The sequence below is a fragment of the Arachis stenosperma genome, chromosome 3 (assembly GCF_014773155.1).
Source record: "Arachis stenosperma cultivar V10309 chromosome 3, arast.V10309.gnm1.PFL2, whole genome shotgun sequence".
NCBI lineage: Eukaryota > Viridiplantae > Streptophyta > Magnoliopsida > Fabales > Fabaceae > Arachis > Arachis stenosperma.
In genome coordinates, this window is record NC_080379.1 from 86,188,476 (window position 1) to 86,260,564 (window position 72,089).

At 40.6% G+C, this 72,089-nt stretch overlaps 2 non-coding genes across 2 annotated transcripts; both read right to left on the reverse strand.

Moving 5' to 3' along the window:
• Positions 1-17,083: 17,083 nt before the first annotated feature.
• Positions 17,084-17,191, reverse strand: LOC130972319 (small nucleolar RNA R71). Its single transcript, XR_009083506.1, has one exon. It is a non-coding gene; the product is annotated as a small nucleolar RNA R71 (small nucleolar RNA).
• A 7,125-nt stretch (positions 17,192-24,316) lies between these two features.
• Positions 24,317-24,424, reverse strand: LOC130971999 (small nucleolar RNA R71). Its single transcript, XR_009083204.1, has one exon. It is a non-coding gene; the product is annotated as a small nucleolar RNA R71 (small nucleolar RNA).
• Positions 24,425-72,089: the final 47,665 nt, after the last annotated feature.

The following is a 72,089-nucleotide window of genomic DNA, read 5'->3' on the forward strand; positions in this document are numbered from 1 at the left end:
CTTGCAATTTATCATCTTTTACTTTTACGTGTGTGTTCAATGAAATGCCTTCCTTAGTTTTAAAGTAGATTTTGCATTCTTGGCTTGGGATTGAGGACTTAGGTGACCTTGAGTCATTGATGTCCAATATTGATTGGTGATTTATGGTTATTAGTTGATTTTGTTTCTACTAACGCTAGTCTTTCACTAAGCCTAATTAGTGAGTTAGTTAAGATTTGTTGATTAAGATCAATTATGCCTACTTAACTTTTTCTCGATGTTTAGAGGTTGACTAAGTGGGATTAGCTTTTCAAAATTGTCATGTTTGTGGTCAATGACAAGGATAGCAATCCTTGACTCTCAACCCTTGCTAAGATCCTTTTTGCATTTAATTTGATTTCCCTTTCTTTTACTAGTTAATTGCGTTATTGCTTTTAGTTTAATTTCTTGCATGCTTCTTCGGTTTTTTCCTATTTAAATTCTTGTTTATTGCAATTAAAACTCACGATTCTCTCATAGCCAATTATATGCACACCTGACTACAATTCTGTGGAAGAACAACCCGGGATTTAAAACTCTTGGTTATTTTATTTGAATTGTGACATTCTTACTAAACTTTGATAGGGTTAGTTGCCGGTTTAGAACTATGCTTACAACGAATTTGAGTTTTTAAACTTATGAAATTCTAAACTGGTATCTAGCTCGTATAAAATTTTTGGCCCCGTTGCCGAGGAATTGCAATGTGTGCTTGTTATTGTCTATTGTGAATATGTGAATAGCTTGCTTTTTATTTGTTTTATTGTTTCACTAGTAGTAGGAGTTTGTTTTTCTTTGCTTTTGATATTCTTTTTTTTTATTTTCTCTATTCCTTATGAATTCTCATCCTTATGGTTTTGGGTATGATTGTGGAAATATTGTAGGAAATGGCAACTTTAATAGTGGTTCACACTATGGGACGAAAAATCACTTGAGGAGGGAGCCACACTCATATAGACGATCCTTATGGCAACAACCTCTTCCACCCCTCTTTGATAGATATCCTCCCCATGATGTACACCAATCCAATAGATATGGTGGGTCTTACTATGGTTGTAAACCTCAACTACCATTTACCTATGAACCATATCCTCAACATTGCCCTTAACCACAATACTCTCAGGCTCCATTTTACCATCAAACACCTCTATATGATCCAAATCCATATCAATCATACCACAAACCTTATGAATCCCATGAACAACCATATAAGCCTTATAAACCATACTTAGAACCATTACCAATCTGACATCCCTACTCTTATGAACCTCTTGAACAATTTTCTCTATATACATCACCTCAACATTCACACCATCATGAACCATATTTCATATATGAAACCTTCCTCTCAAATGGCGAACCTTCTTTTTCTCCACAACCCTCAACTGAGGAAGCACTTCAAGTGGTTCTCCAAGAGCAAGAAGAGTACTAATAGAGGCAAGGAAACATCATGAGAATCAACAAGAAGACGGGTGCAAAAACAAGGTTTGGAATCCGAGAATATAAAGTGAGAATCAACAATTTTGGGAGCACTTTGCTTGTTTAAGTGATTTTAAAAGCTTGGTGCACATAGATTGGAATCTTGAAGAGCACTTGAAGTCCAAGCATTGGTGGAGGTACAAAGATGAGTTCAAGCACAAGCCTCCATGACAAGAGCTCACCAAATGCCCAACTTAAGGATTTTAAATAAAAGTGTTAGGTGGGAGACACCCTATTATGGTAACACCCTTCTAACTTCCCTTATCTTTTAGCAATTTTTGTGATTCTTTCTAGTGCACGAAATTGTGATCATCAATGGCGCCATCAACATGGTACGCTCAATTGCAATCTCAATTCTATATCACAACTTCGCACAACTAACCAGCAAGTGCACTGGGTCATCCAAGTAATAAACCTTACGCGAGTAAGGGTCGATCCCACAGAGATTGTTGGTATAAAGCAAGCTATGGTCATCTTGTAAATCTCAGTCAGGCAGATTCAAATGGTTATGGGTGATTTATGAATAAAGCATAAAATAAGGATAGAGATACTTATGTAATTCATTGGTGAGAATTTCAGATAAGCGTATGGAGATGCTTTGTCCCTTCCGTCTCTCTGCTTTCCTATTGTCTTCTTCCAATCCTTCTTACTCCTTTCCATGGTAAGCTGTATGTTGGGCATCACCATTGTCAATGGCTACAGTTCCGTCCTCTCAGCGAAAATGTTCAATGCGCTCTGTCACAGCACGGCTATTCAGCTGTCGGTTCTCGATCATGTCGGAATAGAATCCAGTGATTCTTTTGCGTTTGTCACTAACGCCCCACAATCGCGAGTTTGAAGCTCGTCACAATTATTCAATCCTTGAATCCTGCTCAGAATACCACAGACAAGGTTTAGACCTTCCGGATTCTCTTGAATACTGCCATCAATTCTAGCTTATACCACGAAGATTCCGATTAAGGGATCCAAGAGATAAACATTCAAGCCTTGTTTGCTTGTACAACGGGAGTGGTTGTCAGGTACGCGTTCATACGTGAGAATGATGATGAGCATCACATAATCATCACATTCATCATGTTCTTGGGTGCGAATGAATATTTTAGAACAAGAATAAGCTGAATTGAATAGAAGAACAATAGTAATTGCATTAATACTCGAGGTACAGCAGAGCTCCACACCTTAATCTATGGTGTGTAGAAACTCCACCGTTGAAAATACATAAGAACAAGGTCTAGGCATGGCCGTGAGGCCAGCCCCCAAAACGTGATCAAAAGATTCAAAGATCTAAAGATGAAAATACAATAGCAAAAGGTCCTATTTGTAGAGAACTAGTAGCTTAGGGTTTACAAAGATGAGTAAATGACATAAAAATCCACTTCTGGGCCCACTTGGTGTGTGCTTGGGCTGAGCATTGAAGCTTCTATGTGTAGAGACTTTTCTTGGAGTTAAACGCCAGCTTTTGTGCCAGTTTGGGCGTTTAACTCCCATTCTTGTGCCAGTTCCGGCGTTAAACGCCAGAATTCTTGAGCTGACTTGGAACCCCTGTTTGGGCCATCAAATCTCGGGAAATGTATAGACTATTATACATTGCTGGAAAGCCCAGGATGTCTACTTTCCAACGCAATTGAGAGTGCACCAATTGAGCTTCTGTAGCTCCGAAAAATCCACTTCGAGTGCAGGGAGGTCAGAATCCAACAGCATCTGCAGTCCTTTTCAGCCTCTGAATCAGATTTTTGCTCAGGTCCCTCAATTTCAGCCAAAAAATACCTGAAATCATAGAAAAAGACACAAACTCATAGTAAAGTCCAGAAAAGTGAATTTTAACTAAAAACTAATAAAAACATAATAAAAACTAACTAAAACATACTGAAAACATACTAAAAACAATGCCAAAAAGCGTATAAATTATCCGCTCATCACAACACCAAACTTAAATTGTTGCTTGTCCCCAAGCAACTGAAAATCAAATAAGATAAAAAGAAGAGAATATGCAATGAATTCCAAAAACATCTATGAAGATCACTATTAATTAGATGAGCGGGGCTTTTAGCTTTTTGCCTCTGAATAGTTTTCGCATCTCATTCTATCCTTTGAAATTTAGAATGATTGGCTTCTATAGGAACTCAAAATCCAGATAGTGTTATTGATTCTCCTAATTAAGTATGATGATTCTTGAACACAGCTACTTTATGAGTCTTGGCCGTGGCCCAAAGCACTCTGTCTTCCAGTATTACCACCGGATACATACATGCCACAGACACATAATTGGGTGAACCTTTTCAGATTGTGACTCAGCTTTGCTAGAGTCCCCAATTAGAGGTGTCCAGGGTTCTTAAGCACACTCTTTTTTTTTGCCTTGGATCACAACTTTATTTCTTTCTCTTCCTTTTTTTTCGTTTTTTTTAATATTCACTGCTTTTTCTTGCTTCAAGAATCATTTTTATGATTTTTCAGATCCTCAGTAACATGTCTCCTTTTTCATCATTCTTTCAAGAGCCAATCATTCATGAACAACAAATTCAAAAGACATATGCACTGTTCAAGCATACATTCAGAAACCAAAATATTGTCACCACATCAAAATAATTAATCTGTTATAAAATTCAAAATTCATGCAATTCTTCTCTTTTTCAATTAAGAACATTTTTCATTTAAGAAAGGTTATGGATTCATAGGACATTCATAACTTTAAGGTATAGACACTAAGACACTAATGATCATAAGACACAAACATAGATAAACATAAGCATGAAAATTCGAAAAACAGGAAAATAAAGAACAAGGAAATTAAAGAACGGGTCCACCTTAGTGATGGTGGCTTGTTCTTCCTCTTGAAGATCTTATGGAGTGCTTGAGCTCCTCAATGTCTCTTCCTTGCCTTTGTTGCTCCTCTCACATGATTCTTTGATCTTCTCTAATTTCATGGAGGAGGATGGAATGTTCTTGGTGCTCCACCCTTAGTTGTCCCATGTTGGAACTCAATTCTCCTAGAAAGGTATTGATTTGCTCCCAATAGTTTTGAGGAGGAAAGTGCATCCCTTGAGGCATCTCAGGGATTTCATGATGAGGGATCTCCTCATGTCCATGAGTGGGATCTCTTGTTTGCTCCATCCTTTTCTTAGTGGTACCCATGAGGACTTGGTCCAACCTTTGATCAAAGTTGACCCTTTTTGAGTTTGAAAGAGACCTCAGGGATCACCTTCTTCTTGGCTACAACTTCATAGAAGTGGTCCTGATGCACCCTTGAGATGAATCTCTCCATCTCCCATGATTCGGAGGTGCAAGCTTTTGCCTTCCCTTTCCTCTTTCTAGAGGTTTCTCCGGCCTTAGATGCCATAAATGGTTATGGAAAAACAAAAAGCAATGCTTTTACCATACCAAACTTAAAAGGTTTGCTCGTCCTCGAGCAAAAGAAGAAAGAAGAGAGTAGAAGAAGAAGAAATAGAGGAGATATAGGTGGCTTTGTTTTTCGGCCAAGGGGGAGAAGTAGTGTGTAGGTTGTGTGAAAATGAAGGAGTGAGGATGGGTTTATATAGGAGTGGAGAGGAGGTGTATGGTTCGGCCATTATGGGTGGGTTTGGGAGGGAAAGTGGTTTGAATTTGAATGGTAGGGTAGGTGGGGTTTTATGAAGGATGGATGTGAGTGGTGAAGAGAATGATAGGATTTGATAGGTGAGGGGTTTTTGGGGAATAGGTGTTGAGGTGATTGGTGAATGGGGAAGAAGAAGAGAGAGAGTGGTGGGGTAGGTGGGGATCCTGTGGGGTCCACAGATCCTGAGGTGTCAAGGAAAATTCATCCCTGCACCAAGTGGCGAGCAAAAATGCTTTTTATGCCAATTCTGGCGTTAAACGCCGGGCTGGTGCCCATTTCTGGCGTTTAACTCCAGCTTCTTGCCCTTTCCTGGCGTTTAACGCCAGTCTGGTGCCCCTTTCTGGCGTTAAACGCCCAGAATGGTGCCAAACTGGGCGTTAAACGCCCATTTGCTGCCTTTACTGGCGTTTAAATGCCAGCAAGGTTTTTCTCCAGGGTGTGTGATGAGCGGATAATTTATACGCTTTTTGGCATTGTTTTTAGTATGTTTTTAGTATGATTTAGTTAGTTTTTAGTATATTTTTATTAGTTTTTAATTAAAATTCACTTTTCTGGACTTTACTATGAGTTTGTGTGTTTTTCTGTGATTTCAGGTATTTTCTGGCTGAAATTGAGGGTCCTGAGCAAAAATCTGATCCAGAGACCAAAAAGGACTGCAGATGCTGTTGGATTCTGACCTCCCTGCACTCGAAGTGGATTTTTTGGAGCTACAGAAGCTCAATTGGTGCGCTCTCAACGGCATTGGAAATTAGACATCCTGGGCTTTCCAGCAATATATGATAGTCCATACTTTGCCCAAGATTTGATGGCCCAAACCGGCGTAGCAATCCGGCCTCAGAAATTCCAGCGTTAAGCGCCGGAACTGGCATAAAACTTGGAGTTAAACGCCCAAACTGGCATGGAAGCTGGCGTTTAACTCCAGAAAAGGTCTCTACACGAAAATGCTTCATTGCTCAGCCCAAGCACACACCAAGTGGGCCCGGAAGTGGATTTTTCTGTCATTTACTCAATTCTGTAAACCTTAGGATACTAGTTTACTATTAATAGGACCTTTTAACATTGTTCCTGTACCTCATGACATTTTTACACGTTTCTTTGTGTACATTCCATGGCATGAGTCTCTAAACCCCATGGTTGGGGGTGAGGAGCTCTGCTGTGTCTTGATGGATTAATGCAATTACTACTGTTTCTTATTCAATCATGCTTGCTTCGATTCTAAGATATCACTTGTTCTTAACCCGGATGAATGTGATGATCCGTGACACTCATCATCATTCTCAACTATGAACATGTGCCTGACAACCACCTCTGTTCTATTTTAGATTGAGTAGATATCTCTTGGATTTCTTAACCAGAATCTTCGTGGTATAAGCTAGAACTGATGGCGGCATTCAAGAGAATCCAGAAGGTCTAAACCTTGTCTGTGGTATTCTGAGTAGGATTCAATGACTGAATGACTGTGACGTGCTTCAAACTCCTGAAGGCGGGGCGTTAGTGACAGACGCAAAAGAATCAATGGATTCTATTCCGGCCTGATTGAGAACCGACAGATGGATAGCCGTGCCGTGACAGGGTGCGTTGAACATTTCCAATGAGAGGATGGGAGGTAGCCACTGACAACGGTGAAACCCTACATACAGCTTGCCATGGAAGGAGCCTTGCGTGTTTGATGAAGAAGACAGTAGGAAAGCAGAGATTCAGAAGATGGAGCATCTCCAAAACCTCAACCTGTTCTCCATTACTGCATAACAAGTACTTATTTCATGTTCTTTTGCTTTTTACAATCAATCCTGATAATTTCTGATATCCTGACTAAGATTTACCAGATAACCATAGCTTGCTTCAAGCCGACAATCTCCGTGGGATCGACCCTTGCTCACGCAAGGTATTACTTGGACGACCCAGTGCACTTGCTGGTTAGTTGTGCGGGATTGCAAAAGTGTGATTGCAATTTCGTGCACCAGTGTGCTATTTTTCTTTCTGTTTTTTCATTCTGTTTTTGCTTTTTCAATTGATTTTGTGACTTTCCATGATCATCAACCTACAGAAAACATAAAATAACAAAGGAAATTAGATAAATATAACATTGGGTTGCCTCCCAACAAGCGCTTCTTTAATGTCAGTAGCTTGACAGTGGGCTCTTATGGAGCCTCACAGATACTCAGAGCAATGTTGGAACCTCCCAACACCAAACTTAGAGTTTGAATGTGGGGGTTCAACACCAAATTTAGAAGTTGGTTGTGGCCTCCCAACACCAAACTTAGAGTTTGACTGTGGGGGCTCTGTTTGACTCTGTTTTGAGAGAAGCTCTTCATGCTTCCTCTCCATGGGTACAGAGGGGTATCCTTGAGTCTTAAACACAAAGGATTCTTCATTCACTTGAATGATCAATTCTCGTCTGTCAACATCAATCACAGCCTTTGCTGTGGCTAGGAAGGGTCTACCAAGGATGATGGATTCATCCATGCACTTCCTAGTCTCTAGGACTATGAAATCAGCAGGGATGTAATGGTCTTCAATCTTTACCAGAGCATCCTCTACAAGTCCATAAGCTTGTTTTCTTGAGTTGTTTGCCATCTCTATTGAGATTCTTGCAGCTTGTACCTCAAAGATCCCTAGCTTATCCATTACAGAGAGAGACACGAGGTTTATACTTGACCCTAGGTCACACAGAGCCTTCTCAAAGGTCATGGTGCCTATGGTACAAGGTATTGAAAACTTCCCAGGATCCTGTCTCTTTTGAGGTAATCTCTGCCTAGTCAAGTCATCCAGTTCTTTGGTGAGCAAAGAAGGTTCGTTCTCCCAAGTCTCATTACCAAATAACTTGTCATTTAGCTTCATGATTGCTCCAAGGTACTTGGCATCTTGCTCTTTAGTGACATCTTCATCCTCTTCAGAGGAAGAATACTCATCAGAGCTCATGAATGGCAGAAGTAAATCCAATGGAATCTCTATAGTCTCGTTATGAGCCTCAGATTCCCATGGTTCCTCATTAGGGAACTCATTGGAGGCCAGTGGACGTCCATTGAGGTCTTCCTCAGTGGCGATCACTGCCTCTTCCTCCTCTCCAAGTTCGGCCATGTGGGTCATGTTAATGGCCTTGCATTCTCCTTTTGGATTCTCTTCTGTATTGCTTGGAAGAGTACTAGGAGGGAGTTCAGTAATTTTCTTGCTCAGCTGACCCACTTGTGCCTCCAAGTTTCTAATGGAGGACCTTGTTTCAATCATGAAACTTTGAGTGGTTTTGATTAGATCAGAGACCATGGTTGCTAAGTCAGAGTGGCTCTGCTTAGAATTCTCTGTCTGTTGCTGAGAAGATGATGGAAAAGGCTTGCCATTGCTAAACTTGTTTCTTCCACCATTATTGTTGTTGAAACCTTGTTGAGGTCTCTATTGATCCTTCTATGAGAGATTTGGATGATTTCTCCATGAAGGATTATAGGTGTTTCCATAGGGTTCTCCTATGTAATTCACCTCTTCCATTGAAGGGTTCTCATGATCATAAGCTTCTTCTTCAGATGAAGCATCCTTAGTACTGCCTGGTGCAGCTTGCATTCCAAACAGACTTTGAGAAATCATATTGACTTGCTGAGTCAATATTTTGTTCTGAGCTAGTATGGCATTCAGAGTATCAATCTCAAGAACTCCTTTCTTCTGATTCGTCCCATTGTTCACAGGATTCCTTTCAGAAGTGTACATGAATTGGTTATTTGCAACCATTTCAATGAGTTCTTGAGCTTCTGTAGGTGTCTTCTTCAGATGAAGAGATCCTCCAACAGAGCTGTCCAATGACATCTTGGACAGTTCAGACAGACCATCATAGAAGATACCTATGATGCTCCATTCAGAAAGCATGTCAGAGGGACACTTTCTGATCAATTGTTTGTATCTTTCCCAAGCTTCATAGAGGGATTCACCTTCTTTCTGTCTGAAGGTTTGGACTTCCACTCTAAGCTTACTCAATTTTTGAGGTGGAAGAACTTTGCCAAGAAGGCATTGACTAGCTTTTCCCAAGAGTTCAGGCTTTCTTTAGGTTGTGAGTCCAACCATATCCTAGCTTTGTCTCTTACAGCAAAAGGGAATAGCATAAGTCTGTAGACCTCAGGGTCAACCCCATTAGTCTTGACAGTGTCACAGATTTGCAAGAATTCAGCTAAAAACTAATGAGGATCTTCCAATGGAAGTCCATGGAACTTGCAATTCTGTTGCATTAGAGAAACTAATTGAGGCTTAAGCTCAAAGTTGTTTGCTCCAATGGCAGGGATAGAGATGCTTCTCCCATAGAAGTCGGGAGTAGGTGCAGTAAAGTCACCCAGCACCTTCCTTGTTGATGTTTTTGGCTGCCATGGGTTCTTCTTCTTTGAAGATTTCTGTTAGGTCCTCTACAGAGAGTTGTGCTTTAGCTTCTCTTAGCTTTCGCTTCAAGGTCCTTTCAGGTTCAGGGTCAGCCTCAACAAGAATGCTTTTGTCTTTGCTCCTGCTCATATGAAAGAGAAGAGAACAAGAAAATATGGAATCCTCTATGTCATAGTATAGAGACTCCTTGAGGTGTCAGAGGAAAAGAAAAATAGAAGGAAGAGGTAGATAATTCGAACTTATCAAGGAAAGATAGAGTTCGAATTGTGCATTGAGGAGTAGTGTTAGTCCATAAATAGAAGGATGTGCGAAGAGGGGAAGAAATTTTTGAAAATAAATTAAAAAGATTTTAAAAACATTTTGAAAAATAGTGATTGATTTTCGAAAACTAAAAGTGGAAAAAGAAATCAAGTGATTTTTGAAAAAGATTTTGAAATTAGAAATCAAAAAGATATGATTGAAAACTATTTTGAAAAAGATGTGATTAAGAAGATATGATTGAAAAGTTATGGTTTTAAAAAGATGTGATTGAGAAGATATGATTTGAAAAACAATTTAAAAAGATTTGATTTTGAAAATTAATGACTTGGCTAACAAGAAAAGATATGATTCAGACATTAAACCTTTCTCAACAGAAAAGGCAACATACTTGAAATGTTGAATCAAATCATTAATTGTTAGCAAGTATTTTTGAAAATGGAAAGAAATTAATTTTGAAAATATATGATTGAAAAGATATGATTTGAAAAAGATTTGATTTTGAAAAATTTTGAAAACCTGAAAAAAAATTGAATTAAAAACAAAATCTTCCCTCTTGTGCCATCCTGGCATTAAACGCCCAGAATGGTATCCATTCTGGCGTTTAACGCCCAAAACACTACCCTTTTGGGTGTTAAACGCCCAGCCAGTTTTAAACGCTAGTTTTTCTTCATCATTGGGCGTTTTGAACGCCCAGCCTTTTTCTGTGTAATTCCTCTGCTGTATGTTCTGAATCTTCAATTTTTTGTATTATTGACTTGAAAAGGCACAAATTAAAAATTTTTGGATTTTTAATAATGAGGAATGATCAAAATGAAACTAAGATCAAATAAACAATGCATGCAAGACACCAAACTTAAAAGTTTGTATACTATTGACACTAACAAAATGAGAATGCATATGAGAGACAACAAAACACTCAGGACAAGAGAATTTAAAGATCAGAACAAGGAAATCATCAAGAACAACTTGAAGATCAATTAAGACACATGAATGAATTCAAAAAAAAATGTAAGAAGAATAGAAACATGCAATTGACACCAAACTTAAAATGAGACACTAGACTCAACAAGAAACATACAATATTTTTGGTTTTTTTATGATTTTGTAATTTTTTTGGTTTTTTTCAAAAATTATATGGAAAAGAAAATAAAGATATCAAAATTCTTAATGAGAATTCCAGGAATCATGCAATGCTAGTCTAAAGCTTTAGTCTAAAGAAATTAGACTTGGCTAGCCAAGCTTCAGCAGGACATTGCATTCAAGAGCTAAATTGATGAGAATCAATCAGCTTTGGTGATGATAAGAACATCACCTTGAAACACTAGAATTCATTCTTTAGGAACTCTGAAGAAAAATACCTAAGCTAAGCAACAAGATGAATCGTCAGTTGTCCAAACTCATACAATCCCCGGCAACGGCGCCAAAAACTTGGTGCACGAAATTGTGATCATCAATGGCGCCATCAACATGGTATGCTCAATTGCAATCTCAATTCTTTATCACAACTTTGCACAACTAACCAGCAAGTGCACTGGGTCGTCCAAGTAATAAACCTTACGCGAGTAAAGGTCGATCCCACGGAGATTGTTGGTATGAAGCAAGCTATGGTCATCTTGTAAATCTCAGTCAGGCAGATTCAAATGGTTATGGGTGATTTATGAATAAAGCATAAAATAAGGATAGAGATACTTATATAATTCATTGGTGAGAATTTCAGATAAGCGTATGGAGATGCTTTGTCCCTTCCGTCTCTCTGCTTTCCTACTATCTTCTTCCAATCCTTCTTACTCCTTTCCATGGTAAGCTGTATGTTGGGCATCACCGTTGTCAATGGCTACAGTCCCATCCTCTCAGTGAAAATGTTCAACGCGCTTTGTCACAGCACGACTATTCAGCTGTCGGTTCTCGATCATGTCGGAATAGAATCCAGTAATTCTTTTGCGTTTGTCACTAACGCCCCACAATCGCGAGTTTGAAGCTCGTCACAGTCATTCAATCCTTGAATCCTACTCAGAATACCACAGACAAGGTTTAGACCTTCCGGATTCTCTTGAATGCCGCCATAAATTCTAGCTTATACCACGAAGATTCCGATTAAGGGATCCAAGAGATAAACATTCAAGCCTTGTTTGCTTGTAGAATGGAAGTGGTTGTCAGGCACGCGTTCATAAGTGAGAATGATGATGAGCGTCATATAATCATCATATTCATCATATTCTTGGGTGCGAATGAATATCTTAGAACAAGAATAAGCTGAATTGAATAGAAGAACAATAGTAATTGCATTAATACTCGAGGTACAGCAGAGCTCCACACCTTAATCTATGGTGTGTAGAAACTCCACCATTGAAAATACATAAGAACAAGGTCTAGGCATGGCCGTGAGGCCAGCCCCCAAAATGTGATCAAAAGATTCAAAGATCTAAAAATGAAAATACAATAGCAAAAGGTCCTATTTGTAGAGAACTAGTAGCTTAGGGTTTAAAAAGATGAGTAAATGACATAAAAATCCACTTCCGGGCCTACTTGGTGTGTGCTTGGGTTGAGCATTGAAGCTTCTATGTGTAGAGACTTTTCTTGGAGTTAAACGCCAGCTTTTGTGCCAGTTTGGGCGTTTAACTCCCATTCTTGTGCCAGTTTCGGCGTTAAACGCCAGAATTCTTGAGCTGACTTGGAACGCCTGTTTAGGCCATCAAATCTCGGGCAAAGTATGGACATACATTGCTGGAAAGCCCAGGATGTCTACTTTCCAACGCAATTGAGAGCGCGCCAATTGGGCTTATGTAGCTCCAGAAACTCCACTTCGAGTGCAGGGAGGTCAGAATCCAACAGCATCTGCAGTTCTTTTTAGCCTCTGAATCAGATTTTTGCTTAGGACCCTCAATTTCAGCCAGAAAATACCTGAAATCACAGAAAAACACACAAACTCATAGTAAAGTCCAGAAAAGTAAATTTTAACTAAAAACTAATAAAAACATAAAAAAAATAACTAAAACATACTGAAAGCATACTAAAAACAATGCCAAAAAGCGTATAAATTATCCGCTCATCACTTTCCTTTTTAGTTAGCTTAGTTGAATAGATGTTAGTGTTGCATTTTGTTTTTTAAGATAGAATAGGTCTTGGGTGTTACGAACCATGTTGGATATCATGTTTGGTGATTTTAGAGACCCAAAAGTTTCAAAACAGGATCCTGTATGTAAGCATACAGCTATGCATGCGCACAACCATTTTCCACCTCATTGAGTAGTGCGTACGCACATTGCTGTGCTGAGCACCATCATAAAAAAAAATTTCTTGTGCATACGCACAACCACTTGTGCGTACGCACCAAAGATGAGAACCCCTCTGACTAGTGCGTATGCACAGTCTTGGGCATACACACCACCTCTAAATTCTGCTCAAGTTGTGCGTACACTTGGAAGAAGTGTATGAACGAATTCAAAAAAATGAAACCCCCCTGCGAACCCTAGCCTTTCTTTCTCATCTTTCTTCTTCTTCTTCATATTCTTCTTCTTCTTCCTTTCTTCTTCCTTCTCCGTGAAACAAAGAATTCTCCTCAGAGCCACCAACATCACCGTTCACTGCCGCCACCCACCACCGATAAGCCAATCTCATTGATGAGCGGATAATTTATACGCTTTTTGGCATTATTTTTAGGTAGTTTTTAGTATGATTAAGTTAGTTTTTAGTATATTTTTATTAGTTTTTATGCAAAAATCACATTTCTAGACTTTACTATGAGTTTGTGTGTTTTCTGTGATTTCAGGTATTTTCTGGCTGAAATTGAGGGACCTGAGCAAAAATCTGATTCAGAGGCTGAAAAAGGACTGCAGATGCTGTTGGATTCTGACCTCCCTGCACTCGAATGGATTTTCTGGAGTTACAAAAGCCCAATTGGCGCGCTCTCAATTGCGTTGGAAAATAGACATCTTGAGCTTTCCGGAAATGTATAATAGTTCATACTTTGCTTGAGATTTGATGGCCCAAACTGGCGTTCCAAGTTAGCATAAAAATTCTGGCGTAAAACGCCCAAACTGGCACCAGAATTGGAGTTAAACGCCCAAACTGGCACCAAAGCTCGTGTTGAACTCCAAGAGAAGCCTATGCACGTGAATGCTTCAATGCTCAGCCCAAGCACACACCAAGTGAGCCCCGAAAGTGGATTTCTGCATCATTTATTTATTTCTGTAAACCCTAGGTTACTAGTTCTCTATAAATAGGACCTTTTACTATTGTATTTTCATCTTTTGGATCATATGTGATCTTTTTGACCATCTTTGATCTTGGGATCAGGTCTTAGAACCCTTTTTTGATTGTTTCATGCTATTTGGGAGGCATGGCCATTCGGCCGTGCCTAGACCTTGTTCTGATGTATTTTCAACGGTGGAGTTTCTACACATCATAGATTAAGGTGTGGAGCTCTACTGTTCCTCATGAATCAATGCAATGACTACGGTTTTCTATTCAATTCAAGCTTATTCTTGTTCTAAGATATTCACTCCTACTTCAACCTGATGGATGTGATGATCCCTAACACTCATCATCATCCTCCCTTATGAACGCGTGCCTGACAACCACTTCTGTTCTATTTGTGAGAGCTTGAGTGTGTATCTCTTGGCCTACTGGTTCACGATGCATATTTGCCTCTCCTGACAACAGAGCTTCCATTCCGTGCAATCAGAGTCTTCGTGGTATAAGCTAGAATCACATGGGCAACATTCTTAAGATCCGGAAAGTCTAAACCTTGTCTGTGGTATTCCGAGTAGGATCTGGGATGGGATGACTGTGACGAGCTTCAAACTTGTGACTGTGGGGCGTAGTGACAGTGCGCAAAAGGATCAATGGATCTTATTCTGACACGATCGAGAACCAACAGCTTATTAACCATGCGGGAAACCGTAATTGACCTTTTTCACTGAGAGGATGGATGGTAGCCATTGACAACGGTGATCCACCTACATACAGCTTGCCATGGAAAGGAGTATGAATGATTGGATGAAGGCAATAGGAAAGCAGAGGCTCAGAGGGAACAAAGCATCTTCATACGCTTATCTGAAATTCCCACCAATAAATTGCATAAGTATTTCTATCCTATTTTATGTTTTATTTCGTTTCTTTTATTATCAAAACCCCATAACTATTTGAATCCGCCTGACTGAGATTTACAAGATGACCATAGCTTGCTTCAAGCCGACAATCTCCGTGGGATCGACCCTTACTCACGTAAGGTATTACTTGGATGACCCAGTGCACTTGCTGGTCAGCTGCACGAAGTTGTGTATCATGATTTCGTGTACCAGTCATCTTTTTTGTTCATCTCTACATCATAGTTCCTCCACTTAGCCCTCACCATCTTCATCACATCGTCAACCAAAACCCACCGCCACCAAGCCCTAGCCCTAATTACAAAAAAAATTATAAAATCATAAAATCAAAAATATTTTTGTGTTTCTTGTTTGAGTTTAGAGTCAAATTTTATGTTTGGTGTCAATTGCATGATTTTATTTTTCTTTCAAATTTTTGAAAATTCATGCATGGTGTTCTTCATGATCTTCAAGTTATTCTTGACGATTTTCTTTGTCTGATCTTTAAATTCTCTTGTTTTGTGTCTTTTGTTGTTTCTCATGTGCATTCTCAATTTGTTAGTGTCTTTAGTATGAATATTTCTAAGTTTGGTCTCTTGCATGTATCTCTTTTCTAAAAAAATTTTCAAAAAAAATATGTTCTTGATGTTTATCTTGACATTCAAAGTGTTTTTGCATGCATTGTTTATTTGATCTTAGTTTTTCATGATTAATTTCTTTTTGTTATTTTTCTCTCTCATCATTAAAAATTCAAAAAATTTTTTATGTCTTTTCAAGTCAATAATACAGAGAATTGAAGATTCAGAACATACAGTAGAGGAATCACAGAGAAAAAGCTGGGTGTTCAAAACGCCCAGTGAAGAAGGAATTCTAGCATTTAAACGCCAACCAGGGTACCTGGCTGGGCATTTAACACCCAAGTGGGTAGACAAGTGGGCGTTTAACGCCAGGATAGCACCAAGGAGGAAATTTTGTTTTTAAATCATATATTTTTCAAGTTTTCAAGTTTTAAAACTGATTTTTCTAAATCTTATCTTTTTCATATCTTCTCATATCAATTATATCTTTTTCAAAATCAAATCTTTTTCATTTTTTTAATATTTTCAGAAATCCTTGCTAACAATTAATGTTGTGATTCAAAAATTTCAAGTTTTACTTTCTTGTTAAGAAAGGTGCAATATTTGAATTTTAGAATCATATCTTTTAATTTCTTGTTAGTCAAGTCATCAAATTTTAAAAATCAAATCTTTTTCAAAACTTTGTTTTTCAATCATATCTTTTCAAACATATCTTTTTCAATAAAATCTTTTTCAATAAAATCTTTTTCAAATCATATCTTTTTCAATTTTGATTTTAAAAATCTTTTCTAACTTCTTATCTTTTCAAATTTGATTTTCAAATCTTTTCACTAATTCTCATCTCTTTTTTCAAAACCACCTAACTACTTTTCTATCTCTTTCTAATTTTTGAAAATCACTAACCTGTTTTTCAAAATTCTTTTTGATTAACCAATTGTTTTAAACTCTAATTTTATTTAAAAATTTTCGAAAAATTCCCTCTCTCATCTCCTTCTATTTAATCACTAGCACTCCTCCTCTCTTAATAATTTGAACCCTCTCTCCTCTTTATATGTTCGAATTCTTCTTTATCTACCTCATCTTTCTATTCTTCTTTTCCTCTGATACATCAAGGAACCTCTATACTGTGACCTAGAGGATTCTATACTTTCTTTGTTTTTTTTCTCTTTCATAAGAGTAGGAACAAAGATAAAGGCATTCTTGTTGAAGCTGATCCTGAACCTGAAAGGACTCTGAAGAGGAAGCTAAGAGAAGCTAAAGCACAACTCTCTAGAGAGGACCTGATAGAAATTTTCAAAAAAGAAGAAGACGTGGCAGCCAAAAATAACAACAATGCCAACAATGCAAGGAAGGTGCTTGGTGACTTTACTGCACCTACCCCCGACTTCTATGGGAGAAGCATCTCTATTCCTGCCATTGGAGCAAACAACTTTGAGCTTAAGCCTCAATTAGTTTCTCTGATACAACAGAATTGCAAGTTTCATGGACTTCCATTGGAAGATCCTCATCAGTTCCTGGCTGAATTTTTGCAAATCTGTGACACTCTTAAGACTAATGGAGTTTATCTCGAGGTCTACAGACTTATGCTTTTCCCTTTTGCTGTAAGAGACAGAGCTAGTATATGGTTGAACTCACAACCTAGAGACAGCCTGAACTCTTAGGAAAAGCTGGTCAATGCCTTCTTAGCTAAATTCTTTCCACCTCAAAAGATGAGTAAGCTTAGAGTGGAAGTTCAAACCTTCAAACAGAAGGAAGGTAAATCCCTCTATGAAGCTTGGGAAAGATACAAGCAATTGATCAGAAGGTGTCCTTCTGACATGCTTTCAGAATGGAGCATCATAGGTATCTTCTATGATGGTCTGTCTGAGTTATCTAAGATGTCATTGGACCATTCTGCAGGTGGATCTATTCATCTGAAGAAAATGCCTGCAGAAGCCCAGGAACTCATTGAAATGGTTACAAATAACCAGTTCATGTACACTTCTGAAAGAAATCATGTGAGCAATGGGACAACTTAGATGAAAGGAGTTCTTGAGATTGATACTCTGAATGCCATATTGGCTTAGAACAAAATATTGACTCAGCAAGTCAATATGATTTCTCAGAATCTAACTGGATTGCAAGCTGCATCTGGAAGTGCTAAAGAAGCCTCCTCTGAAGGAGAAGCTTATGACCCTGAGAATCCTGCAATGGAAGAGGTGAATTACATGGGAGAATCCTATAGAAACACCTACAATTCTTCATGGAGAAATCACCCAAATTTCTCATGGAAGGATCAACAGAAGCCTCAACAATGCTTCAACAACAATAATGGTGGAAGAAATAGGTTTAGAAATAGCAAGCCTTTTCCATAATTTTCTCAGCAACAGACAGAGAACTCTAAGCAGAATCGCTCTATCTTAGCAACCATAGTCTCTGATCTATCTAAGACCACACTAAGTTTCATGAATGAAACAAGATCCTCCATTAGAAATTTAGAGGCACAAGTGGGTCAGTTGAGTAAGAGAGTTACTGAAACTCCTCTTAGCACTCTCCCAAGTAATACAGAAGAAAATTCCAAGAGAGAGTGCAAGGCCATAACCACGTCCAACATGGTCGAACTTGTAGAGGAGGGAAAGGCAGTGATTCCCAGTGAGGAAGACCTCATGGGACGTCCACTAACCACTAGAGAGTTCTCTTCTGAGGAACTAAGGGAATCTGAGGCTCAAACAGAGACCATAGAGATTCCATTGAACCTACTTCTGCCATTCATGAGCTCTGATGAGTATTCTTCCTCTGAAGAGGATGAAGATATTACTGAAGAGTAAGTTGCTAAGTACATTGGAGCAATCATGAAGCTGAATGCCAAGTTATTTGGTAATAAGACTTGGGAGGATGAACCTCCATTGCTCATTAATGAACTAACCACCTTGGCTTAGTTAAAGATACCTCAAAAGAAACTGGACCCTGGAAGGTTCTTAATACCTTGCACCATTGGCACCATAACCTTTGAGAAGGCTCTGTGTGACCTGGGGTCAAGTGTAAACCTCATGCCACTCTCTGTAATAGAGAAACTAGGGATCTTTGAGGTACAAGCTGCAAGAATCTTACTGGAGATGGCAGACAATTCAAGGAAACAGGCTTTTGGACTTGTAGAGGATGTCTTAGTGAAGGTTGAAGGACTTTACATCCCTGCTGACTTCATAATCCTGGACACTGGGAAGAATAAAGATGAATCCATCATCCTTGGCAGACCCTTCCTAACCACAGCAAAAGCTGTAATTGATGTTGATAGAGGAGAATTGGTCCTTCAAGTGAATGAGGACTACCTTATGTTTAAGGCTTAAGGATATCATTCTATACACATGGAGAAGAAGCATTAAATGCTTCTCTCAATACAGAGTCAACCAAAGCCCCCATATTCAAACTCTAAGTTTGATGTTGGGAGGCCCCAACCATGCTTTGAATATTTGTGAAGCTCAGGTGCACAAAATTGTGATACACAATGGCGCCAACAACTTAGTACGCACAATTGTAATCTCAACTCTTTTTCACAACTTCACACAACTAACCAGCAAGTGCACTGGGTCGTCCAAGTAATAAACCTTACGTGAGTAACGGTCGATCCCACGGAGATTGTCGGCTTGAAGCAAGCTTTGGTCATCTTGTAAATCTCAGTCAGGCGGATTCAAATGGTTATGAAGCTTTGATAATTAAAAGATAAATAAAACATAAAATAAAGATAGAGATACTTATGTAATTCATTGGTGGAAATTTCAGATAAGCGTATGGAGATGCGTTATTCCTTCTGAATCTCTGCTTTCCTACTCCCTTCATCCAACCCTTCATACTCTTTTCTATGGTAAGCTGTATGTTGGGTGTCACCATTGTCAATGGCTACTTCCCGTCCTCTCAGTGAAAATGGTCCTCTACGGTTTCCCGCATGGCTAATCAGTTGTTGGTTCTCAGTCGTGTAGGAATAGGATTTACTATCCTTTTGCGTCTGTCACTACGCCCTACAGTCGCGAGTTTAAATCTCGTCACAATCATCCCATCCCAGATCCTACTCAGAATACCACAGACAAGGTTTAGACTTTTCGGATCTCAAGAATGCTGCCAATTGATTCTACCTTATACCACGAAGACTCTGATATCACGGAATGGGAGGCTCTGTTGTCAGGAGAGGCAACCATGCGTCGTGGACCAGGAATCCAAGAGATACACACTCTAGCTTTCGCAGGTAGAACGGAAGTGTTTGTCAGGCACGCGTTCATAAGTGAGAATGGTGATGAGTGTCACGGATCATCACATTCATCAGGTTGAAGTGCGAGTGAACATCTTAGAATAAGAATAAGCTTGAATTAAATAGAAGAACAATAGTACTTTCCATTAATACTCGAGGAACAGCAGAGCTCCACACCTTAATCTATGGTGTGTAGAAACTCCACCGTTGAAAATACATAAGTGATAATGGTCCAAGCATAGCCGTGAGGCCAGCCCTCAATGGCATATGAATTCAAAAATAGGGAAAAAGACCCCTAGTACAATAGTAAAAAGTTCTATATATCCTAAACTAGTTACTAGGGTTACATAATTAAGTAAATGATGCAGAAATCCACTTTCGGGCCCACTTGGTGTGTGCTTGGGCTGAGCATTGAATATTTCACGTGTAGAGGTCTTCCTTGGAGTTAAACGCCAGTTTGTAACTTGTTTCTAGCGTTTGACTTTGGCTTGCAACTTGTTTCTGGCGTTTAACGCCAAAATAGGGCAGAAAGCTGGCGTGGAACGCCAATTTGCATCACATAAACTCGAGCAAAGTATAAATTATTATATATTTCTGGAAAGCCCTGGATGTCTACTTTCTAACGCAATTGAGAGCATGCCATTTGGACTTTTGTAGCTCCAAAAAAATCCATTTCAAGTGCAAGAAGGTCAGAATCCAACAGCATCAGCAGTCCTTCTTCAGCCTCTGAATCAGATTTTTGCTCAGGTCCCTCAATTTCAGCTAGAAAATAAATGAAATCACAAAAAAACACACAAACTCATAGTAAAGTTGATGAGCGGATAATTTGTACGCTTTTTGGCATTGTTTTTAGTATGTTTTTGATATCTTTTAGTTAGTTTTTAGTATATTTTTATTAGTTTTTAGTTAAAATTCACTTTTCTGGACTTTACTATGAGTTTGTGTGTTTTTCTGTGATTTCAGGTATTTTCTGGCTGAAATTGAGGGATCTGAGCAAAAATCTGATCCAGAGACTCAAAAGGACTGCAGATGCTGTTGGATTCTGACCTCCCTGCACTCGAAGTGGATTTTCTGGAGCTACAGAAGCCCAATTGGCGCGCTCTCAACGGCGTTGGAAAGTAGACATCCTGGGCTTTCCAGCAATATATGATAGTCCATACTTTGCCCAAGATTTGAAGGCCCAAACCGGCGTTCAAAGTCACCTCAAGAAATTCCAGCGTTAAACGCCGGAACTGGCACCTAATTGGGAGTTAAACGCCCAAACTGGCATAAAAGCTGGCGTTTAACTCCAAGGAGAGTCTCTACACGAAAATGCTTCATTGCTCAGCCCAAGCACACACCAAGTGGGCCCGGAAGTGGATTTTTATGTCATTTACTCATCTTTGTACACCTTAGGCTACTAGTTATCTATAAGTAGGACCTTTTACTATTGTATTAGGGGACTTTGGTAGCTATCTTCGTTTTAGGCTATCTTAGATCATTGGGAGGCTGGCCATTCGGCCATGCCTAGACCTTGTTCTTATGTATTTTCAACGGTGGAGTTTCTACACACCATAGATTAAGGTGTGGAGCTCTGCTGTACCTCGAGTATTAATGCAATTACTATTGTTCTTCCATTCAATTCCGCTTGTTCTTTATCCAAGATATCACTTGTTCTTCAACTTGATGAATGTGATGATCTGTGACACTCATCATCATTCTCACTTATAAACAAGGTGACTGACAACCATTCTTGTTCTACAAGCATTCGAGGCTTAGTGAATATCTCTTGGATTTCTGATTGCACGATGCATGGTTGATCGCCTGACAACCGAGTGCTCGCCTGACAAACGAGCCAGCCATTCCGTGAGATCAGAGTCTTCGTGGTATAGGCAAGAACTGATGGCGGCATTCAAGAGAATCCGGAAGGTCTCACCTTGTCTGTGGTATTCTGAGTAGGATTCAATGATTGAATGACTGTGACGTGCTTCAAACTCCTAGCAGGCTAGGGCGTTAGTGACAGACGCAAAAGTATCAATGGATATTATTCCGGCCTGACCGAGAACCGACAGCTGAATTCCGCTATGCCGTGACAGGGCATATGCCAATTGCTTTCACTGAGAGGATGGGAGGTAGCCACTGACAATGGTGAAACCCTACACGAGCTTGCCATGGAAAGGAGTAAGAAGGATTGGATGAAGGCAGTAGGAAAGCAGAGAGACGGAAGGGAAGGCATCTTCATACGCTTGTCTGAAGCTCTTACACCAATGATATACATAAGTATCTCTATCTTTATCTTTATGCTTTATTCGTTTATCACCATACCCATTTGAGTCTGCCTGACTGAGATTTACAAGATGACCATAGCTTGCTTCATACCACCAATCTCCGTGGGATCGACCCTTACTCGCGTAAGGTTTATTACTTGGACGACCCAGTGCACTTGCTGGTTAGTTGTGCGAAGTTGTGTTTATGCCATGGTATTGAGCACCAAGTCTTTGGAGCCATTACCGGGGATTGTTTATGTTTTGAAAAGTATTGATCACAATTTCGTGCACCAAGTTTTTGGCGCCGTTGCCGGGGATTGTTCTTGTGTATGGACAACTGACGGTTCATCTTGTTGCTTAGATTAGGCATTTATTTTTTTCAAAATTCTTGAAGGTGAATCCTAGAGTTTCATGATGATTTGTTGAAATCTGGCTGGCTGAGAAGCCATGTCTAATTCCATTGGACCGAGGTTTCAACTCATCATCACAAGAGCTTGATGATTTTTATCAATCTTGCTTTTGGAGCAGTGATCTGCTAAGGCTTGGCTGGCCTTTGGCCATGTCTAGTGTTTTGGACCGAAGCTTTCCTTGAAAGCTTGGCTGGCTGTGAAGCCATGTCTAATTCCTGGACCGGAGTCTTAGACTAGCATTGCACTGATTCCTGGAATTCTCATTAAGAATTTTGATATCTTTTTCCACTTAATTTTCGAAAAAACACAAAAAAATCACAAAATCATAAAAACCAAAAATATTTGATGTTTCTTGCTTAAGTCTAGTGTCTCATCTTAAGTTTGGTGTCAATTGCATGCATTCATTCATGTGTCTTAAGGATCTTCAAGTAATTCTTGATGATTTCTTACTCTGATCTTTGAATTCTTTTGGCTTGAGTGTTTATGTGTCTCATATAGTGTCAGTAGTACACAAACTGCTAAGTTTGGTGTCTTGCATGCATTGTTATTTGATTCTTGTTGCATTTTTTATTATTAAAAATCCAAAAATATTTTTAATCTATGTCTTTTCAAGTCAATAATACAAAGAATTGAAGATTCAGAACATGCTGCAGAGGAATTATACAGAAAAAGCTGAGCATTCAAAAATGCCCAGTGAAGAAGATAGACTGGCGTTTAAACGCCAGCCAGGGTGCCTGGTTGGGCGTTTAACGCCCAAAGAGGTAGCATTTTGGGCGTTAAACGACAGAATGTATACCATTCTGGGCGTTTAACGCCAGGATGGTGCTAGGGGGAAGAATTTTGTTTTCAAATCAATTTTTTTTCAAGTTTTCAAAGTTTTTCAAAATCAAATCTTTTTCAAATCATATCTTTTCAATCAAATGTTTTCAAAATCAATTTCTTTCCTTTTTCAAAGATACTTACTAACAATTAATGATTTGATTGAACATTTTTTTTTTGCCTTTTCTGTTGAGGAAGGTTTTATGTTTGAATCATATCTTTTCTTGTTAGGCAAGTCACTAATTTTCAAAATCAAATCTTTTAAAATTGATTTCAAAACATATCTTTTAAAATTGTTTTCAAATCATATCTTCTCAATTACATCTCTTTAAAACTAATCATATCTTCTTAACCTCATCTTTTTCAAAATAGTTTTTCAATCAAATCTTTTTAATTTCTAATTTCAAAGTCTTTTTCAAAAATCACTTGATTTCTTTCTCACTTTTATTTTCGAAAATCAATTATGTGTTTTTCAAAATGTTTTCAAAATCTTTTTCATTGAATTTTCAAAAATCCTCTTCCCTCCTTTCCACATCCTTCTATTTATGGAGTACTACTCCTTCCTAATGCACAATTCGAACTCTATTTAATCAAGTTCGAATTCTTCTACCTTCTCTTCTTCTATTTTTCTTTTCCTCTGACACTTCAAGGAATCTCTATACTGTGACATAGAGGATTCCATATTTTCTTGTTCTCTTCTCTTTCATATGAGCAGGAGCAGAGACAAAGGCATTCTTGTTGAAGCTGATCCTGAACCTGAAAGGACCTTGAAGAGAAAGCTAAGAGAAGCCAAAGCACAACTCTCTTTAGAGGACCTGACCGAATTCTTCAAAGAAGAAGAACACATGGCAGCCGAAAACAACAACAATGCCAACAATGCAAGGAAGGTGCTGGGTGACTTTACTGCACCCACTCCCAACTTCTATGGGAGAAGCATCTCTATCCCTGCCATTGGAGCAAACAACTTTGAGCTTAAGCCTCAATTAGTTTCTCTAATGCAACAGAATTGCAAGTTCCATGGACTTCCAATGGAAGATCCTCATCAGTTTTTAGCTGAGTTCTTGCAAATCTGTGACACAGTCAAGACTAATGGGGTTGACCCTGAGGTCTATAGACTGATGCTATTCCCTTTTGCAGTAAGAGACAGAGCTAGAATATGGTTGGACTCACAACCTAAGGATAGCCTGGACTCTTGGGAAAAGCTAGTCAATGCCTTCTTGGCAAAGTTCTTTCCACCTCAAAAAATGGAGTAAGCTTAGAGTGGAAGTCCAAACCTTCAGACAGAAGGATGGAGAATCCCTCTATGAAGCTTGGGAAAGATACAAACAATTAATCAGAAGATGTCCCTCAGACATGCTTTCTGAATGGAGCATCATAGGTATTTTCTATGATGGTCTCTCTGAACTATCCAAGATGTCTTTGGATAGCTCTGCTGGAGGATCTCTTCATTTGAAGAAGACGCCTGCAGAGGCTCAAGAGCTAATTGAAATGGTTGCAAATAACTAATTCATGTACACTTCTGAAAGGAATCCTGTGAACAATGGGACTAGTCAGAAGAAAGGAGTTCTTGAGATTGACACTCTGAATGCCATATTGGCTCAGAACAAGATATTGACTCAACAAGTCAATTTAATTTCTCAAAGTCTGTCTGGAATGCAAAATGCACTTGGCAGTACTAAGGAAGCTTCATCTGAGGAAGAAGCTTATGATCCTGAGAACCCTTCAATGGAAGAGGTGAATTACCTAGGAGAACCCTATGGAAACACCTATAATTCTTCATGGAGAAATCACCCAAATTTCTTATGGAAGAATCAAGAGAGACCTCAACAAGGTTTCAATAACAATAATGGTGGAAGAAACAGAATTGGCAATAACAAGCCTTTTCCATCATCTTCTCAGCAACAGACAGAGAGTTCTAAGCAGAATACCTCTGACTTAGCAACAATGGTCTCTGATCTAATCAAAACCACTCAAAGTTTCATGAATGAAACAAGGTCCTCCATCAGAAATTTGGAAGGACAAGTGGGTCAGCTGAGCAAGAAAATTACTGAACTCCCTCCTAGTACTCTCCCAAGCAACACAGAAGAAAATCCAAAAGGAGAGTGCAAAGCCATAACCCTGGCCGAATATGGAGAGGAAAGAAAGGAGGTGGACGCCACTGATGAAGACCTCAATGGGCGTACACCAACCTCCTCTGAGTTCCCCAATGAGGAACCATGGGAATCTGAGACTCAAAATGAGACCATAGAGATTCCATTGGACTTACTTCTGCCTTTCATGAGCTCTGATGAGTATTCTTCCTCTGAAGAGGATGAGTATGTCACTGAAGAGCAAGTTGCTAAATATCTTGGAGCAATCATGAAGCTAAATGACAAGTTATTTGGAAATGAGACTTGGGAAGATGAATCTCCGTTGCTTGATGACTTGTCTAGGCAGAAATTACCCCAAAAGAGACAAGATCCTGGGAAGTTTTCAATACCTTGTACCATAGGCACCATGACCTTCAAGAAGGCCTTGTGTGACTTAGGGTCAAGTGTGAACCTCATGCCTCTCTCTGTAATGGAGAAGCTAGGGATCTTTGAGGTACAAGCTGCAAGAATCTCATTGGAGATGGCAGACAACTCAAGAAAACAAGCTCATGGACTTGCAGAGAATGTTTTCGTAAAAGTTGAAAACCATTACATCCCTACTGATTTTATAGTCCTAGAGACTGGGAAGTGCATGGATGAATCCATCATCCTTGGCAGACCCTTCCTAGCCACAGCAAAGGCTGTGATTGATGTTGATAGAGGTGAACTAATCATTCAAGTGAATGAAAAATCCTATGTGTTCAAGGCTCAAGGATATCCCTCTGTCACCATGGAGATGAAGCTTGAAGGGCTTCCCTCAATTCAGAGACAAATAGAGCCCCCAAAGTCAAACTCTAAGTTTGGTGTTGGGAGGCCACAACCAAACTCTAAGTTTGGTGTTGAACCCCCACATTCAAACTCTAAGTTTGGTGTTGGGAGGTTCCCACATTGCTCTGATCATTTGTAAGGCTCAATGAGAGCCATCTGTCAAGCTACTGACATTAAAGAAGCGCTTGATTGGGAGGCAACCCAATGATTATATTTTATATATTTTCTTTTGTTATTTTATGTTTTTTGTAGGTTGATGATCACAAGAAGTCACAAAATCAATGAAAAAAAGAAAAAACAAAATGAAAAACAGGAAGAAAAATAGCACACCCTGGAGGAAGATGTTGCTGGCGTTCAAATGCCAGTAAACCTAGCAGTTGGGCGTTTAACGCCCAGTCTGGCACCATTCTGGGTGTTTAACGCCAGAAAGGGGCACCAGACTGGCGTTAAACGCCAGAAAGGGGCAAGAACCTGGCGTTAAACGCCAGGAATGGGCACCAGCCCAGCGTTTAACGCCAGAAATGGCTCAAAACGTGATTTTGAGCAACATTTGGTGCAGGGATGACTTTTCCTTGACACCACAGGATCTGTGGACCCCACAGGACCCCACCACCATCCTCTCTCTTCTTCCCCCATTCACCAATCACCTCAATACCTCTTCCCCAAAAACCCTTCACCTATCAAATCCCATCTTTCTTTTCACCTCTCACATCCATCCTTCATAAATCCCCACCAACCTCACCCTTCAAATTCAAACCACTTTCGCTCCCAAACCCACCCACACTTGGCCGAACTCCTTCTCCCCTCTCTCCTATAAATACCCTTCTTCACTTCTTCATTTTCACACCACCTAAACACCACTTCTCCCCCTTCTTTGGCCGAACACACCACCATCTCCCTCTCCCTCATTTCTTCTTCTTCTACTCTCTTCTTTCTTCTTTTGCTCGAGGACGAGCAAACATTTTAAGTTTGGTGTGGTAAAAGCGTTACTTTTTCGTTTTTCCATAACCATTATGGCATCCAAGGCCGGAGAAACCTCTAAAAAGAGGAAAGGGAAGGCAAAAGCTTCCACCTTCGAGTCATGGGAGATGGATAGATTCATCTCAAGGGTGCATCAAGACCACTTCTATGAAGTTGTGGCTTTGAAGAAGGTGATCCCCGAGGTCCCCTTTTCACTCAAAAAGGGTGAATATCCGGAGATCCGCCATGAGATCCGAAGAAGAGGTTGGGAAGTACTTACCAACCCCATTCAACAAGTCGGAATCTTGATGGTTCAAGAGTTCTATGCCAATGCATGGATCACCAAGAACCATGATCAAAGTGTGAACCCGGATCCAAAGAATTATCTTACTATGGTTCGGGGGAAATACTTGGATTTTAGTCCGGAAAGTGTGAGGGTAGCGTTCAACTTGCCTATGATGCAAGGAGATGAACATCCTTACACAAGAAGGGTCAACTTTGATCAAAGGTTGGACCAAGTCCTCACAGTTATATGTGAAGAGGGGCACAATGGAAGAGAGATTCAAGAGGTAAGCCGGTTCAATTGAGAAGGCATGACCTCAAGCCCATGGCTAGAGGATGGTTGGAGTTCATTCAACGCTCAATCATTCCCACTAGTAACCGGTCCGAAGTTACCATAGACCGGGCCATCATGATTCATAGCATCATGATTGGAGAAGAAGTGGAAGTTCATGAGGTTATAGCCCAAGAACTCTATAAAGTGGCGGACAAGTCTTCCACCTTGGCAAGGCTAGCCTTTCCTCATCTCATATGTCACCTCTGTTATTCAGTTGGAGTTGACATAGAAGGAGATACCCCCATTGATGAGGACAAGCCCATCACCAAGAAAAGGATGGAGCACACAAGAGACCCCTCTCATCAAGAGATCCCTGAGATGCCTCAAGGGATGCACTTTCCTCCACAAGACTATTGGGAGCAAGTAAACACCTCTCTAGGAGAGCTAAGTTCCAACATGGGACAACTAAGGGTGGAGCACCAAGAACACTCCATTCTCCTCCATGAAATTAGAGAAGATCAAAGAATCATGAGAGAGGAGCAACAAAGACAAGGAAGAGACATTGAGGAGCTCAAGCACTCCATAGGATCTTCAAGAGGAAGAAAGAGCCGCCATCACTAAGGTGGACCCGTTCCTTGATTTCCTTGTTCTTTATTCTTCTGTTTTTCGAATTTTATGCTTATGTTTGTCTATGTTTGTGTCTTATGATCATTAGTGTCTTAGTGTCTATGCCTTAGAGTTATGAATGTCCTATGAATCCATCACCTTTCTTGAATAAAACGTGCTTAATTGAAAGGGAAAGAATTGCATGAATTCTGAATTTTATAACAGTTTAATTATATTGATGTGGTGGCAACACTTTTATTCTCTGAATGTATGCTTGAACAGTGCATATGTCTTTTGAATTTGTGGTTCATGAAGGTTGGCTCTTGAAAGAATGATGAAAAAGGAGACATGTTACTGAGGATCTGAAAAATCATAAAAATGATTCTTGAAGCAAGAAAAAGCAGTGAATACAAAAAAAAAGGAAGAAAGCAAGCGAAAAAAAAAAACCGAAAGAGAAAAAGAAAGAAAAAAGAAAAGAATAAGAGTTGTGATCCAAGGCAAATAAGAGTGTGCTTAAGAACCCTGGACACCTCTAATTGGGGACTTTAGCAAAGCTGAGTCACAATCTGAAAAGGTTCACCCAATTATGTGTCTGTGGCATGTATGTATCCGGTGGTAATACTGGAAGACAGAGTGCTTTGGGCCACGGCCAAGACTCATAAAGTAGCTGTGTTCAAGAATCATCATACTTAACTAGGAGAATCAATAACACTATCTGGATTCTGAGTTCCTAAAGAAGCCAACCATTCTGAATTTCAAAGGATAGAGTGAGATGCCAAAACTGTTCAGAGGCAAAAAGCTAAAAGCGCCGCTCATCTAATTAATACTGATCTTCATAGATGTTTTTGGAATTCATTGCATATTCTCTTCTTTTTATCTTATTTGATTTTCAGTTGCTTGGGGACAAGCAACAATTTAAGTTTGGTGTTGTGATGAGCGGATAATTTGTACGCTTTTTGGCATTGTTTTTAGTATGTTTTTGATATCTTTTAGTTAGTTTTTAGTATATTTTTATTAGTTTTTAGTTAAAATTCACTTTTCTGGACTTTACTATGAGTTTGTGTATTTTTCTGTGATTTCAGGTATTTTCTGGCTGAAATTGAGGGATCTGAGCAAAAATCTGATTCAGAGACTCAAAAGGACTGCAGATGCTGTTGGATTCTGACCTCCCTGCACTCGAAGTGGATTTTCTGGAGCTACAGAAGCCCAATTGGCGCGCTCTCAACGGCGTTGGAAAGTAGACATCCTGGGCTTTCCAGCAATATATGATAGTCCATACTTTGCTCAAGATATGAAGGCCCAAACCGGCGTTCAAAATCACCTCAAGAAATTCCAGCGTTAAACGCCGGAACTGGCACCTAATTGGGAGTTAAACGCCCAAACTGGCATAAAAGCTGGCGTTTAACTCCAAGGAGAGTCTCTACACGAAAATGCTTCATTGCTCAGCCCAAGCACACACCAAGTGGGCCCGGAAGTGGATTTTTATGTCATTTACTCATCTTTGTACACCTTAGGCTACTAGTTATCTATAAGTAGGACCTTTTACTATTGTATTAGGGGACTTTGGTAGCTATCTTCGTTTTAGGCTATCTTAGATCATTGGGAGGCTGGCCATTCGGCCATGCCTAGACCTTGTTCTTATGTATTTTCAACGGTGGAGTTTCTACACACCATAGATTAAGGTGTGGAGCTCTGCTGTACCTCGAGTATTAATGCAATTACTATTGTTCTTCCATTCAATTCCGCTTGTTCTTTATCCAAGATATCACTTGTTCTTCAACTTGATGAATGTGATGATCTGTGACACTCATCATCATTCTCACTTATGAACAAGGTGACTGACAACCATTCTTGTTCTACAAGCATTCGAGGCTTAGTGAATATCTCTTGGATTTCTGATTGCACGATGCATGGTTGATCGCCTGACAACCGAGTGCTCGCCTGACAAACGAACCAGCCATTCCGTGAGATCAGAGTCTTCGTGGTATAGGCAAGAACTGATGGCGGCATTCAAGAGAATCCGGAAGGTCTCACCTTGTCTGTGGTATTCTGAGTAGGATTCAATGATTGAATGACTGTGACGTGCTTCAAACTCCTAGCAGGCTAGGGCGTTAGTGACAGACGCAAAAGTATCAATGGATATTATTTCGGCCTGACCGAGAACCGACAGCTGAATTCCGCTATGCCGTGACAGGGCATATGCCAATCGCTTTCACTGAGAGGATGGGAGGTAGCCACTGACAATGGTGAAACCCTACACGAGCTTGCCATGGAAAGGAGTAAGAAGGATTGGATGAAGGCAGTAGGAAAGCAGAGAGACGGAAGGGAAGGCATCTTCATACGCTTGTCTGAAGCTCTTACACCAATGATATACATAAGTATCTCTATCTTTATCTTTATGCTTTATTCGTTTATCACCATACCCATTTGAGTCTGCCTGACTGAGATTTACAAGATGACCATAGCTTGCTTCATACCACCAATCTCCGTGGGATCGACCCTTACTCGCGTAAGGTTTATTACTTGGACGACCCAGTGCACTTGCTGGTTAGTTGTGCGAAGTTGTGTTTATGCCATGGTATTGAGCACCAAGTCTTTGGAGCCATTACCGGGGATTGTTTATGTTTTGAAAAGTATTGATCACAATTTCGTGCACCAAAAGTCTAGAAATGTGAATTTTGCTTAAAAACTAATAAAAGTATACTAAAAAGTAACTAAATCCTACTAAAAAATATGTAAAAACAATGCCAAAAAGCGTATAAATTATCCGCTCATCAAGCTCCATGAGAGCTCACTGTCAAGCTATTGACATTAAAGAAGTGCTTATTGGAAGGCAACCCAATTTTTATTTTCCAATTTCCATTGTTATTTTATGTTTTCTTTAGGTTGATGATCATTTGGAGTCACAAAAACAACTACAAAAATAAAAGCAAACTCAAAAATAGCATTAAAAATAGCACACCCTGGAGGAGGAGCTTACTGGCATTTAAACGCAGTAAGGGTAGCAGAATGGGCGTTAAACGCCCAGTCTGGCACCATTCTGGGCGTTTAACGCCAGAAAAGGGCACCAGACTGGCGTTTAACGCAAGAAAAGAGCACCAAGTTGGCGTTCAACACCAGAAAGGGAAGAAAAGGTGGCGTTAAACACCAGAAATGGGCAGCAACCTGGCGTTTAATGCCAGGATTGGCACTAGGAGGGCGTTTACACACCAAAATGGTGCAGGGATGAGAAATCCTTGACACCTCAGGATCTGTGGACCCCACAGGATCCCCACCTACCTCAACTCACTCTCTCTCTCCTTTACACTGATGACAAGTCATCTTAGCCTAGTTTCACTAGTCTTTTTCTTTTGTTTTCACTTGAATTATGCATTTTCTTGAGGCTTAAGCAAGCCAATTTAGGTAGATTTTCATGCTTCCTTTGATTGAATCAACCATATGTGAATTAATGCTTTTTCATGAGGTTTGATGCCATAATTGGTGCATATTAGGATAGAATGAACATCTCATGATTTCAAGCAAAGCTTTGATGTGTTTGGTTGATTTATGATAGGTGAAGAAAGCTTGGAAAAGGATTGAAGTGAGAAGGAATGACTAGAAGCTAAGAGAAGACAATGAATCAAGTGAAATTGAACCAGGAACAAATGAAGTTGGAGTTGAAGTTAGCCCCCAAACGTTGGCACAAACTTTTGGACTTGAAGTTAGCCTCAACGTTAGCCCCCTAACTTGGAGGCTAACGTTGGAAGCTAAAAATTTCTCCCAGGGAGTGCCACGTTTGCGACAACGTTAGCCCCCTAACTTGGAGGCTAACGTTGGCATGAGAAATTGCTCCCAGGGGTGTGCCACGTTTGCGCCAACGTTAGCCCCCTAACTTGGAGGCTAACGTTGGCATATGATTTCCTCCCAGGGGCTAGCCACGTTTGCGCCAACGTTAGCCGCCTAACTTGGAGGCTAACGTTGGCGCCTCACCAACACAAAGCAAGGCCAACGTTAGGGACAAAGTTAGCCCCCTAACGTTGGCGCCAACGTGAAGTGCAGAAGATTGGTGTTGCTGCTAGAAAAAGTTGGCCTCAAAGTTAGCCCCCTAACTTTGAGGCTAACTTTAAAACCCAACTTTGCAAAACTCAATCCGGTTCAATTGATTCACTTGGGTCTCTCTCCAAAACTTCAAGAGCAATCAACCAAGGCCTCTTTTAACCCAATTCCATCAAGAGCAAAGGCCCAACTCAAGGCTTGAAGATCAATTGAAGAAAGTGTATAAATAGGCTAGAATTCAATTTATTCAAAGAGTTCCCTTTTTAGAATTTTTCATAGAGCTTTCCTTGGGATTTCTAGTGACTGAGAGATCTTTAGTTTATTAGTTTGGGGAAGGGGAATTCCATTCTCTTCCTCTTAGTTTTATTGCTTTAAGCTCAATTACAATTGTCTTAGATCTTGGGTTGGAGAATTGAAGGAATTCTGTTTCAATCTCATCCTTGGATCTTTCTTTTTATTTACTATTTGATTGAATTTAGCTTCCTGTTAATTGCTCTTCTTTTATTTACTTTGCAATTTACAATTCCATTGCTATTGTTCTTGTTGGATCTAGGAAGGCATTGAGATCTAGACTTGGTTTTCTAGTCTCTGGGTCCTGAGATCTAATTTCCCATTTCAATTCTCTGTTTCTTACTTCATTTGTTCATTTACTTTCCTGTTTAAAATCCAATCCAATCCCATTTCCCAATTACTCTTCTGTTCGATGCAATTTTACTTTTCCTTGTTTAATTTCTGCAAATCCAACTCCCAACTCCCCTTACAATTCAAGTCATTTACATTTCCAGCACTTTAAGATTTTGCAATTTATATTACTTGCTCTTTAAGTTTCTGCCATTTACTTCCTTGCTCTTTAAGATTCAGCACCTTAATTCTTGTTCTCTTTACTTTCAATGCAATTTAAATTCTGCAACTCAATCAACCAAATCTTGATTCGCTTGACTAATTCAACCACTAAACTAAAATTGCTCAATCCTTCAATCCCTGTGGGATCGACCTCACACCCGTGAGTTTTATTACTTGATGCGACCCGGTGCACTTGCCGGTAAGATTGGTGTTGTTTTGGGAGAAACTCATTTCTCAAATCCAAAATAATTCCCATCAAGTTTTTGGCGCCGTTGCCGGGGATTGATTAGATTGACAATGATTAAGTGAGGTGGTTATTTAGATCAAGCACTTTTTCTTAATTTTTGATTAACCCACTAACTGTTTGACTTTTTGCTTAAACTAACTAAACCTTCAATTCAGCAGTAGATTGAAGTATCATTGGTGTGTACATTTCTTATGATATGCTTGTATGTCAGGTACACGAAGAACCATACTAAACCTTCATGAACAAGATGAGAGGACCCTCAGGAGGTTAAGGAGAGCTGAAAGAGGGAAAAATATTGTTGGAGAAGAGGAATCAGAAGAAGAATTTCATGAGATGGAGGAACATTCAACTAATCCACCAGGAGGAGCAGAGAACAACAATGGTAATCCACCTCAGAGGAGAGTTTTGGCTTCCTATACCTTTGCCAATCCTAGACATTGTGGAAGCAGCATCTTGGCTCCAAATGTCAATGCAAACAATTTTGAACTTAAGCCACAACTCATCACTTTGGTTCAGAATAATTGCTCTTTTGGTGGAGGATCACTTGAAGACCCACATCAACACTTATCCACCTTCCTGAGGATATGCAACACTGTCAAAACCAATGGAGTACCTCCTGACAGCTACAAATTGATGCTATTCCCATTCTCTCTCAGGGATAAGGCTACTCAATGGTTGGAATCATTTCCAAGAGACAGCATCAACAATTGGGATGACTTGGTAACCAAGTTCCTTGCCAAGTTTTATCCACCACAGAGGGTCATAAGGTTGAAGGCCGAGGTACAAACATTCACACAAATGGAGAATGAACCCATCTATGAGGCATGGGAGAGGTACAAAGCTCTAGTCAGAAAATGCCCTTCCAACATGTTCAATGAATGGGAGAAGCTGCAAAACTTCTATGAAGGCTTAACACTGAAGTCTCAAGAATCCTTGGATCACTCGGCTGGAGGTTCCTTGCAACTCATGAAAACTGCAGAGGAGGCTCAAGAACTTATTGATATGGTGGCCAACAACCAATACTTCTTTGCTCATCAAAGAAGTCGCCAACCATCACAGAGAAGAGGAGTAATGGAGCTAGAAGGAGTAGATTCAATCCTGGCTCAAAACAAATTAATGCAGCAGCAAATTCAACAACAATTTGAGCAAATGACCAAGAGGATTGACAACCTTCAAGTTGCAGCAGTCAACACTAGCCAACCATCAGGCACATGGGGACAAAATGAAGAAGTTCAAGAAGAGCAACAGCAAGAACAAGTCCAGTACATGCACTCTAATCCAAATGAAGTCTATGGTGATACATACAACCCCTCATGGAAGAATCACCCCAACCTCAGATGGGGAGATACTCACAACCAAAACCAACAACCATGGCAGAGAAACACAAACCAAAACAACCCAAGACACAATCAAAATTTCAACCAGCAGCAAACCAACCAAACTACCTATAGAAAACCTCAAAACAATTACCCCACTCACAACCAATACCAATCCACCAACCAAAATTCCTATCATCCACCAACCACAGCTCATAACCCACCACAAGCACCACCTGAACCCCAAAGAATCACCAACTTGGAAACCATGATAGAAAAAATGATGAAACTCCAAGAAATGACAAACAAAAACCATGAGGCTTCCATAAAGAACCTAGAAAGGCAGATCGGGCAAATCTCCAAGCAAATGACTGTTGAGAGACCTTCAAGCTCACTGCCTAGTGACACAATCCCAAATCCCAAGGAGGAGTGCAAGGCAATACAATTGAGAAGTGGGAGAATATTGATGAGCAACAATGGCACCACAAAGAAACAAAAAGAGAGCATCAAAGAACCAACAGAGGATGAGAAGCAAACAAAAGCAGATCAAGCTAAGGAGCAAGTTGTGGTGCCAACCAAAAGCACTGAGAAACTCAAAGAACAGGAGAACCAGCCACATAGCTCAAAGGAAAAGACTCAAGGACAGCAACAAATAGGAAAGAACATCACACCTCCACTGCCATATCCTCAGAGATTCAACAAAGAGGTTAAGAACCAACATTTCCACAAATTCCTTGAGACCTTCAAGAAGCTGGAAATTAATATCCCTCTAGCTGAAGCACTTGAGAAAATGCCTTTATATGCCAAGTTCTTGAAGGACCTTATCAATAAAAAAAGAAGTTGGGATGAGAAGGAAATCGTATTACTCACTGAGGAATGCAGAGTCTTGATTCAAAAAGGGCTGCCTCCTAAGCTTGAGGACCCAGGGAGTTTCTTATTACCTTGCACCATTGGGGAAGTGACCATCACTAAAGCAATGTGCGATCTCGGAGCAAGTATTAATTTAATACCATCCTCCCTGGTGAAAAAGCTGCATATAAAAGAAGTCAAACCAGTACAAATGTCACTGGAGCTTGTAGATAAGTCAATGGTGTACCCTAGGGGTGTAGTTGAAAATCTGTTGGTCAAGGTGGACAGCTTTATATACCCTGCTGACTTTGTGGTTCTAGAGTCAGACGAGGATGATGGTGACTCTGTCATACTAGGAAGGCCATTCCTGGCCACGGCTAGAGCCATCATAGACATAGAGAAAGGGGAGTTAACTCTCAGGATGCATGAACAGAGGGTCATTCTGAAAGTCTTACCAGAGGCACAGTTTAGTGAAAAGAAGAAAGACTCTATGGAAATTGATAAGGGAGGATCACAGCTGAAGGAAGAAAATGACAAGGAAAGTCACAACAACACCCCAAGGACAAGGATTGTGCAAATTAATGAAGAAGCTCAAGAAGACATTGGAATACTAGCCACAAAGAAGAGAGGTCCCCAAGAGAAGCCCATGGCCAGAAAAGAAAGATCAACAAAAGGAAGGATGAAAAGCAGGAACAAGATAAAAAGGGGTTGGAAGAATAGGAAGATTCCAACAGAGGGGCTTTCCAAAGGTGACAAAGTACAACTGATATATCAACAGCTGGGGTCAAATCAACAAAATGAGGACTACTACATTGTCAGCAACATACTCTCATTAGAGCATGCTGAGATTGAACACCAGAAAACAAGGAAGAGAATCACAGTCAGGGGAGACAAATTGAGGCCCTACAAGCACCAACCACCATAAAAGAGAGCCTCAATGTCAAGCTAATGACAATAAAAGAGCGCTTCATGGGAGGCAACCCATGCTTTAAAATTCGTGTCATTTTAAATTCAATAAGTTATGATTATTTGAGCATGAATCCCCTTTCATTTCATGAACAGGCTCATTAACTGCATGCATTGTCTGAAGTTGGTATGCTTTCAAGTAATAATTCCGTTTTACATGCTTAAAGTATCTTGATAAAGCATATAGCCAAACACTAAGTTTGGTGTTCACTTAACTTCATGAAACTTGGGAATTCATGCATCAATAATCATACAATTGTTATTTTCCAAAATCTCATAAATAAAAAAAAAACCTTTTCGGTAATGAAGGCATCAATTGTGAGGCACCTTTTGTCAAGAAACAAGTTTGGTGTCCACCAAACTTTGATGTACCAATTTAGAGACACAATTGATCCTTCATGAAAAAAAGAGAGAAAAAGAAAGTATAACAAAAACAATTTTTATGAACATTTGACATTGAAATTACACTAATTGGAGGAGGAGACTTATTTTCTTTATACATGACCAAACACTAAGTTTGGTGTCCTCCTAAGAGAATGTCACGGTTCCATTAATTGTTTTGTTATAAAGAACAACTCTAGCTACGGTTGGATAAGCTAATGTGTGTTGTCTTGTTGTGATGATTAGGTAGTCAAAGAATCTTCAATGAAAGAGACAAGACAAAGGAAAGCATAGCATGAGGACAAAATATCATCACATCAAAAAGAGAATCTGCCATGCATCAGAAGATGGTCACGGCAAAGGCAAGGCAATGAGCACATTTTGTCTTCATTCATCATTACATACATACCTTTGATTCCCTTAAGTCCAATTGCATCCTAGCCTTTCATTGCTCATTTAAAAAGCTCATCACCTTTTAGCCATGCACATAACCGAATCCTTATGGCTTTGAAACCTCAATTCTTTCATCCTTCACCATAAGCTACACTTCCTTCCAACAATCTAAACCTCCCTTCATCAATTCTTACCCCAACCAATTCGGTCTCACCTCTTTGTGCTCCAAACTCACATCAAACTCTCCAACACTCCTCACACCCCATCCAACCTTACAAAACTCCACCAACTAGGTGATCATGGCCTCCTCATCAAGAACCAAACGAAGAAAAGGAAAAGAACCTATGGTGGAGGAGAGCACCCCTGAATATGACCGATGGAGGTTCAAGTCTTCATACCATCAATTTCAAATGGAGTGGATGAACAACAAGAAGATCTATCCAGAAATTCCATTCTTATTTCCGGATGATGGATGTCAAGAAATGAAGAACAAAATTCAAAAGAGGAGGTGGGAGGAGCTTACATCACCAGAGACTCGAATCAATGCCAATATTGTAAGAGAGTTCTATGCCAACATCCCGAGGCTTGACATGCGTGAGCCACCAACATACAAGAGCTATGTGCGGGGAGTGGAAGTAGATTTTAGCTCGAATGCAATCAAGAAAGTCTTGGGGCTAAAATCAGTCCGCTTTAATGAACCAGGATACCAACAAAGGTTGAATGAGGATCAGGATTATGATGAGATTGCTAGAGATATTTGTTCAGAGAACTCCGAATGGGAAGGAGATGGCAAGAACCGATATAAGTATTTGAAGAGATGTGACCTCACCCCGGAAGCCAAAGGATGGTATGAGCTGATGAAAAGATCAATTCTGGGCACAGTAAACACATCAGAGGTTAACAAGGAGAGAGCTGTGATGTTGCACTGCATCATGGTAGGAGGAGAGATCAAAGTCCATGAGATTCTTGCAAAAGATATCCAACGGATTGCTGAGAAGAATGCGGCCGGATCCTGGTTGTACTATCCGAGTACCATTTGGAGGTTATGTGTGAAGGCTAAAGTACCACTGGAAGATGAGAATCCAAAGTGGTTAGGCCAAGGCTTGCCCATAACCATTGAAAGAATGACAATAACTCCCGAAGCACATCATGGCCGAAGACCAAGAAGGCAAAGAGAAGAACCAATGGAAGAAGATGAGTTACACCAAGAAGAAGAACCACAAGAAGAGGAGGAACAACCGCACTTTTTCCCACATGGCAATATGGATATGACCCAAATGCAAGAAGCAATTGGAAGACTGTCGCACCAATACACAAGAATTCAAGAAAGGCAACAAGAGTACCATTCACAATACTTGAAGCATCACCAAGAACAACAAGAATGGCAGCAGAAAATGATGAACCAACAAAATGAGTTTGAGTCAAAATTCGTTGCAATGCAAGAGGAGCATGCCTTTCAATCTCACGAGGCATTTGGGAAGCTAGCACAAATGCAGGCCGAAACCATGAGAGCTCTCAATGAGTTTACGACTCTCCAAGATGCAAGATATGAAGTCCAAGCCGATTACAACATTAATAGTCAAATCAAACTGAACTATATTGGAGAACATCTGCACAACATGGATCCAGCATTTCCAACATATGAAGAGTTCTTCAAAAAGAAAAGTGAAATAGAAGCAAACAAAGCCATGATGCTTGAAGATAGAGTGGAGGAGACGATGAACAAAGCTGGGTTTTGGAGGGGTCAACAGACAACAAACATGGACACAGGGAACTCCAACAACCAAGTTTATGAAAGAAGAAAGAAGAAGCATGACAAATGAAAGGTGGACTTGTTCCTTATTCATCACTACAAAGAAAAAGCATGCATTCTATCTGTTTGAAGTGTCCTTGCATCTTTAAGTTGTCATTTTAATAGTCTTTGCATTATCTTAAAATAAGTAAGCTAGTTTGAGTTTGTGCTTGTGTGCTCACTTTCACTTAACTAAGAGCAAGTTCTGTCCCCTGCATCTTTAATTCAATAAAAGAAGTGTTTGAATGTGGCATGAGATAGTTCTCTGTTAGAAAGAAGTAGAATAATAGTAAGTGGTGGTATGTGTGTGATTGTATAAAAACTCACTTTTAGTGAATAAAGGGCTAGGATGTCTTTTTCTAAGTATAGAGTAACTTACTGTCTATGAATCTCAATAAAGAAAATCCTTGGTTCAAAAGAAAAATAAAAAGAAAGAAAGAAAAGAAATAGCCAAAAGATGGCAGAACCAAAGAAAACAAAAAAGAAACAAAGCTGGACACCAATAGCTTGAACCTCCAAAAATATATGCCTGTGGTGTCTGTGTATTAGGATCTGCTTGGACTACTAAGCTCTTTGGAGTGCTTCAACACTCGGTGACTTGGATTAACTAATCCGGGATCATCAGCTGAAAATCCACTATCAAGAGCAACCTAACTACAAGGCATTTAGTAACCAAAAAGGTGCTGGGCATCAATGTTTAAGAGGAAAGGTGAGCCAAGTGTCCATGGTGAATAATGTGTCAAGTATACAGAAAAGAAAATGAACTTGCTACACATGACACTCAAATAAAGCTTTGAACAAAGTAATAGCCAAGGATAAAGGAATAATGAGAGGTCATAGCAGTAGGTTGCTTGAAGCTTGAAGGAGACTTTCTAGGCCTAAGAGTCAATAAGAAGTGAGCATTGCACATCCACACAAAACCCCATGAACTACCAATAACTTTCTGCTAGCATGAACATTCTCTTTCATTTCATTCTTTCTTCTTAATAAGTCATTTCTTGCTTGGGGACAAGCAAGCTTTAAGTTTGGTGTTATGATGACAAGTCATCTTAGCCTAGTTTCACTAGTCTTTTTCTTTTGTTTTCACTTGAATTATGCATTTTCTTGAGGCTTAAGCAAGCCAATTTAGGTAGATTTTCATGCTTCCTTTGATTGAATCAACCATATGTGAATTAATGCTTTTTCATGAGGTTTGATGCCATAATTGGTGCATATTAGGATAGAATGAACATCTCATGATTTCAAGCAAAGCTTTGATGTGTTTGGTTGATTTATGATAGGTGAAGAAAGCTTGGAAAAGGATTGAAGTGAGAAGGAATGACTAGAAGCTAAGAGAAGACAATGAATCAAGTGAAATTGAACCAGGAACAAATGAAGTTGGAGTTGAAGTTAGCCCCCAAACGTTGGCACAAACTTTTGGACTTGAAGTTAGCCTCAACGTTAGCCCCCTAACTTGGAGGCTAACGTTGGAAGCTAAAAATTTCTCCCAGGGAGTGCCACGTTTGCGCCAACGTTAGCCCCCTAACTTGGAGGCTAACGTTGGCATGAGAAATTGCTCCCAGGGGTGTGCCACGTTTGCGCCAACGTTAGCCCCCTAACTTGGAGGCTAACGTTGGCATATGATTTCCTCCCAGGGGCTAGCCACGTTTGCGCCAACGTTAGCCCCCTAACTTGGAGGCTAACGTTGGCGCCTCACCAACACAAAGCAAGGCCAACGTTAGGGACAAAGTTAGCCCCCTAACGTTGGCACCAACGTGAAGTGCAGAAGATTGGTGTTGCTGCTAGAAAAAGTTGGCCTCAAAGTTAGCCCCCTAACTTTGAGGCTAACTTTAAAACCCAACTTTGCAAAACTCAATCCGGTTCAATTGATTCACTTGGGTCTCTCTCCAAAACTTCAAGAGCAATCAACCAAGGCCTCTTTTAACCCAATTCCATCAAGAGCAAAGGCCCAACTCAAGGCTTGAAGATCAATTGAAGAAAGTGTATAAATAGGCTAGAATTCAATTTATTCAAAGAGTTCCCTTTTTAGAATTTTTCATAGAGCTTTCCTTGGGATTTCTAGTGACTGAGAGATCTTTAGTTTATTAGTTTGGGGAAGGGGAATTCCATTCTCTTCCTCTTAGTTTTATTGCTTTAAGCTCAATTACAATTGTCTTAGATCTTGGGTTGGAGAATTGAAGGAATTCTGTTTCAATCTCATCCTTGGATCTTTCTTTTTATTTACTGTTTGATTGAATTTAGCTTCCTGTTAATTGCTCTTCTTTTATTTACTTTGCAATTTACAATTCCATTGCTATTGTTCTTGTTGGATCTAGGAAGGCATTGAGATCTAGACTTGGTTTTCTAGTCTCTGGGTCCTGAGATCTAATTTCCCATTTCAATTCTCTGTTTCTTACTTCATTTGTTCATTTACTTTCCTGTTTAAAATCCAATCCAATCCCATTTCCCAATTACTCTTCTGTTCGATGCAATTTTACTTTTCATTGTTTAATTTCTGCAAATCCAACTCCCAACTCCCCTTACAATTCAAGTCATTTACATTTCCAGCACTTTAAGATTTTGCAATTTATATTACTTGCTCTTTAAGTTTCTGCCATTTACTTCCTTGCTCTTTAAGATTCAGCACCTTAATTCTTGTTCTCTTTACTTTCAATGCAATTTAAATTCTGCAACTCAATCAACCAAATCTTGATTCGCTTGACTAATTCAACCACTAAACTAAAATTGCTCAATCCTTCAATCCCTGTGGGATCGACCTCACACCCGTGAGTTTTATTACTTGATGCGACCCGGTGCACTTGCCGGTAAGATTGGTGTTGTTTTGGGAGAAACTCATTTCTCAAATCCAAAATAATTCCCATCATACACCTTCCCATAACACCCTTCCCCAAATATCCCTCACCAATCACCTCCATTTCTCTTCCCCACACCTCTTCACCACTCACATCCACCCACTCTTCTCCAAACACCCCACCTATCCCACCATTCAAAATTCAAATCTTTTCTCTCCCAAACCCAACCCCTAATACACGAACCCTACCCCTCTCTCCACTCCTATATAAACCCCTCATCACTCCTTCATTTTCATGCATCACAAAACACTTCTTTCTCCCCTTGGCCGAACCGCTCACACCTCTCCATCTCCTCTATTTTCTTTGTATTTTCCTTCCTTCTTTCTTCTTTTCTCGAGGACGAGCAAACCTTTTAAGTTTGGTGTGGAAAAAGCATTGCTTTTTGTTTTTCCATAACCATTTATGGCACCTAAAGCAGGAGAAACCTCTAGAAAGAGGAAAGGGAAGGGAAAAGCTTTCACCTCCGAGTCATGGGAGATGGAGAGATTTATCTCAAAGGTCCATCAAGACCATTTCAATGAAGTTGTGGCCAAGAAGAAGGTGATCCCTGAGGTCCCTTTCATGCTCAAAAGGAATGAGTATCCAGAGATCCGACATGAGATCCGAAGAAGAGGTTGGGATGTTCTCACCAACCCCATTCAACAAGTCAGAATCTTAATGGTTCAAGAGTTCTATGCTAATGCATGGATCACCAAGAACCATGATCAAAGTATGAACCCGAACCCAAAGAATTGGCACAATGGTTCGGGGGAAATACTTAGATTTCAGTCCGGAAAATGTAAGGTTGGCATTCAACTTTCCTATGATGCAAGGAGATGTACGGCCCTACACTAGAAGGGTCAACTTTGATCAAAGGTTAGACCAAGTCCTCATGGATATATGTGTGGAAGGAGCTCAGTGGAAAAGAGACTCCAAAGGTAAGCCGGTTCAATTGAGAAGGCATGACCTTAAACCCGTGGCTAGAGGATGGCTAGAGTTCATCCAACGCTCTATTATTCCTACTAGCAACCGGTCCAAAGTAACTGTGGATCGGGCTATCATGATCTATAGTATCATGATTGGAGAGGAAGTGGAAGTTCATGAGATCATACCTCTAGAACTATACAAGGTTGCTGACAAACCTTCCACTTTGGCAAAGTTAGCCTTCCCTCATCTCATTTGTCACCTATGCAGTTTAGCTGGAATTGTCATAGAGGAAGACATCCTCATTGAAGAGGACAAGCCCATCACTAAAAAGAGGATGGAGCAAATAAGAGAGCCCACTCACGGACGTCAACAAGAACATGACGAAGTTCCTCATCAAGAAATCCCTGAGATGGCTCAAGGGATGCATTTTCCTCCACACAACTATTGGGAGCAACTCAACACCTCTTTGGGAGATTTGAGTTCCAACATGGAGCAACTAAGGATGGAGCACCAAGAGCACTCCATTATTCTCCATGAAATTAGAGAGGATCAAATAGCCATGAGGGAAGAGCAACAAAGGCAAGAAAGAGACATAGAGGAGCTTAGGCGTTCCATTGGATCTTCAAGAGGAAGAACTAGCCGCCATTACTAAGGTGGACCCATTCTTTGATTTTCTTGTTCTTATCTTCCTGTTTTCTTTGATTTTTATGCTTTATGTGTTATCTTTGTTTGTGTCCTCATTACATGATCAGTAGTGTCTAGTGTCTATGTCTTAAAGATATGAATAATTCCATGAATCATTCACCTTTCTTAAATGAAAAATGTGCGTAATTACAAAAGAACAAGAAGTACTTGAATTTCAAATTTTATCTTGAAATTAGTTTAATTATTTTGATGTGGTGGCAATACTTTTTGTTTTCTGAATGAATGCTTGAACAGTGCATATTTTTTATAGTGAAGTTTATGAATGTTAAAATTGTTGGCTCTTGAAAGAATGATGAACAAAGAGAAATGTTATTGATAATCTGAAAAATCATGAAATTGATTCTTGAAGCAAGAAAAAGCAGTGAAAAGAGAAAAAAGTAGCAAAAAAATGGAGAAAAAGAAAAAGAAAGAAAAAGAAAAAAATAAGCAGAAAAAGCCAATAGCCCTTTAAACCAAAAAGCAAGGGTAAAAGGGATCCAAGGCTTTGAGCATTAATGGATAGGAGGGCCCAAAGGAATAAAATCCTGGTCTAAGCAGCTAAATCAAGCTGTCCCTAACCATGTGCTTGTGTTATGAAGGTCCAAGTGAAAAGCTTGAGACTGAGTGGTTAAAGTCGTGATCCAAAGCAAAAGAGTGTGCTTAAGAACTCTGGACACCTCTAACTGTAGACTTTAGCAAAGCTGAGTCACAATCTGAAAAGGTTCACCCAGTTATGTGTCTGTGGCATTTATGTATCCGGTGGTAATACTGGAAAACAAAGTGCTTAGGGTCACGGCCTAGACTCATAAAGTAGCTGTGTTCAAGAATCAACATATTGAATTAAGAGAATCAATAACACTATCTAAAATCCTGAGTTCCTATAGGTGCCAATCATTCTGAATTTCAAAGGATAAAGTGAGATGCCAATCATTCCTATATTGTGGAATTCATTGTATATTCTCTTCTTTTTATTCTTTTTTGTTTTCAGTTGCTTGGGGACAAGCAACAATTTAAGTTTGGTGTTGTGATGAGCGGATAATTTATACGCTTTTTGGCATTATTTTTAGGTAGTTTTTAGTATGATTTAGTTAGTTTTTAGTATATTTTTATTAGTTTTTATGAAAAAATCACATTTCTGGACTTTACTATGAGTTTGTGTGTATTTCTGGCTGAAATTGTGGGACTTAAGTAAAAATCTGATTAAGAGGCTGAAAAAGAACTGCAGATGCTGTTGGATAATGACCTCCCTGCACTCGAAATGAATTTTCTGGAGCTACAAAGGCCCAATTTGCGCGCTCTAAATTGTGTTGGTAAATAGACATCTTGGGCTTTCCGGCAATGTATAATAGTCCACACTTTGATCGAGATTTGATGTCCCAAACTGGCGTTCCAAGCCAGCATAAAAATTCTGGCGTAAAACGCCCAAACTGGCACCAGAATTGGAGTTAAAAACCCAAACTGGCACCAAAGGTGGCATTTAACTCCAAGAGAAGTCTATTCACGTGAAAACTTCAATGCTCAGCCCAAGCATACATCAAGTGGTCCCCGGAAGTGGATTTCTGCATCATTTATTTATTTCTGTAAACCCTAGGTTACTAGTTCTCTATAAATAGGACCTTTTACTGTTGTATTTTCATCTTTTGGATCATCTGTGATCTTTTTGATCATCTTTGATCTTGGGATCAGGTCTTAGAACCCTTTTTCGATTGTTTCATGCTATTTGGAATGGCCATGCCTAGACCTTGTTCTTATGTATTTTCAACGGTGGAGTTTCTACACATCATAGATTAAGGTATGGAGCTCTACTGTTCTTCATGAATCAATGCAATGACTACTATTTTCTATTCAATTCAAGCTTATTCTTGTTCAAAGATATTCACTCGCACTTCAACCTGATGGATGCGATGATCCGTGACACTCATCATCATCCTCCCTTATGAATGCGTACCTGACAACCACTTCTGTTCTATTTGTGAGAGCTTGAGTGTGTATCTCTTGGCCTATTGGTTTACAATGCATGGTTGCCTCTCTTGAAAATAGAGCTTCCATTCCGTGCAATCAGAGTCTTCGTGGTATAAGGTAGAATCACATGGGCAACATTCTTGAGATCCGGAAAGTATAAACCTTGTCTGTGGTATTCCGAGTAGTATCTGGGATGGGATGACTGTGACGAGCTTCAAACTCGTGACTGTGGGTGCAGTGACAGTGCACAAAAGGATCAATGGATCTTATTCCGACATGATCGAGAACCGACAGCTGATTAGCCATGCTGGAAACCGTAGAGGACCTTTTTCACTGAGAGGATAGATGGTAGCCATTGACAACGGTGATCCACCTACATACAGCTTGCCATGGAAGGGAGTATGAATGATTGGATGAAGGCAATAGGAAAGCAGAGGCTCAGAGGGAACAAAGCATCTTCATACGCTTATCTGAAATTCCCACCAATGAATTGCATAAATATTTCTATCCTATTTTATGTTTTATTTCATTTTTTTTATTATCAAAACCCTATAACTATTTGAATCCGCCTGACTGAGATTTACAAGATGACCATAGCTTGCTTCAAGCCGACAATCTCCGTGGGATCGACCCTTACTCACGTAAGGTATTACTTGGACGACCCAGTGCACTTGCTGGTCAGCTGCATGAAGTTGTGTATCATGATTTCGTGTACCACTCATCTTTCTTGTTCATCTCCACATCATAGTTCCTCCACTTAGCCCTCACCATCTTCATCACATCGTCAACCAAAACCCACCGCCGACAAGACCTAGCCTAGTGTCGTCGCATGTCTCCTTTCCCTCCTCCCTTCTTTTTCTTCCTCCCTTTTTCTTCCTTAGGTTTTTGTTCTTCTTCCCGAAACCCACACTGCCACTGGTTCCCTTCTCCTTCGTAGCTGAACCCAGAAACAGGGCACCCCTGTTCCTCCTTCTTCTATTGAGTTCTGTGACGCACTCCGGAGATCTTCCTACCGCTGCGACCTCCACCAACAGCGGCTGTCACAGTGCAGATGCTACCTCTTCTCTCCCCTATTTTCTTATTTGTCTATTCTTCATTTAGGTTTTGCCCAAGTTCTTTCTAATCTTATCTATTTCAATTCAGTAAGGTTTTGTTTAGATTTCAATTTTTAGTTAGTAAATGGATTGGTTATGATTTTTTTCTACTGCTATTATGTTGCCTTAGAGTAGGATTAGTATTAGTTCATAGATAATTAATTATGCTATTAGGATTATTGCATTTGAATTTCAATTAGTTTGAACTAGAATTGAGCCTTTAGTTAATTTTTAAAATTTTTATGATTTAGATGATTATACCTTTTTAAATTCTATTTGTTAATTTTACTTTCATTAAGTTAGTTGATTTCTAGTTTATGAGTCAGATTTTGATTTTGCTGTTAGTAGATTTAGATGGTTAGGTTGGGATAATTTAATTTACTTTAGATTATTATGATCTGCTTTGTTGATGAAAGTGTTAGACATTATTCCGAGTTTGCTGGTTTATTATGGAATCTCTGATTTACTGTGAAATTGCTACTGCATTCCTTTGAACTAACTTGATTGAATTTCTGTTCAATTAGTGGATAGATTTACTGGAAAGTGTTGAATTCTTGATCGGTTTGCTTATTCTTGCTACTAGACTCGTTTGAATTGTTTTGAATTGTTCATTATGTTAATATTGTTGAGAAATTGATGCTGACTTTTAGCATTGTGGTGTGTTAAGCATTGTTTTTTAATTGATTTTCATTTTTGGATTAAGATTGAGGTTATATTTTGTTGCTTGTTATTAAGTTTGGAATGTTGGTTATTTGTACATACCAAGTGCTTGTTTTAAGAACTACGACTAATTAACTGCTTAATTAATTAATTTAATTATCCAAAATAGGATCTAAAAATTTAGAATGTTAATTAAAAATTTAAATATGATTTTTGGACTCAGCAGATTTTTCTGAGTTGGAAAATGTAATTTTCTGTGAAAAATCGCGTAAAAATGCGAACCAGTAAATTAGCCGATAGTACCAGCTTAAGTATGTCTAGTATTGTATGAGAATAATAAAAACAGTAGAAAACCTTAGGAAAACATTTATAATTGAAAATCGGACACTAATTTTAAAGGTTTGGCCCAAAGTTAGGCCAAATGGGCCAAAATATTAACCGGTTGGACCAGACCCAAGTTGGGCTCAAGCCCAACATATATAAGTGTGTTAATGAGACTCGTTCAGCCTTATAAACACAAAACACAGTGTCTGAAGTGAGGTTGAAGAAGAGAGAAAACCCTCCATGGTCACTATTCATCTTCAACATCCCAAGCTCATAACTTAAGCTATGGAGCTCTGATCGCCACACCGATTGTGGCCACGCGATCACCACGAAGAGCTCTACAAAACCTATCCAAGAAACTTGTGAGAAAATCTCGTTTTCTATATCATCCTTTCCTTCCAAAAATTTGAAAATCTAGTGTTTGGGGTTTTGAGATTTTGATGTTTTGATGTGTTTAGGATCAATCTAACTAGAGGAGATTATTTTGGAGAAGGTAAGAACCCTAACCCTCTTGTGGATTTTGATATTTTGAGTTTAGGTGTTAATTGTAATGATTTATGTCGTTTCGATTAAATATTTTTAGTGAAATAAATCAAACTGGATGTTGAGCTTGTGGAATTGGAACTTTGGGAGCTAACTCTTGTGATTGGAAGCTTGTTTGGGCTTAAATTTGGTGTTTTTTCACATATTGGAAATCGACCAAGGTATGATTTCAGCTTTCTCTATGTAATATATAATATTTCTGGACACTTAGGCTAGTGGACTAGAGGATAGGTTTGAATGGTTGATAGTTGATTATGATTATTGATGCTTGTGATGACTTTGATGAATTATGATGATAATTGTTGATGTTGGAATGCATGATGATAACTGTTCCGAGGGTTACCTGAAACGTGTAGCTCGGTCTTCTGGCAAGGCCCGAGGTGGGGGGTCTGTGACCCGAGCTGGTTGTGCTGAACGGCGGGGGGTTGTACCTGCAATGACACTCCGATGCTTAAGTTAGCATGGGTCCAAGCAGATATCAAGTAGAATTAGAGTATGCCTTATACCTGGGTGCTCCAGTGTATTTATAGTAGTTGGCTGCGATCATCCCTGGATAAGATATTCTTATCTTATCTTATCTTTTGGGAGATTCATCTCTATCTTTGCGGAACCGCCTTTCCCAGGCCCTTTCGGCCTTTAGGTTTTGGGCTTAGTTCCTTCTGATGGGCCTTTCTTTGGCCTGTTTGTCCGAGGTCCGACCTCGAACGTGGGCCTTGGGTCGAGGTCGGGCCTTCTATCAGCTTTACCGAGTTTGGAGAGCTCGGTCAGGGTATGAACAGTGCCCCTGCCCGAGTTCGTCTTTTTTCGGAAGGTCGAGCTCGGGCATAGTAGTTTTTTCAAAATTTGAAAACGGTCGTTTCAGCATTTATTGCTTGTTACCGTTTCTTCCTCGATTTCCGTGCGGCGCTCTGTGGAGGCTTTATTTATTTGCCCCTTTCTTCATTTTTCTTTGTTTATTCATCACTTCTTTTCGAGCATCTTCTCTTCTTTCTCTCTGTTCTTCGTCTTCCATTTTTTGTGCGTTTTTTTCAGAGTTCTTTTCTGCGCCGCCGTTTTTCCTTTCGTCGGAGCTCGTCGCTTTCTTCTTTTCCAGGTTTGCTTTTTTCGCTTTGTACGCTTCTTTTTTCTGATATCTTCTATGCCCGGGTTGCCCCGAAAAGAGGCGCCGCTATTGCTTTGTACGTGTGTGTGGGGGGACTCTTTTCTCCGATCCATTTTTGTTATTCGAGTTGCTGCCTTCTTGTTTGTAAAAGAACTTTGCTTTCTTTTATTTTTGTTGAATTTGGTTTTTCTGCCTTTGTGTGATTTTTGTCTTGCTGTTGTATTCTTTCTTTGTAGGCAAGATTTTTTTATGTCTCGAAAGGTGTTTCAAGCAATGTCGACCAAGATTCCGAGTGGTCTAGGTTGGGTAGATCCTGCTCCTTTAAGGGTCCCGTCTGTTGTAGATTTTGAGTATCTGATTAGGTTCCGTAGGGAGTGTAGTATTTGTGAGAACAGGGAGTCTGAGCGGGATTACGAGTTAGCAGCCCCGGAGTCCGAGGAGAGGGTATGTTTTCCGCCGTTAGAGAGTTCCGAGAAACTTTTCTTCTATGCTTATGATTGTTTCTTCTCCAAGCTAGGTGTCCGTCTTCCTTTCACCGACCTGGAATCTGAGGTCCTTTGGTCTTGTAACCTTGCCCCTACACAACTCCATCCGAACTCTTGGGCATTTTTAAAGCTTTTCCAACTTTTGTGTCAGATTTTAGGCGTCTCCCCTTCTGTTTCTCTTTTTTCTTATCTGTTTGTACTGACGAAGCCGGGGTCGGGTGCTGGGAAGGTGTCCTGGGTTTCGTTTAGGGCTAACCAGGGTAGGAAATTTTGCACTTTGTATGATGAGTCGTTTCACGATTTCAAAAACTATTACTTCAAAGTCCGGGCTGTTGGAGATGTCCGACCTTTTTTCTTAGATGAGAGTGGGGAGCCTTCGTTTCCTCTTTGTTGGCAAGAGAGTGTGGTGTCGGTTAAGTACACTTTCGAGAGTCTAGATGAGGTGGAACAGGCTTTCGTTGGTGTGTTGAGCAGTCTATGGGGTCGGGCACCTTACTTGGATACGAAGAAAATGTTGGGAGATCCAAGCCTTCTCCGTTCCGAGTTAGGTAGCTCCCGACCTCTTTTTGAGATTTCATTTTCATATTTTGACTTTGTTTTGATCTTTCTGTTTGATAACCTCTTTGTTTCGTTTCTGCAGAGATGTCTTCTCAGGCTGATTCTATGAAGTTTCTCCGTCGAGCGAAGAAATCTGCGGCATCTCGGAATATCGAGGCTGAAGCTTCTCCCCAACCTTCTCCGCAGAAGACTACAATTGGTGTTCAGACTCGGTCGAAGACCATTCCGGTCCCTCAGTTCCGAGCTATAACTCAGGATCCTCCGACCTCCGGACCCGGTCAGCTTTCCCCGACCTCGACCTCGGGTCCTCCCCCCAAGAAACAGAAGACTTCCCGAGAGCCTGCTGGTTTCAATGACAAGGATTTCGATGCTCTCGGTTGGGTTGAGCAGCACATTCTTCCTCAGACTTTTATTTCTACTGATGATGCGTCCATGGAGCATCACTTTCAGTATATGGCGCGGAGTTGTGTTCGGATGGCTAGCCTTCATGCCGCCATTGCTCGGGAGTTTAAGAAAGCTCCCCTTGGGGCGACCAGCTCCCGACTTGAGAAGGCCCGGTCCGAGCTTGATAAGGTTAGTCAGCTGAAGGATGCTAGGATTGCCGAGCTGGAGGAGTCTTTGGAGGAAGAGAAGACTAGGGCTACCGCGGCTGTGGCGGTGGCGAAGACGTCTGAGGAGATGGCGAGGGTGGCGACAGAGAACTATACCAAGCTGTATGCTGAGCTTGTGGAGACGAAGGAGAAGCTGCAATCTGCTCGGGATGACTTTTATGAGCTGGAAGATAATGTGGCCAAGGGTATGGATGCTATGTTTGTGAATTTGAGGGATCAGGTCCGGGTTCTTGCTCCCGAATTGGATCTCAGTTTGTTCAGTACGGATAACATGGTTGTGGAGGGGAAGATTGTTCCTGCCCCTGTTGAGGATGAGGTTCCGATGTCCGACCCCAAGGCTCCGGTGTCCGACCCCGAGGCTCCGGTCGTGAACCCGACTTCACCTTTGGCCGAGGATAGAGTTGGTATGGAGGTTCCAAGCGATGGTGCTGTTCCTGCAGTCCCGATATCCATGTTTCAGCCAGGTGTTGATGCGGAGTCTGGAAAGGGCCTTGATCCTCTGTTATTTTTTGTACTTTTTGTGCTTTTGCCCGACCTGTGGGCTTTTTGTTTTTTGGATGTTTTCTGCAAACATTTTGGACACCTGTTCTGCTATTTTAGCTACTCTTGTAGCTTTATTATGCCATGCTTTGTGTTTCGATTGTCTCGTTCCGCTTTTATGCTTTTTAGTTGTTCTCGGGTAACAACTTTTTAGCTAGCGTTTTGACTTCTCGCTTTTTGCTTTTTTTTTTTTTTTTTTTTTTTTAGTTGTTTTTGGGTAACAACTTTTTAGCTAGCGCTTTGACTTCTCGCTTTTTGCTTTTTAGTTGTTTTTGGGTAACAACTTTTTAGCTAGCGCTTTGACTTCTCGCTTTTTGCTTTTTAGTTGTTTTTGGGTAACAACTTTTTAGCTAGTGCCTTGACTTTCTCGCTTTTTGCTTTTTAGTTGTTTTTGGGTAACAACCTTTTAGCTAGCGCCTTGACTTTCTCGCTTTTTGCTTTTTAGTTGTTTTTGGGTAACAACTTTTTAGCTAGCGCCTTGACTTTCTCGCTTTTTGCTTTTTAGTTGTTTTTGGGTAACAACTTTTTAGCTAGCGCCTTGACTTTCTCGCTTTTTGCTTTTTAGTTGTTTTTGGGTAACAACTTTTTAGCTAGCGCCTTGACTTTCTCGCTTTATGCTTTTTAGTTGTTCTCGGGTAACAACTTTTTAGCTAGCGCCTTGACTTTCTCGCTTTTTGCTTTTTAGTTGTTTTTGGGTAACAACTTTTTAGCTAGCGTTTCTCGAAGTCCTGGTTCTTTGCCAGCTTCTTTCTTGGGTCCGTGTTTACTCTCGGACATCGGGATCCTTGAGTACCCCTTTGGTCAGGTCCGACTTCGTTGTTTGGTCGGCCTTTTTTAAGTTATTTTTGTAACTTCTTTTCTATTTGGCTTTTTGAGCCATTTCAGAGTTACTTTTATAACTTCTCACATTAATTTGAACCTCGTCGCTTCATCTTTGCCGACCTCGTATGGCCTTTGGCAAATGATTTTTTGCGTTTTGCCGAGCATAAATTAATGCGCCTTGGTGGGGTACTTTTTAGGATATGCTTTATAACGAGAAAGAGAAAATAAAGAAATTTGATTAGTACTAAAAAGAAGAATATGTACAAAGTGTTTACCCTTTTGACTAGGCCGGGTGTCCTACTTAACCGGGTGTCTCATTAAAAAACCCTCGTGGGGAAAAAGAGTACACCTCGGGTTAAGTTTTTCTAGCTGTAGTATCGTCTTAGGTTACAGGCGTGCCAGGTTCTGGGCAGCTCATTGCCTTCTAGGTCGGATATCTTGTAGTAGCCTGTCCCTAAAACTTCTGTTACTTTGTAGGGCCCTTTCCAATTTGCGGCTAGCTTCCCTTCTCCCGATTTTTGTGTTCCGATGTCGTTTCGGATTAAAATCAGGTCGTGAGTGGAGAAGCTTCGTTTTATCACCTTTCGGTTATATCTGAGGGCCGTTCGTCGTTTTAAGACTTCTTCTCTGATTCGGGCTCTTTCTCGGACCTCGGGTAGGAGGTCGAGTTCTTCCCTTTGTGCCTGAGGGTTGCCTCCTTCGTTGTAGAAGATGGTTCTGGGTGATCCTTCGTCTATTTCGACGGGAATCATTGCCTCCATTCCGTAGGCTAGTCGGAATGGGGATTCTCCTGTTGTAGAGTGCGGGGTTGTCCGATATGCCCATAATACCTGGGGGAGTTCATCGGCCCATGCCCCTTTGGCCTCTTGGAGTCTTCGTTTTAACCCGGCCAAGATGACTTTATTTGCGGCCTCTGCTTGTCCATTGGCTTGCGGGTGTTCGACCGATGTGAACTGCTGTTTGATTTTTAGCTCGGCCACCAAGTTCTGAAAACTTGTGTCTGTGAACTGTGTTCCATTGTCTGTTGTGATGGAGTAGGGGACTCCGAACCTCGTGACAATGTTTTTGTATAGGAATTTACGGCTTTTCTGAGCCGTAATAGTGGCTAAGGGTTCAGCCTCGATCCACTTTGTGAAGTAGTCGACCCCTACTATGAGGTACTTGACTTGCCCCGGTCCTTGTGGGAATGGGCCGAGTAGGTCGAGTCCCCACTTTGCGAAGGGCCATGGTGCGGTGATGCTTATGAGGTCTTCGGGCGGTGCTTTGTGAAAATTGGCGTGTTTTTGGCAGGGGGGGCATATTTTCACAAACTCTGCCGCGTCTCTTTGCAAGGTCGGCCAGTAGAACCCGGCTCTGACTATTTTCTTGGACAGGGCCCGGGCTCCGAGATGGTTCCCACACATGCCTTTGTGGACTTCTTCGAGGACGCTCTTTGTTTCTGTGGTCGGGACGCACCTCAGGAGGGGGTTTGAGAATCCTCTTCTGTATAATACGTCGTGGATTAACGTGTAGTTCTGGGCGTCTTTTGTAAGCCTTTTAGCTTCTTTTCTTTCGGCGGGGAGAGTTCCCGATTTCAGATAGTTGAGTATGGGGGTTATCCATCCCTGTTGTTGCCCGGATATATTTAGTATTTCTTCCTCCCTTAACACGGAGGGGGATTGTAGAGTTTCTTGGAGGAGACTTCTGTTGTTCCCTCCGGGCTTGGTGCTAGCAAGTTTTGAGAGGGCGTCTGCCCGGGCATTTTGCTCCCGGGGTATGTGCTGGATTTGTATTTCCGGGAAGTGTCGTAATTGCGCCTGTGTTTGGTCTAGGTATTTTTTCATAGTAGGGTCTTTGGCCTGGTAGCTTCCATTTACTTGTGATGTGACGACCTGGGAGTCGCTGAAGATCGTGATCCTCTTTGCTCTGACCTCTTCGGCTAGTTTTAGTCCCGCTAGTAGGGCTTCGTATTCGGCTTGGTTATTTGAGGCCTGGAACTCGAATTTTAGGGATAGCTCAATCCGTGTTCCTTGATCGCTTTCGAGTATAACACCGGCCCCGCTTCCTGTTTTGTTTGAGGATCCGTCGACATACAGATTCCATGAGAGTGGGGTTCCCGGGGTCTCAGTGTATTCTGCGACGAAGTCGGCTAGGTATTGAGATTTTATGGCAGTCCGGGCTTCATAGTGGAGGTCGAACTCGGACAATTCCACCGCCCATTGTAGGATTCGTCCTGCCATGTCTGTCTTTTGTAGGATGTGTCTCATGGGTTGGTTTGTCCGGACTTTGATGGTGTGGGCTTGAAAGTAGGGGCGGAGTCTCCGAGCTGTGAACACTAGTGCATAGGCGAATTTCTCTATTTTCTGATAGTTTAATTCGGCCCCTTGTAGTGCTTTGCTTACGAAGTATATGGGGTGTTGCCCCTCCTCATTTTCTCGTATTAGTGCCGAGGCGACTGCCCGATGTCCGACCGACAGGTATAGTACGAGCTCTTCCCCTTTTAGAGGTCGGGTTAAGATTGGTGGCTGCCCGAGGAATTCCTTGAATTCTTGGAAGGCCTTTTCGCATTCCGGGGTCCAAGAGAAGGGTTTCCCTTTCTTTAGGAGTGAGTAGAGAGGGAGTGATCTTATCGCTGATCCTGCTAAGAATCTTGATAGGGCGGCTAGTCTCCCATTTAGTTGTTGTACTTCTTTGACACACGTCGGGCTTTTCATATTGAGTATTGCTTAGCATTTGTCCGGGTTTGCTTCGATGCCTCTCTGAGTCAGCATGAAGCCTAAGAACTTCCCGGCTTCTGCGGCGAAGGTGCACTTTGTCGGGTTAAGTCTCATGTTGTGTTTCCGGAGGGTGTCGAAGATACTGCTGAGGTCGGCGACCAAGTTTCTGTCTTCTTGTGTCTTTACTAGCATGTCGTCGACGTACACCTCTAGCTGTAGCCCGATGTGTTCTGAGAACACTTTGTTCATTAGCCTCTGGTAGGTTGCCCCTGCGTTCTTTAGCCCGAAGGGCATTACTACGTAGCAGTAGTTTGCCCTTGGGGTTATGAACGAGGTCTTTTCTTGGTCGGGTCCATACATCGGGATTTGATTGTATCCCGAGTATGCATCCATGAAGGAGAGGTATCTGTAGCCCGAAGCGGCATCGACTAAGGCGTCGATGTTCGGTAGTGGATATGGATCTTTGGGGCAGGCTTTGTTGAGATCCGTGTAGTCGACGCACATCCTCCATTTTCCATTGGGCTTCTTCACTAGGACCACGTTTGCGAGCCATAGGGGGTACTTTACTTCCCTAATGAACCCTGCATCTAGTAGTGCTTGCACTTGTTCTTCTATTGCTTGCATGCGTTCGGGCCCGAGCTTCCTGCGTCTTTGTTGGACAGGTCGGGATCCCGGGTATACTGATAGCTTATGGCACATCAGGTCAGGGCTTATGCCTGGTATGTCGGAGGCTTTCCAGGCGAAGAGGTCGGAATTCTCCCTTAAGAGGGTTGTGAGTTCCTCCTTTAGGCCTGCTTCGAGGTTTGCCCCTATGTTTGTTACTTTCTCGGGTGTGTTCCCGATCTGGATCTTTTCGGTCTCTCCTTCTGGTTGTGGCCGAAGATCTTCTCGGGCTTGGACTCGCCCGAGTTCTATTGTGTTGACCTCTTTCCCTTTTAGGCTCAGGCTTTCGTTGTAGCATCGTCGTGCTAGTTTTTGGTTGCCTTTTAGGGTAGCGATTCCCTTTGCGGTAGGGAACTTCATACAGAGGTGTGGGGTCGAGACTATAGCCGCTAGTTTGTTTAGGGTTGGTCGTCCGATGAGGGCATTGTATGCTGAAGTGACGTCGACTACAATGTAGTCGATGCTTAGTGTTTTGGTTTGCTCGCCTTTTCCAAAGGTAGTGTGTAATGAGATGTATCCCAAGGGGCGGATCGGGGTATCTCCTAGTCCAAACAGGTCAGTGGGATAGGCTTTTAGCTCTTTTTCTTCGAGTCCGAGCTTGTCGAAGGCTGCTTTGAACAGGATATCTGCTGAGCTTCCTTGGTCGATCAGGGTTCGATGTAAGTTGGCGTTGGCTAGGATGATGGTGATCACCATGGGGTCGTCGTGTCCGGGTATTATTCCAAGAGCATCTTCTCGGGTAAATGAGATAGTAGGTAACTCGGGTAAGGGGCTGTCTTCTCGGACATGGTAGACTTCTTTGAGGTGTCTCTTCCGTGAGGATTTGGATGTCCCTCCCCCTGCGAAACCTCCGTTTATCATGTGTATGTGCCTTTCAGGAGTTCGCGGGGTTCGTGTTTGCTCGGTCCGATCTTCGTTATCTCCCCGTCTTCTCTTTCTGGTTTCTTCTCCTTTCTCAGCTATGTATCTGTCGAGTTTTCCCTCTCTGGCTAGCTTTTCTATAACATTTTTTAAGTCGTGGCAGTCGTTAGTAGAGTGGCCGTAGAGTCTGTGATATTCGCAGTACTCGGACCGATCTCTTCCTGCTCTCTTGTGCTTCAGAGGTTTGGGTGGTGGGATCTTCTCGGTGTGGCATACTTCTCTGTAGACGTCTACCAGGGAGACTCGGAGGGGAGTGTAGCTGTGGTATTTTCGTGGCTTGTCCGAGTTGGATTCTTCTTTCTTTTTCTGTTCCCGATCTCGATCTCGGGGCGGGTAGGTTGACTCCTTCCTGGAAGAGTCTCTCAGCTGGGAGGTTTCTTCCATGTTGATATACTTTCCTGCCCGTTCTTGTACTTCGTATAAGGAGGTCGGGTATCTTTTGGATAGGGATTGGCTAAACGGTCCTTCTTTTAGGCCGTTTGCTAGTCCCATGATGGCTGCTTCCGTGGGCAAGTGTTGTATGTCCAGGCAGGCCTTGTTGAATCGCTCCATGTACTCTCTGAGAGTTTCTTGGTTGCCTTGTTTGATCCCGAGTAGGCTGGGGGCATGTTTTGCCTTGTCCTTTTGAATAGAGAACCTTGTTAAGAATTTTTTGGTCAGGTCTTCAAAGCTGGAGATTGATCCTGGTGGCAGGTTGTCGAACCACTTCATGGCTGACTTAGTGAGAGTGGTGGGGAAGGCTTTGCATCGAATCACGTCGGAGGCGTCGACTAAGTACATTCTGCTTCTGAAATTGCTGAGGTGATGACTTGGATCGGTGGTGCCGTCGTAGAGGTCCATATCTGGTGGTTTGAAGTTTCGCGGTACCTTCTCTTTCATGATCTCTTGTGTGAAGGGATCATGGTTGCTTTCGGGAGTGGTGCCGTGTTCCGTCCGATCTTTTAGGTTGGCCTCTATCTTCCGCAGTTTTTCTTCCAATTCTCTGCGTTTGCGAGCTTCCCTTCTCAGATCCTGTTCAGTTTCCTTCTGCTTCTTTACGTCCTCTTCGAGTTGTCTCAGCCGGCTTTGTTGTGCCCGAACTGTTTCCAGAATCTCCGAACTTTTTTCTCTTTCGGGATTTTGTGGATCTTTGTCTGGGGGTGATGTCTTTGGGCGATTCTGTTTATTTCCTCCTGGAGTGCGTGGTGATAGAGGGCTGTCCGGCCGTTCTCCGGTGTCAACTTCCTCTTCTTGTTCTGATGTAGCGTGGTTATTGTTGGGAGGGTCGTCCGCCATGGTAAAGGGATGACTTCCAGGTCCCCGGCAACGGCGCCAATGTTCCGAGGGTTACCTGAAACGTGTAGCTCGGTCTTCTGGCAAGGCCCGAGGTGGGGGGTCTGTGACCCGAGCTGGTTGTGCTGAACGGCGGGGGGTTGTACCTGCAATGACACTCCGATGCTTAAGTTAGCATGGGTCCAAGCAGATATCAAGTAGAATTAGAGTATGCCTTATACCTGGGTGCTCCAGTGTATTTATAGTAGTTGGCTGCGATCATCCCTGGATAAGATATTCTTATCTTATCTTATCTTTTGGGAGATTCATCTCTATCTTTGCGGAACCGCCTTTCCCAGGCCCTTTCGGCCTTTAGGTTTTGGGCTTAGTTCCTTCTGATGGGCCTTTCTTTGGCCTGTTTGTCCGAGGTCCGACCTCGAACGTGGGCCTTGGGTCGAGGTCGGGCCTTCTATCAGCTTTACCGAGTTTGGAGAGCTCGGTCAGGGTATGAACAATAACTATATGAAATATGATGAGATATGATGAATTATGTTGGTGAAGAGTTAAATTGTGTGAGATTGGGGAGGTTGAAATCTTGATTTAGAACTTGAAGAGCTTGTTGAATTATGTTGGAAAAATTGATTTAAATAGGGTTGAATTAATGGAGGAGGTAAATTGGTAAGTGGGAAGACATATGATTGTGATTGTGGACATGAATGGTACGGATTGATGTGCAATAGAATGTTTGTAAAATGGTTTTGGTTAGGAGTTTGAAAGTTTTGAGAACCTTGCTGATTTTGTGAAAACCCTGTTTTACCAAAGTTTTACGGTTCATAACTTGAGCCTCAGTTTTTGAAATTGGTTGAAATTTGATTTAAATTAAAGGTTGTTTTGAGATCTTCAAATTTATATAAAGTTTGAGGAAAATAGATTTTCGTAGAGGAAGCTATGAACGTTTAAAGTTTGGTATTTAAAACTGAATTCTGGTGAGGGTTGCGTATGCGACATGGTGCGCGTGACACGAGCAACCCATTCGGGTTGGGCATCTCGCGTACGCGAGTAGGGGGTTGCGTACGCGACCACCCCTTTTTCAATAGCATGCGTACGAGACCCCTCTTTTGCTGAAAAATGATTTTCTTCGTTTTCAAGGGTTCTCCTACTTTCCAAACTTCCTTAAATTTCAGTTTAAGAGTAATATCTTGTTGTTAGTCCTAATAACTAAAAGAGGAGAATTAGTGTCTTAAATAAGTGAATTTTACAAGAATTTAGAAGACGGAGCCTTAGGTTTCTGGGATACTGAGGAAGAATTTGCTGAGTGAGATGACGGAGTACTGTAAGGATGATTAAGGTAATGAGTTGTGAAAATTGTAAATTGATGATGGTTGAGACGAGTCTTGGACTCGTAGTGGAATGATGGATTATTGATGAACTAAAAAAAATCATTTTTGAAAACCACTACGATAATATTTTATAATGAGATTGATGAGACACTATGCGCCTGGCAAGGATGGTGGTTAATCCCACTTGTCGAGGTCGCGGCGGTGGCATAAGGACGGTGTTTAATCCTGCTTATGTTGAGATGTGAGGTCTGTGGCAAGAGTATCCCGCTCGTATCCCTTCGGAATCACTAGAGTGTGCAGGCACTATATCCTAGACCGTGTTCTGGGCACAACATCTCGGGGGTTCCCATTCTGAGACCGAAGGGCGACATCTCCATGGAGATGTGTCATGTTGCAACCAACAATATGATGTCATAGCTAAATAGGATAAGCATTCATGATGTGCAATTTCTATCTGTTTGTTTGCTTTGCCCACTTGAATTGCTTGCCTAATTATATAACATGATTATTTACTTCTTAAATTTCTTGATAAACATGCTATACTTGTCATTTACTCGCATTGTTATTACTTGTGTTTTCTACTGGGATTGAGGAGGTTCGGAAGGCGGTGGCGATGGGATCGCATGGTGGATAGGCTGGTGAAGGCTGTGGGACAGCGGTGAATTGATAATTAGAAATCCTTAGGATAGTTATCCCGTTTCATGAAGGATTTAAAGTTAAGGTTTTAATTTTAGTTACGCTCTACGTTGAATTTTATAATTGATATGATGCTCTAGGATTACCTCTGGCGTCCTGGGCTCTTATATCTTACATTACTGGGCACTGTTACCATACCGAGAACCTCTGTTTCTCATTCCATACTTTGTTGTTGTTTTTCAGATGCAGGTCGCAACCCACCTCGGTGCGTTGCTTGATGGAGACTTTTCCGTGGGTTACCTAAAACCTTGAGTTTGGACCGGATGTGTATTCCGGGTCTCTTCCGAGTGCTGGTCTCTGATCTACCGATATTGAGGTACCGCCTATCTGAGCTCCTCATGGGGGATTAGGTGGTGGTACCTGCAAGAGACTCTGATTCTTAAGTTAGCAAGGGCTTTAGGTAGGTTTTTAGTAGAATTAGAGTATGACTTATTAATGGGAGGAAAAATGCCGGTTAAAAATTCCTGAAAAATATTTTCGAAAACAACTTTGCAAGTACAGTCTTAACCGACGAAATTTTCACTATCAATTTAAATTGTGTCACAATTAATAATAAATAACCGAGAGTAGAATCCCGGGTCGTTTCCCAAAGAGTTGACACAAGATGCAAATTATTGGTTAGGATTTTTCTGAGTATTTTTGGAATTGAGAACGGGAAAATAAATAGATGGAAATTAAAGCAATGAATGAATAACAAGAGGTGATATGTATTTGAAATAAAAGGCCTTGGTTAGGGGAGAGAATTGGAGTTTCTATCCTTATTGTCTTTCTCAAGTATAATCGTAAAGTTTCATTGCTCCCACTTAGTTATCCTCTAACAATTGAAGGAAAGTCAAGTGGCTTCACTAACTCTAGCTCACAAGTCCTAGTCACTTTGTGGGGAATGACTAAAATTGGTGAGAATTGAGCTAGCCAGCAATGTCTTATTACGGATTAATACTTGAGGGTCACAACTCAAGGGACCCCAATTAATCCACCCCTAAGCCAAGTTGGAAGGTCTACTCCACTAACATGAATGTCATTTTCATAAACATATAATAGGAGTAAATAAAAGACATGGTAATTATGAAAAATTAATTAAATCAAAATTGGCACGAACAATAATTAACCAGAATCAAACACGTACTTAAATTAATCATAAGATGATTCAATGCATTAATAAAATTCAAAATTAACAAGATCCAAACATGAATTCAGAACAATTAAGTGTAAAAGAGTAAATGAGGTAGTTAGAAGAGAAAACTGGAAGGAAATTGACTCCAATTGAAGGTAGGAAAAGCTCTCCCAAGCTCTAAATCCAAAGCAAAACTAAGAATGTCAAAAACCCTAGGAGAAGTAGTTGTTTCTCTCTCTAGAACTCAAAACTAATAAAAAAACTAAGTGAAAAGTGGAGTGTGTTCAGTCTCAGCTCTATCCCTGCCTCTAGTCTGTGTTATCGGGCTTGAAACTGGGTCCAAATCAGCCTAGAAATCGCCCCCAGCAAGTTCTGTTAAGTGCAGCACGTGACGCTCCATCACGCGTACGCGTCGCTGAACCTTGATGCTCCTGGTCACGCGCACGTGTCGGCCATGCGTGCGCGTCGCTCCTCGCTTCTCAACTCTTTAGTTTCTTGTGTTCCTTCCACTTTAACATGCTTCATTTTCATCCTTTAAGCCATTCATGCCCTGTAAACCTGAAAACACTTGACAAACACATCACGGCATCGAATGGTAATAAAGGGAAATTAAAAATTAACAATTTTAAGGCTTAAAAGGCATGTTTTCAATCATAGCACAAAATTAGGAAGAAAACTTAAAAACATGCAATTTACATGAATAAGTGCGAGAGTAGTTGACAAAACCCACTCAATTCAATCCGAAATATATCATAAAATAGTGGTTTATTAAATCTTCCCACACTTATATATTAGCATGTCCTCATGCTAAGCTCAAGGAGACCAAAAGAGTGAAGGAAAAAAGGTGAGACTCATGCAATGCAACCTATCTATATGAATGCAACAACATGCTAAAATGCTTCTACCTACTTGGTTAAAAGTAAACAAATTCTTAATGAACAACCATAAGTGAATTCCACTAATTTAAATCTCAAAATAAAGTACAAGTAAACTTTCAAGAAGAAAGTTCATGAAAGCCAGGAACAAAGACTTGAGCACTGAACCCTCACTGGAAGTCTATACACTCTAATCGCTCAAGTGTTTGATGGTCGATTCTCTCGGCTCTCTACTAATCTTGCTTTCTAAGGCTTTCTTTTCTTCTACCAATCAACACAATTTAATGCAAAAATACACATATCAAGAGGTCTTTTCAAGGGTTGTAATGGGGTTAGGGTCAAGGTAGGAATGTATTTGGTTAAGTGGACTAAAATCCGAATCCTTGATTAACCTAAACTTCCTACCTAACTTAAGACATTCCATGGTATCACAACACAAAGCCTAGCTACCCATTGACTATTTTTCCACAAATCCATGCTCATTGATATCATTTGAATACAAATCATATGCATTAGTTCACTTATTAGGCTTGGGGCACTTTGTCCCCTTTTTATTGCTTTCTCTTTTTATTTTACTTTTCCTTATTATTCGTATTTTTTTATTTGTCTTTCTTTTTTTTTCAATGAGTTAATGCATATGATTAATGTGCTGGATGCATGAACAAGTGCCCAAACTATTTTCACATTTTCATATAAGAATATAAAATACCCAATTCCCTAACCAAGTATTCCCCAAACCCAATTTTCCCACACTTAATTCATGTACATCTCACTAGTCTAAGCTAACCAAGGATTTAAATTAGGGGGCATTTATTATTTTTTGCTTAGAGTTAGTGATGTGCTAATATAAAGAATTAATGGGGTAAAATAGGCTCAATATTGGGTTGCAAAGGAAAATAAAAGGGTAAGGCAGTATGGGTGTGTGAGCTATAGTGAAACAAGGCCTCAATCACGTAAGTGCATGCATACATCAAACAATGGAAATATAGAATCAAGTAAGACAAAGATCACAATTTTAGAGAGAACAATACACACCAAAATAAAACATTGGTTGATAAGATACAACCAATCAAATAGGTTCAAAATCTCATTGGTTTTTGTGTGTTTGAGCTCTAAACCCATGTTCCAAAATAAAATTCTTCAAGCAAGTTCGAAAAGTTTTAATTCAAATTGCTGAAATGCTTTAAAGCAGTGTCTTGAAAAAGAATTTATCACTTCAACCAAGTAGTACCTACATGCAGGCAATTATCTACTTATGCAATTTATCCTATCTAACAAAAAAAATTAAAGTATTGGTGTTGAGAGAGCGGGTTGTTACCTTCGGGAGTCAGTTACCTACCTCCCCACACTTAATGCCTGGCACGGCCCTCCGTGCCATCAGTGATCCGCAAGGTGGGTCTGGGATTGCCACTTCCAAGGGCTAAATGATGATGGGATAGGGGCGCCTCCATGTCCATATCTTGATTGCTCGTCTCACCATCAATGGAAGTAGAGTCCGAGGTGTCGGGTTCCTCTATAGGTGGGTTAGAACACCCAATTAACGCCTTCAAGTAATCATAGGGGCACTTGTTACGTCGCTCCATCTGCTCTATTCTCTGCCCTTGTCGGTCTACCTTCTTGATGAGCTCAGGTAACAATTGGTGGGTGGATGGTGCATGTGGTGACTTTGATGGTGGAGCAGAGGATGAAGGGGCGTCGAAGGACGGATCTTCATGCCGGCTCACAGATGGTGCTGGAGGTCTGATATATTTCCTATTTGCGACAAATTCATCAACCCTAGGAATCATGGTCCTCGTATCCCCAGACCGATAAGAGACTCCTGCTACAGATACCAAGTCTGTAACCAATGCGAGAAAAAGTAGGTTGCCTGCAATCTGCACTCGGCCCATAGCCTGTCGGATAAGTCGTGGCAAGTTGAGAGGTTTCTCTGTGAGAATGCACCAGACGAGAACGGCCATGTCAGTAGTGAAAGTGGACTCATGAGTGCTCAGAAATATGTAGTAGGACATGATCTGTGCCTACACTCAAGCCTTCATAGCAGAGATGCTTTAGGGTCTAGTCCTATATTGCCCATAGCTCCAGTTGCTTTCGGGTTGGGCGATGAGTCTGTGGACAAGGTTCCGGTCAAATTGAAAAGTCTTGCGCGCAAGCTCTGCCTCTTGATAGGCATCCAACCCATCCGGACTAGATAAGAGACCAATTACTTCTTGAATAGCACTTTCTGAGATAGGGACTTGCTTTTGGTGCACAAAAACTTACTGAAGGGTAGGCGAGTGATAGTTGGCGTAGAATTCAACTACCCAAGAGAGATTAGCTTGTTGTGGCTGCCCAGCAAGAATCCCCACTGTCTCCTTTTAATACTAAGCACCACAAATTCGACGAAGTGTTTTAGAAGAATGAGGAGGTGCTTATTGTGGTAGTTTCTCTCTACTAAAATGGGGAACATCCGCTCACAATAGCAGTTAGTAAATCATGCGGAGTCCCGTGTGGGAAATTCCTTCTCCGTTTTATCAACTCGAATAGTTCTCTTCACCTGCTTAGTAGGAGGCTTGACCCTTGAGGATGGTTTCACCTTAGCCGGTGCTCTTTTAGTTCCTTTCTTTGCCGGTGTCTTGTTAGAAACCTTCTCTTTTCCTCTCTTGATGGCCATCCTGAAAAAGGAAGAAAAAGAAGGACTATCAAACATAGAAAAATAAACACCGAAAGTAAGAAAATGCAAGTGATAATGAATGCCAGAGAAAAAGAAAGTGTCTTAAATACATGGTAGCTACAACATGCAAGTAAGACATCAATTAAAATCATGACGGCATATCATAACAACTAGATGCAAGAGGGATAAAAGCATGCAAGTAACAAGCATAAGAAGAATAGCTCAAGCATCAATATTAAAAACAAGAAGTAATGTAATAATCCAAGTGTATAAGGGATCCAAAATAGAATGCCAATTGTCAAAGCACACCTCATAACACAAACATGTTAAGAAATATCAAAATAATCCACCAAATAAAATTCCAACCCCAACATAAAAATGCAAGGAGAGAAAAGAATTAAAAAGAAATTACAAATAACAAAATTAAGATGCAATTTAAAGAATAATTAAAATATGCGAATGCAAGAAACAAAAGAAAAACTAAAGGGTAGAAGAAAGTAAGAAAATGAAACCTTGAAAGGAAGATGAAAAGAGGGAGATAAATAGGAGTAAGAAGGAGGAAAAGGGGTAGGAAGAGAAAAAGAGAAGGAAAGGAAATTGTAGCTGCCGGAGTTGGTGGCTCGACGGTGGTGGTGGAGGGGGGAAAGAGAAAGAAGGATGAAGTAGAAAGAAAGAAGGAAGAAGAATAAAGAAGAATTAGGATTAGGGAAAGAAAAAGGGGATTAAAGAGGAAGGGGGTCTGGGCGGCGCGCTGGTTTAATTGGATTCGCGCTGCGACGCGTGGGCGACAGGTAAGCAGAAATCCAAGTGACGCGTAAGCATCAGTCACGCATACACGTGACTATTCGTCGTGCTAGACGCACAATTCCAGCATAATACCAGCACAACTCTCGGAAAAACGTACCAGGGTGTGCCGATTTTTCAAACGACGCGTACGCGTCTCTCACGTACACACGTGAGATGGTGAAAATTACTGGTGACGCATACGTGTGGGGTAGGTTGTGCGCCAGGCACCCCTCCCGCACAGTTCCAGCCCAACTCTCGGGAAAATGAACCAGAGAGGGCATCATCCCTACGACGCGTGCGCGTCAATGGCGCGTACGCGTGGGATGCTCTTTTTATTTTTTTAACTCATAACAGAAGGTAGACACGCTGATGTGAAAATTAACAAAGACAACTAATGAAATGAACATAAGCAAATAAATAAAATAAAACTATAACAAGGGAAGATCATACCATGGTGGGTTGCCACCCACCAAGCACTTTTCTTTAACGTCCTTAAGTTGGACGGTCCATAGTCTCAGTCCGCTTCCTTTGCTGGATCCTTCAAGAGAAAGATCTCCAGCTCCTTGTTGTTCTTCACTTTCGCACCATGATAGAGTATTAACCGGTGGCCATTGACTTTGAAGAAAGTAGGGCTTGAAGGATGACTAAGGTGGACAACTCCATACGGTTTCACCTTCTCCACCACGTAGGGTCCATCCCACCTTGACCTCAATTTGCCTGGCATTAACCTCAACCTTGAGATGTAGAGAAGGACCTGATCCCCAGCTCTAAACTCTCTTCTCTTGATGTTCTTGTCATGTACCACCTTAACCTTTCTTTTGTAGAGCCTTGAGTTTTCATACTATTCTAGTGGAAGGCACTCCAATTCCTCCGGTTGGAATTTTCTTTCAATTCCGGCTCCTCCCAATCCTGAGTAGCATTCCTTCACAGCCCACTAAGCTTTGTGTTCCACCCCTGCCGGAAGGTGACAAGCCTTTCCGTGGACTAGGCGAAACAGACTCATGTCGATGGGTGTCTTATATGCAGTCCGATAAGCCCAAAGCGCATCTCCAAGCCTAGAGCTCCAGTCCTTCTATGAGGTTTTACAATCTTCTCCAGTATGTGCTTGATCTCTCTATTAGACACCTCGGCTTGGCCATTTGTTTGGGGATGGTAAGTCGTCGCCACCTTGTGAATGATGCCATGTTTCTTCAACAATCTTGTCATTCTTCTGTTACAAAAATGAGAGTCTTAATCACTCACAATTGCTCGTGGTGATCCAAAGCGACAAATAATATTATTCCTAACAAAGGAAACAACCACGTTAGCATCATTAGTATGGGTAGGAATTGCTTCCACCCATTTGGAAACATAATTAGCAGCTAACAGAATGTATAAGAAACTATTCAAGTTTGGAAATAGACCCATGAAGTCAATACCCCAAACATAACAAATTTCACAAAACAACATGAGTTGTTGGGGCATCTCATTGATAAATCCCGATTTTGTAGTTTATCTTGTACTTATTTTGGGGGACTTTATCACCTTTTCTCACATTTATTCAATGAAATAGCATGGTTTTGCAATTCTCCCTTGATTTGTGCTTAAATGTGAAAACATGTTTTTTTTGCCTTAAAATAGCTAAATTTAACTCACTTTAATTCTATTCGATGCCTTGATATGTTTTTTTTGCCTTAAAATAGCTAAATTTAACTCACCTTTTAACTCACTTTAATTCTATTTCGATGGAAGAAGTGAGGAGAAAAGCATGCAAAGTGGGAGAACTCATGAAGAAATGAAGGAACTGTAAAGCTGTCAAGCCTGACCTCTTTGCACTCAATCGACCATAACTTGAGCTACGGAGGTCCAAATGAGGTGGTTCTAGTTGTGTTGGAAAGCTAACATCTGGAGCTTCGAAATGATATAAAATTTGTCATATGTTGCTTCGCGTATAGGGGCATGCATGCGCGCCGATGCTGCTCGTGACCCACTAAAGTGAAATCGCCCCAGCAATTTCTGAAGCACTTTGGGCCTAACCCAACTCATTTCCAATACTATTTCATGCAGAATTCAAGCTTTGGTAAGGGAGGAGCAATTGTTTGGTAGTATAGCATCATGTAGGTTAGTTTTTAGAGAGAGAAGCTCCCTCTTCTCTCTAGAATTAGGTTAGGTTTAGGTTAATCCATCTTAGATCTAGGCATGATTTCTTGATTTCATCTTGCTTCTTCTACAATTTCTTGTTTCTACACTTTCATTCTCTTAGTTTATGGTGTTAATTTTACTTTTATGCTCTCTTTTATGTTGATGAACTCTTGTTGGATTTGGATCTTTTCTTTAATGCAAATTAATGTTTGATGTTCTTTTAATGTTGATTTGAGTTGTTGATTTACTTTTCTTACAATTGGTAGTTGTTAGATTTTATCTTTCCTTGCAATTTACCATGCTTTCCATTTGTACCTACCAAGTGTTTGACAAAATGCTTGGTTGGGCTTTAGAGTAGATTTTGAGCATTCTTGGCTTGGAAAGAGTAACTAGGTGATCTTGAGTCATGATACCCAACTAATGTTGGTCATCTAGAGTTGTTAGTTAATATGAATTTCATTGACTCTAATCTTTTGCTAATTCTATTAGTGAGTTGATTAGTACATTTGGATTGAGGTTAACTAGTCTTGTTTGACTTTCTCTCATGGAAGATAATGTGATACCTTCTTCTAATATTGGAGATGACGAAATGAGATAGATTCTTGTTATTATTATGATATGATTGATTAGTCTTGTTTGACATTCTCCCTATGTGAAGATAACATGATACCTTCTTCCATTTGTTGGAGTTGACTAAATAAGATGAATTAATCATTGTATGACTAGGATAGAAAGCCTATGATCTCAATTCTTGCCATGAATGTCTCTCCTTATTACTTGCTTTCTTTAGTTATTTGCTTGATTTACTTTCCTTGTCATTTAATTTCTTGCCCTCTTCTCAATCAAAACCCCCCTTACATCCTTCATAGCCAATAATCATACACTTCATTACAATTCCTTGTGAGAGGACCCGGAGTCTAAATACTTCGGTTAATTCTTATTGGGGATTGTTAATTGTGACAACCAATATTTTTGTATGAAAGGATTATTGATTGGTTTGGAAACTATACTTTACAACGAGACTCTATTAGATAAATTCTAAACCGTCAAGAATTCGTTCATCAAAATGGTGCCGTTGCCGGGGAGTTGCAATGGTGTTATGTTATTGGCTATTGTGAATATGTGAATATGTTTGTCTTTTTCTTGTTTGTTGGTTTTTGTTAGGTTTAGGACTTTGTTTCTCATTTTTGTTAGTTTTTATTTCCTCTTGCTATTATGAATTCTCACCACTTTGGTTATGAGTTTGGCTCAAATTATGTTGTAGGAAATGGGAGCTACAATGACAATATGCATCAAGGATGGAACAATCAAAGATGGGAGGAGCCTCAAGGGATTGATCAACCTTATTGGCAACAACCCCCTCTGGGTTCTTATGGGTATAATTCTAATCCTAATGCATATCAATCTAATGGATGTGGTGACCTTTATTGTGATTGTCAACAACCACCACCACATGCCTATGAACCACCTCCTCAACATGATTTTGAACCACCTTACTCACAAGCTCCATATCACGAAACACCTCATTATGACCCCAACCCATATCCACCATACCAACCACCTTGTGAACCATATGAACCATATGAAAAACCACCCCAATTTCACCACCAATACCCTCAAGAACCACCACCTCCATACTATTACCAAGATGAACAACCTCCAATGTATGAGAACTCTCAACCACAAGATGAATCACCTCCCATATTTGAAAAAATCATGGCTCAGTTTGCTAACATTACCGCTACCTTGGACTCATGGGACTCATGCAACAAGCAAAGCACCTCCATGGATGAATGTGAGAAACTAACCGAAGAAATGAGCATGAAGGAGATTTTAGAATCTCAACATGAGGACAAGGAGATGGGGTTTGTCTTGCAACAAGTGGAGGAGGGAAAGATTGTTAATGAAGAAGAAGTGGTTGAAGACCTAGGCGAAGTTGAACAAGAGGTGGATTTCAAGTTGGATGACACTTCCACACCAAGAAATGTGGTGGTTGATTTTGTGGAAGTTGTTGAACCTTCCTCCAATGAGCTTGAATTTGGTGTTGAGGAGAATAATACGCAACCTCCTAAGCATATAATGAATGATGAAGAATTGGAAGAAGGTGAGCAAATAACAAATCTTCCTCTTGAAGATGAGCCCACACCAACACATGATCGTTTGGTATTTGAGGAATCTTCTCCTCCTTAAATTGAGGTTGATGTTGAGACAAGTTTCACATTACCTCCAAGTTGTGATATGAAGAATGGAGAAGAGCTAGAAGAAGTTGGTGAAGAAGTGGTTGAATGTGAAGAACTTTGTCAAGAGGAAGTCGTTGAAGTTGAAGAAGCTTGCCAAGAGGTGGAGGTAGTCAAAGAAGAGCACAAGGGAATGGAACTTACAAGACCATTGGAGATGTCCCTTCCTAAGTCACCATCCAACATAACATTCAAGTGGGTAAAATTCTTATCTCTAATCTTTACTTTCCCACTTGAATATGGTTTGCTTGAGACGGATGGGCAACTTAGAGCTCTTTGTGGCGTTAAGAGCAAGAGAGAATTGGTTGATAGGTGGAATTGCCAACCAAGGTTCCTTATGGTTGGAAACTCAAAGTCTAAGTGTAATGGTTGGTATAGTTCTCAACTAAAAGGGTCTAGGAAGATGCTTTGGTGTTTACTTGAGAATTCGGATCACTTCTCACCCAATTGGAATTGTGATGATCAACTAGAAGATGGGTGTGAAAATAAGATATGGGATCTCGGATCACAACCTGAAGACTAATTTTGGGAGCTCATATCTTGGGAAGAACTTCTTCCAAGCTTGGTGAGAATGGTTGGAAATTCTGACAACCAATTGAAGAGCAAGCATCCTTGGAGATTCAAGGATGAATACAAGCATAAGCCACCATGACAAGGAGCTTCCCATAAGTCCAACTTAAGGACAATAAACAAAAGTGCTAGGTGGGAGACACCCCACCATGGTAAATTCTTTTCATTTTTTCCTTTTGTACATATTGGTAATTAGTTTAATTTCATGTTTTGTTGAGTTTGTTGAGTATAATTGGTAGTTTAGTAGGTTAAACAAGGTTTTATGGTGTTTTGGTAGCTGTTTGGAGGTTAAGAATGCTTGGTTTGGGGCAAGAACTTGAAAAAATTTTGAAAACAGTGCGCGCACGCGCGCCTCAAGCATCTTCGATCACCCACGCAAACGCGCCATGTACGCGTACGCGTGGATTGAAAATTTTCATCCCTCCGTACATTGACCCGAGAGTTATGCCTACATTACGCCAGCACCATGCCTGAGGCACAAGTCAACCTATGCGTACGCGCACCTGGTGCGTACGCGTCCTTGATGCTAATTGCGCAATGCACCTGCCCCCCTGGTTCATTTTCCAGAGAGTTGGGCTAATCCTGAGCTGACATTGTGTTCTGCGCCCAACTGCGCATCGGCACATACGCATGCATGACGCGTCCGCGCCGGTAAAAAAAACAGTTTTTTTTTCTCATCTTTCATTTTCTTTTGTCCATTACATTCGCATTCTTTTATTATTTGCATTTTTATTTTGTTTTTATAGCTTGTTTTTACTTTATTTTTTTGAGTTTCTTATTTTAATAATAGTGTTGAATGCTCTTATTCAATTGTTGAGAATTTCTTGGTTAATCTTGGTACTTTGTGACTTGTTTGACATTAATTGTAATATTTGCTCTACACACAAGATTAGTGCTTTAGTCCTTCCTAACTCATGATCCCTTGTTTTTATACCTCATCATCATTGAGTTAGGATGAGACTAAATGCTTTCATGCTTATCACTAATCTTGGGTGTGCCAATTGTTGATTAAACTTGATGCTCAACATGCTCTTCATGCCTTAACTTGTTCTTACATCAAGTATTAGTTGATATGCCATTTGCCTATTGATACATGAAAACTTGTCTGTCAACAAATTTTCCTTCGGCAAGTATACCGAATTGTCGTCAAGTAAAAACTCACAATAGAGTGAGGTCGAATCCCACAAGGATTGATTGGTCAAGAAATTTTAATTGGAAGATTATGCTAGTTGAGCTGAACAGGATGTAGTTGAGAATTGCAGAAAATTAAATGGCAGGAAATTAAATAACAGAAAATAAAGTGCAGAATCTTAAATGGGGATTTGGGGCAATGAGCATGAAAATAAATGACAGAAAGTAAAGAGAATGGGTAAGATCAGAAATGGGGAAATCATTGGGTTTAGGAGATGTTGCATTCTCCGGATAAAGTTTATTCTCATCTCTTCCTCAATCAATGCATTCATTGATCTCCTTGGCAATCTTAAGTGATTGGATCCCAATTCCTTGACAATCCAATCTATCTAAGCTTGAACAATTTCCCAATTCCTTGATTTAATTGCTCATGGGAAGAGATGAAGTGTGGTCACTGATTATACCACATGTATTACCAAATCAAAGTGTTGGGAGGATTACATGTCACTATATCTGCCCAAACCCCAATTTGGTCCAACATGAGAAAGCATTTCTAGCATGATCTCCTCATCCCTTTTCCAAGGCTCAGAGGAGATCCAATTATGGAGAGTTTCTTTCCTAAGATAGCAATCCAATTAGATGAAGATCGAAAGATTTCTAGTAAGATCAAGAGAAAAGAAAGAAGGAGAAGACTGAAAACTATAATTGATCCATCAAATTACAACAGAGCTCCCTAACCCAATGAAAGGGGTTTAGTTGTTCATAGCTCTAGAAATCAAAAATGGCAGAAAAGAAGAATCCATGCTAAAAGTGCAGAAAAGTAAATATACAGAGGTAGTTCTCCCAAGTGCCAAGCTTCTCTATAGTTCAAAACTACTCCTATATATACTACTCCTCTTGATCTTCTAGTGAGTTCTTCAAATCTTGGATGTGGGCTCTGGAACTTGAGTTGAAGCAGTTCTAATCTTTAGTGGGCCCAGCTTACAGAG